The sequence below is a fragment of the Rhinatrema bivittatum genome, chromosome 2, assembly GCF_901001135.1.
Source record: "Rhinatrema bivittatum chromosome 2, aRhiBiv1.1, whole genome shotgun sequence".
In the NCBI taxonomy this organism is placed as follows: Eukaryota; Metazoa; Chordata; class Amphibia; order Gymnophiona; family Rhinatrematidae; genus Rhinatrema; species Rhinatrema bivittatum.
This window is the reverse complement of record NC_042616.1, coordinates 453,074,418-453,143,316: the sequence shown is the minus strand read 5'-3', so window position 1 is coordinate 453,143,316 and position 68,899 is coordinate 453,074,418. Positions and strand designations below refer to the sequence as shown.

The following is a 68,899-nucleotide window of genomic DNA, read 5'->3' as shown; positions in this document are numbered from 1 at the left end:
ATTCACTGGCTGGGACATGGGGAGGGGAGGAGTGAGGGTCAGGAAGCTCCCCCCTGTCTGTGAAGCCAGCCTCTCACTAGTAATGCAGGGAAGGAGCTGTTCAGCCTCACCATCCACCCCCCCCCTCACCCACACACCATTCACTGGCTGGGACTTGGGGGAAGGGAGGAGTGAGGGTCAGGCAGCTCACCCCTGTCTGTGAAGCCAGCCTCTCACTAGTAATGCAGGCGGGATAGGGCACTGCATGCAGGAAGATCACAACACCCCTGGTGTCAGGGTTAGGGCACTGTGTGCAGGAAGATCACAACACTCCTGGTATTAATAGGGATAGGGCACTGTGTGCAGGAAGATCACAACACTCCTGGTATTATAGGGATAGGGCACGTGTGCAGGAAGATCACAACACCCCTGGTGTCAGGGTTAGGGCACTGTGTGCAGGAAGATCACAACACTCCTGGTATTAATAGGGATAGGGCACTGTGTGCAGGAAGATCACAACACTCCTGGTATTAATAGGGATAGGGCACTGTGTGCAGGAAGATCACAACACCCCTGGTGTCAGGGTTAGGGCACTGTGTGCAGGAAGATCACAACACTCCTGGTATTAATAGGGATAGGGCACTGTGTGCAGGAAGATCACAACACCCCTGGTATTAATAGGGATAGGCCACTGTGTGCAGGAAGATCACAACACTCCTGGTATTAATAGGGATAGGGCACTGTGTGCAGGAAGATCACAACACCCCTGGTGTCAGGGTTAGGGCTGTGTGCAGGAAGATCACAACACTCCTGGTATAGGATAGGGCACTGGGTGCAGGAAGATCACAACACCCCTGGTGTCAGGGTTAGGGCACTGTGTGCAGGAAGATCACAACACTCCTGGTATTAATAGGGATAGGGCACTGTGTGCAGGAAGATCACAACACCCCTGGTGTCAGGGTTAGGGCACTGTGTGCAGGAAGATCACAACACTCCTGGTATAGGATAGGGCACTGTGTGCAGGAAGATCACAACACCCCTGGTGTCAGGGTTAGGGCACTGTGTTCAGGAAGATCACAACACTCCTGGTATTAATAGGGATAGGGCACTGTGTGCAGGAAGATCACAACACCCCTGGTATCAGGGTTAGGGCACTGTGTGCAGGAAGATCACAACACTCCTGGTATTAATAGGGATAGGGCACTGTGTGCAGGAAGATCACAACACCCCTGGTATCAGGGTTAGGGCACTGTGTGCAGGAAGATCACAACACTCCTGGTATTAATAGGGATAGGGCACTGTGTGCAGGAAGATCACAACACCCGTGCTATTAATAGGGATAGGGCACTGTGTGCAGGAAGATCACAACACTCCTGGTATTAATAGGGATAGGGCACTGTGTGCAAGAAGATCACAACACCCCTGGTATTAATAGGGATAGGGCACTGTGTGCAGGAAGATCACAACACTCCTGGTATTAATAGGGATAGGGCACTGTGTGCAGGAAGATCACAACACCCCTGGTGCCAGGGATAGGGCACTGTGTACATGAAGATCACAACACCCCTGGTGCCAGGGTTAGGGCACTGTGTGCAGGAAGATCACAACACTCCTGGTATCAGGGTTAGGGCACAAGTTCTAGTCACATTGACTGATCACATTACTTTTTTTGTCAAGCTACCAACTGTTTCCATTTCCCATCCCCCATATACTGTCAGTGGGAACCTTGGTAACATGAATAAATAAGAGGGCAGCCAATAGGAATACATATTCATTCCTAAACTGACCTTAACTGACCTGAAAAGTGTCAAATTGTATCATTTTCAGTTAGTGCGCACTAACTGGGAGTTAGTGCGCACTAATCGGAAAAAACGATTTTTAACGATTTTTTAACTAAAAAATCGTGCCAAACACGATTTTCTTCTCCTGACAAACGATTTCGATCGTTAAGACGATAGGGCACACGATTCAAATCCCTACGCTGAACACAGAAGATTGGAGAGAAAAACACTCACTGTTATCTGCACTCTGCAGCAGTGACACATCATCAAGTTCGTATGCCAGTTTCTTTAGCGTAAAGCTGGCTCCTGCTGTTGTAGTAGTCCAGAAGAAATCCCTCTTCAGTTTCAGGGCAGGACCTCATTTTTGGTTTTTACCTGCCGGTGCCAGTGCAAAAGTGCGCAATTTTGGACACATTTAAATTTACTTCATCTGCTCTGCCTTTCCCTCTCCCTCACATCATTGTATATATGTTACCGGGGATGTCTAAGATTACAACAACGATTTAACATTTTTCCGTGGTATTATAATGCCCACTGCCTAGTGCCCACTGCACACACTTTGCCTTCTGCCAGGCAAACAGTGAGTGTCATCCTTTCTGCTCTGTGTGCACTATTTCTCTGTCACAGACAGGCTTCACAATACAGCCTGTTATGCTGCACTTTCTGGCCTGCCTTCACTGCTCGCTTATGTCCAGTACTACCTAGCTGCCACTGCCTACACTGTGCCCACTGGCAGTCATACAAAGAATAAATAACTAATCTGAAGTGTAGCTAAGGCTTCAATCACGAAAAAGGATAAACAGAACAGCAAGCGAAGCAACACAAATCTACAATGATGCAGAGATATTGTGATGCCATGCTGCCTCCATGGTTTGTTTTCCTGTCTTGTGTTAATGGGCTGCCACAGCAAAAATCCTTACCAAGAACTCGGAGAGAGCTCAGTGCTATGCTTTCACACAGACAATGTCTAGAGAAACAATGCAGAGCAAGGCTGTGACATGCTCATTCTTTGAGCTCAGCATCACTGTAACCCGCTCTGCAGCATTATAGGAGACTAGGAAAATGCTCCGCTGCGATACATCATAACTCTCATTGCTTGACGGAATGCCAATCCGTCCCTTCTCTGCAGCCTGCCCGCTCCACAGTGTATGAACCTTTCTCCATACATTTGCAACTGTTGCTATGCCTATGATTTCCATGGGTTTTTTGACTATAATTGCTTATAGAAATCATTCTGTTTGACAGAAATGAAACAAGTAGGATTCCTTTAGTTCACGGGTCCCCTTCAGCTCATTTTGGACCCTAAGAGTTTAGAGTCAGAGTTTAAAGCTTTTAAAAAAGCTCTAAAAGCATGGCTTTTCAAACAGGCTTATATTGACTATCTTGAAAAAAAGGACTCATTGGTTTAAAGAAACATTATTTTTATCTTTGTTTTATGTTCATTTATTAATAATTGATTAACAATTTTTTTATCATATTTTACTGTACCTTTTAGATATTTCAGTTTGATTTTATGATTTTGTAACATGTAAATCATTGTGATGTATATTATGAACGATGGTATACAAGAATTTTTAATAAATAAACTAAATAAATAAAAAAGAATCACATTGGCTCCACTGATTTCATTTTTATATTTTGTTTTCAATGAATGCACTTCTCCAGCTGAGATGCTTGTTCAATTAGTCCTCCTTTAGGCGGGCATCAAGGGTTCGACAGTTGCTCACTGACTTAAAGAAGGGGTCAGTTGGTTCCATAGTGTAGTGGGTATCACATCTGCTTTACATGCAGAAGGGCCTGGGTTCAATCCCCAGTGGAGCCTTTTTTAACTTGCTGCAGAAACAGGCCTGAGTCTGAGTGCAAGGATAACTTAGATACCGAAAAAGCTAGTTGAAGACCAATGGGTTCCATATATGTGCAGTGGAAACCCCACTTGTCAGGTTTTCAGGATACCCACAGTCTATATGCAAGGGATAGATTTACAGGCCCTTCCTTCTATGCGTGCTACTTGATCTCATGCGAATTCATAGCAGATATCGTCTTCCCCAGAAGAAGTGTGGGAATGGTTACTGGAGAGGAAATAAGGAAGCTTTAGGTAAACTCCTAAGCCAACACCTTGTGTGGTAAAAAGAATTCAGCAGTGACTCTAGTAAAACAAATTTTTCATGGTAGATGGGATGGCTCTTGGAAGATCTAATTTTTGCAAAGAGTAAAAAATGTTAGAATGTGAATGGTGGCTGAGGCGATTATCCCATGAATTATTCAAACAGTATTCTAAAATAATTGGATAGGTGTTTGAAAGTGTAATAAGGAAGCAACCAGACAAGGAAATGGTTTCATGGTGTAGAGGTTATCACATCTGTTTCACACACAGAAGGTCTTGGTTTCAAGTCCCAATAGAGCCACTTTATATTTCTAGCAGTAGATGAGCATTTTATAGATGTTCAGCCATCAGCTGTATTGGTGTCAGTGAATGCTTGCATTGTTATGGGACCTTTTTAGGAGCAGCTTGCGAGCAATCCTGCAAAGATCTTGCCAGCACAGCTATCCAGGAGGGTTGAGTGCAATAGAAGACAGTGACGGTAACTGTCTTGCACTAGTCCTGTTGTCGCTGAGGTGGTCATCCCCTGTGATGGAATGCAACAGTATATCCTTGGCAGTATGGACTGGAATGACAGGGCAGAATGAATGTAAAAGTTGGTCATTTCCCTGCAGTTACTCTCTGAGAGAAAATTAGCATTTGTAGAAAGACCTCAGGTGCTAGTGGAGGATCCTCAAAACATCTTGCTTTACTTTTATCCTTGTAGTTCTATTTTCAAGCCCTCATTCTCTACTAGCTGCAGGGGCTGGCTATCAAGGGCATTTATTGCAGAACTGCCCCTTTTTCTAACTTTGACTGCTGCTTCACTCCAGTCCTGGGGCATTGCTATTGAAACCTGTTCCATTTCTTCCATCATAGCTTTTCACTTCTCATGTTTGGCAGGGGTCTGCTTGCCTCTTACCTGAATGATGGAAAGGGTTGAGGGCATGGGATCAGATTGGGAAACACTTTTCCTCTTTTCTGCCACTTCCAAACTCCCCAGATGCTAGTCCTAAGGGCTGCTGCTTCTGTGGCTTATAAAGCATGCCAGTGTTAGTTAAATGCCCCATTTGTTTGCCAGGACCTGTGTCTTTGCCATGTGCTTGCATTTTGCAAAGCGTGGGCCTTCCCTTATTTAGAAATGTCTCCAGATCTTCCAAGTCCACTCTGATCCCTTCTCTACATACTTAGCAGAGGATGCTGCCACTGGAGCTGATATAGTGGGTGGACTCTGAGGAACAATGCCAAGGGCATTAGATGTGCTCTCTAACTGTGCTGCCTGCTCTTCAGCCACATCCTAATTTTGTCCTGCCTCCCCCATCAAAGAACTGGATAAGGTGGCTAACACACTACTATAAAGGCCTCCCAAATTTTCCCCTTCTGGTACACTATCAATAGCTTCTATTTCAGGGAAAAAAAGTAATGACTCTTCATCTGAATAAAAAAGCACTAGGAGTCGAGTGGAATCATTTAGACTAACTGTTTTATTAAAGCATGAGCTTTCGAGGACACAGTCCACACCATCAGATGCATGAAATGATGTACAGTTGATTCATAGCAGATATCGTCTTCCCCAGAAGAAGTGTGGGAATGGTTACTGGAGATGAAATAAGAAAGCTTTAAGTAAACTCCTAAGCCAACACCTTGTGTGGTAAAAAGAATTGACTCCTTCACATGCTTTCTGCTTCGGATATATTTAAAAAAGATTTTACTGTGAGTTTTTGCCTCTACAGCCAACTTCTTTTCAAATTCTCTCTTAGCCTGTCTTATCAATGTATTACATTTAACTTGCCAACATTTATGCTTTATCCTATTTTCTTCTGTTGGATCCTTCTTCCAATTTTTGAATGAAGATCTTTTGGCTAAAATAGCTTCTTTCACCTCCCCTTTCAACCACCCAGTAATCGTTTTGCCTTCTTTCCACCTTTCTTAATGTGTGGAATACATCTGGACTGTGCTTCTAGAATGGTATTTTTTAACAATAACCACGCCTCTTGGACATTTTTTTACTTTTGTAGCTGCTCCTTTCAGTTTTTTTCTAACAATTTTTCTCATTTTATCAAAGATTCCCTTTTGAAAGTTTTGCACGAGAGTCTTGGATTTGCACTCTGTTCCTCTTCTAGTCATTAAATCAAATTTGATCATATTATGATCACTATTGCCAAGTGGCCCCACCACCGTTACCTCTCTCACCAAGTCCTGTGTTCCACTGAGAATTAGATCTAAAATTGCTCCCTCTCTCGTCGGTTCCTGAACCAATTGCTCCATAAAGCTATCATTTATTCCATCCAGGAACGTTATCTCTCTAGCGTGACCTGATGATACATTTACCCAGTCAATATTGGGGTAATTGAAGTCTATATCGAAACACGTGGTATAGAAAAGTTAAACCATCACATCGCTATGAAATTTTATCTTATATATTTAGGGACCATCATACCACCCACAGTGCTCACAAGTCAGACTTGCATCTCATGCACTTTAACGGGGTCACGTTTAATCAATTGGTCCAGATGAAAGGCATCAAAGTTCAATATTGAGTATTTTTATGAATTTTTTTGCTATATGTATTTAAAAAGAAGAAACTTCCCTTGTTTCTGAATTATCGGGGTTGCTTATCCCGTAGCTGTCGGGGAAACTTGTCCGACGCGCGCGTTTCGCCACATCAGCTGCTTCAGAGACATCCGTATTCAAGCTCTCCTGATCCAGCACATCCCCATATCTTTAGCGGGGGTATAACCGAGCGAATTTCATGCAAGCTCCCTGCCCAGAATTAACTGGGCAGGGAGCTGGTGTCGGCGTCCGAAAAATAGATGGACCTTCGGTACCTTGCATGAAATTCGCTCGGTTATACCCCCGCTAAAGATATGGGGATGTGCTGGATCAGGAGAGCTTGAATACGGATGTCTCTGAAGCAGCTGATGTGGCGAAACGCGCGCGTCGGACAAGTTTCCCCGACAGCTACGGGATAAGCAACCCCGATAATTCAGAAACAAGGGAAGTTTCTTCTTTTTAAATACATATAGCAAAAAAATTCATAAAAATACTCAATATTGAACTTTGATGCCTTTCATCTGGACCAATTGATTAAACGTGACCCCGTTAAAGTGCATGAGATGCAAGTCTGACTTGTGAGCACTGTGGGTGGTATGATGGTCCCTAAATATATAAGATAAAATTTCATAGCGATGTGATGGTTTAACTTTTCTATACCACGTGTTTCGATATAGTTCATTTTAATCGTGGGATTTTTCATTAAGAGAATTTGTGTGTTTGGTAATTGAAGTCTCCCATTATTATTGCACTACCAATTTGGTTAGCTTCCCTAATTTCTCTTAGCATTTCACTGTCCGTCTCACCATCTTGACCAGGTGGACGGTAGTATACCCCTATCACTATAGTCTTCCCCGACACACAAGGGATTTCTACCCATAAAGATTCAATTTTGTATTTAGTCTCATGCAGGATGTTTATCCTGTTGGACTCTATGCCATCCTGGACATAAAGTGCCACACCTCCTCCCGAGTGCTCCTCTCTGTCATTGCGCTATAATTTGTACCCCGGTATAACACTGTCCCATTGGTTATCCTCTTTCCACCATGTCTCTGAGATGCCAATTAAGTCTGTCATCATTCACTCCTATACATTCTAATTCTCCCATCTTACTTCTTAGACTTCTTGCATTAGCATACAAACATTTCAAAGTTTGTTTTTTGTTTGTATTTTCATTCTGCTTTTTAATTGATAGGGATAAGTTAGAAATTTTTAGCTCAGGAGAGTTTTTAGTTACAGGCACTTGGACTACTTTTCTAATTATTGGAACCTCACTGTCGGGATGCCCTAATTCTAATGCATCATTAGTATCCTTTAAAGATACCTCTCTCCGAACCATGCGCTGCTGAGCGACTGTCAGCTTTCCCCTTTGTTCTAGTTTAAAAGCTGCTCTATCTCCTTTTTAAAGGTTAGCACCAGCAGTCTGGTTCCACCCTGGTTAAGGTGGAGCCCATCCCTTCGAAAGAGACTCCCCCTTCCCCAAAAGGTTCCCCAGTTCCTAACAAAACCGAATCCCTCTTCCTTGCACCATCGTCTCATCCACGCATTCAGACTCCGGAGCTCTGCATGCCTCTGGTGACTTGCGTGTGGAACAGGGGGCATTTCAGAGAATGCTACCCTGGAGGTTCTGGATTTAAGCTTTCTACCTAAGAGCCTAAATTTGGCTTCCAGAACCTCCCTCCCACATTTTCCTATGTAGTTGGTGCCCACATGTACCACGACAGTCGGCTCCTCCCCAGCACTGTCTAAAATCCTATCTAGGTGACGCTTGAGGTCCTCCACCTTCGCACCAGGTAGGCAAGCTACCAGGCGATTCTCATGCCCACCAGCCACCCAGCTATCTACATTCCGAATAATTGAATCACCAACTATGACTGCCGACCTAACCCTTCCCTCCTGGGCAGTAGGCCTTGGGGAGATATCCTCAGTGAGAAAGGACAATGCATCACCTGGAGAGCAGGTCCTTGCTACAGGATCCTTTCCTGCTGCACCTGGTTGGTGCTCTCCCATCATGAGACCTTCTTCCTCCAAGGCAGCACCAGGGCTGCCAGTCTGAAGTTGGGACTTGACTACTATGTCCCTGAAGGTCTCATCTATATACCTCTCTGTCTGCCTCAGCTTCTCCAGGTCTGCCACTCTAGCCTCCAGAGATCGGACTCATTCTCTGAGAGCCAGGAGCTCTTTGCATCGCATGCACATGTACAACTTCTCACCGGTGGGTAAAAAATCATACATGTGACACTCGATGCAAAAGACTGGGAAGCCCCCCTCTTGTGCTGGACTGCTGTCTTCATCTCAATTTTGATCAGCTGCTAGTTAAGTTTTAGGTTGCTATGGGAGTAGGAATGTGTCTAACGTCCTTTAAATGTATTAGTGAATTCACTATGTGTCTGGTAGTGGCCTACTGGGCTCTGATCGAATTCTCAATAAAGGTTTTGTTGGGGTTTGTTTTTTTTTGTGAAAGTGGCACTTGCCTATAAATTAAGGGATGACCTAGGGGGGTGGGAGGGTTGGGAAATACAAACAGTCTTAACTTCAGTTAGTCAGCCTGAGTGACTCACTGCTCTCTTGATTAACAAATGTTGGTCCCTATTCAAACCCAATCACACTACCTCAACACTTTTCCAAGGTGAGTAACTGAGCTGAACTATTCAACTTTTCTACTTAGGTATATACTGCTCCTAGCTTATTTCTAGCTTCTGGATACTTTTTGGGTTGGTTGTTTTTTTTTTGTGGTTTTTCTTTTTCAATACAAACACTAAGTTTGTATTTAATACTAACACTCAGTTCTTTAAAAGTCTGGAGAACACTCAGTTCTGCAGACTTTTAAAAATAAACACACTACCTACTGCTACCTTATTGACTGACTATTTAAAAATACAAACAGTCTAACTTGTTTATTCACTGCCTACCTACTGTTACCTTATTGACTATTTAAAAATACAGTCTAACTTATTTATTCACTGCCTTTCTGACTATTAAAGGCACAAACACACTAAATAATATTCCCAAATAGTTAACTTTGCCCCAATACTTTTAAAAAAGACAATGTCCCAAGCAAAAACTTACTGATTCCTTTCAGCCACCAGCAAGGTGATCCTCTCCTCTCAGGATTTGGTGAGAGAGGTAACAGTGGTGGGGCTGCTTGGCAATAGTGATCATAATATGATCAAATTTAAATTAATGACTGAAAGGGGAACAGTATGTAAATCTATGGCTCTAGCACTAAACTTTCAAAAGGGAAACTTTGAGAAAATGAGAAAAGTAGTTAGAAAAAACAGGTGTGGGCCTTGTTTAAAAGTAGCATCCTAGAAACACAGACCAGGTGTATTCCATGCATTAAGAAAAATGGAAGGAAGGCAAACTGATTACCAGCATGGAAATGTTCCCAAATTTAGCTTAGCCGGTTCAGCACTGAGAAGCCTCCAGAGATCTAACCTCACTGAAGGGCCTGTCCCTTAATCTAAAAAAATACCCACCTCTACCCTGACTCCCAATCGCTCGGTCATTTTTAATGCAGGCCTGTCTTCGTCTGTTAAAGAAAGGTTCAGACCTTAAAATGTGTAAGGCTGAATGCACATCACCATTATATACATGGAGGACAATAATGAAAGCCATTTCTGGGGGTAAAGCGCTCTTTTATCCACAGAAATAGGCTGTTTGATTACTGTCCATCCTCTACACAAGTAAAGGTAGGAGCATATAACAAGGCATATTTCTGGTTTGGAGTTCGGACAGGGGGAAAACTATAGCCAGAGAGCAAAGTGTTAGGTCCCTTTAAGGGCTGCAGCTGGAGAGCTAAGCCAGCTCGGGATTATGATGTCTGATTATGACATCACCATAGTAGAGGTTTGAAACCAGGCAACTCCTTTCTTTCTTGCTCTTTGCAACAGATGTCCTCTGTTGCTCCTAGGCTGTGATCACTGTGCTTTGGTGTCGTGCCTCCAGTGTCTCCTGTGTCATCGTCCCTCCAGCGTCTCCTGTGTCTTCATGCCTCCAGTGTCTCCTGTGTCATCATCCCTCCAGCGTTTCCTGTGTCTTCATGCCTCCAGCGTCTCTTGGGTCTTCATGCCTCCAGCGTCTCCTGTGTCTTCATGCCTCCAGCGTCTCTTGGGTCTTCATGCCTCCAGCGTCTCCTGTGTCTTCATGCCTCCAGCGTCTCTTGGGTCTTCATGCCTCCAGCGTCTCCTGTGTCTTCATGCCTCCAGTGTCTCCTGTGTCATCGTCCCTCCAGCATCTCCTGTGTCTTCATGTCTCCAGCGTCTCTTGGGTCTTCATGCCTCCAGTGTCTCCTGTGTCTTCATGCCTCCAGCGTCTCTTGGGTCTTCATGCCTCCAGCATCTCCTGTGTCTTCATGCCTCCAGTGTCTCCTGTGTCATCGTCCCTCCAGCATCTCCTGTGTCTTCATGCCTCCAGCGTCTCTTGGGTCTTCATGCCTCCAGCGTCTCCTGTGTCTTCATGCCTCCAGTGTCTCCTGTGTCATCGTCCCTCCAGCGTCTCCTGTGTCTTCATGCCTCCAGCGTCTCTTGGGTCTTCATGCCTCCATGTTCCTGTGACCATCACTTCATCTCTTCACTATCTGCCACAGACCTTCTGCCTGGACTACGCTGTCTCTTCAAGAGATTGGTTCCTATCTTGCTGGGTGAACGCTCTATATCTTCCTTCTCTTTCCTCTCTGCCCACCTGCCTTTGCTGTTCTTTGCTTTTCATTCCCTTTCTCTGTCTTGTTTATGCTTCCCCTTTTCCTTTCCCTTACTTCTCCTTTTAGCAAAACAGTTGTAGTGGTTAATATTATTTCCCTCCCATGTAAAATTCCCTTTTATTACCATTAGAGGGTCCCTGAGGGAGAGATAGAGCTGTGGGTTAATAGGGACAGACAGGGAGAATTTGTAAAGCTAAAGAAGCCCAGCCAGTTGTACAGTCTGAGCTGATCCTATCAGCACCCTCAGAGCCGACTGAGACAGGTGCAGCATTCAGCTCTGCAAAACGTTCACTTAAAAACCAGTTGGAGTTACTGTGAAATTCCTTTTCTTCTTCCCCTGCTTGTAATACAGTCTTCATAACAAGCTCTGTTTATTAGCACTGTGGATCCTAGGTAAGAGAGTTTTTCAGTGATTCTTGTATTTTTTGGATGTGCCTTCTTTATTTGTCTGGATACTGTGAAACCCCAGGTTTAGGGAGTCACAATGTCCTCAGAAAGCCCTCATGAAGGAGCAGGTGGTAGGGTACTTGGGAAACCCAGTTGGTGGGTGGGAGGTTGTCAGGAGAGAGGCACAAGTGCAGGAGCAGGCAAGGCCTCTGCAGTGCTTGCTAGGATCTTCAAGGTCCAAGCAAGTGAGCAAGGGTTTAATCTCCGAGTGTCAGGTGAAGCAGCTTTTGCTTTACTTCTGCTAAGAATGTTTTATTCCAGGGAGGTAAAGGAAGAGATGTGATGTGTGCTCTTCATTCCTGCCATGAATATTTCATTCTGTGTGGCAGGGGCAGAGCCAGAAGCAGTACAGCTCTTACTCTGTTTTCCCTGTGAACATTTAAGTGAAGGCTAAGCAATCTTGTATTGCTTAGCAGATAATAACGGGGGTTAGCGAGCGGTAGGATAGTGTTAAATTATAAGTTAGGAGGGAAAGGGGAGGGGGAGAAAGTAAAGCTAAGGGGCCAATGAAAAGGAAGTATTTTGAATTGAGGAGCTGGGATTGGTTGGGGTAATAGTTAGTTAGGGCAGAGAGCCCTTTCGCGCCTCAGTTGGGTGCGAGAGGGCTGAGGGAGCAGGCTGGAATAATTTCCCCCCTCCCTCCCTTATGGTAGAATCATTGGATGTTATTCAATGTGTGTTGTCTTTATTGATTGTCACAGTGGTGGGTAACCCCAGCCCAATATGGATGATTTTGTTATGTCTTGTTAAAAGGCATTGCGGGAGGGGGGGGGGGGGAATCTCGTGTAGCGTGGGGCTGCTACATGAGGTGGCCAATGAGCACGAGGGGGGCCGAAGCTCAGAGGCCGGGGTACTTACCCACGCTGGTGCGAGGCGGGGTAAGGAAATGGACTCTATGGGTGTAGCTCTACCACTGGGTCCAGGTGGGGAGCAAGTTGTTAAGAAGGGGATAAAAGGGGGGGTGAGTGTATATGTTGAATAGTGTATTAAGTGTTAGGGGCTCGGGTCATGTTATAATAAACTGCGGCCTTTATTTAACCAAAACAAACATTGTGTGGGATTATAAAGGGGGAGGGGAAGCAATTGAAAGCGAGTCTTGCCTCTCCCAGTTTTTCTTGGGGTGGGAGGCTGCAGGAAGGAGCCAAGGATGAGGCAGGAGCTCTTGTGCCGCTCTCCAGTCCTTATGAATATTTCATTCAAGGACAAGGTGGGAGATGAACCCAAGCTGTGGCAGCAGATCATGCTCGCTCCTGCCGTGAACATTTGATTATGGGGGGAGTCAGAGACACGGAGCAAAAGCTCCCTCCATGAACCTCTGGTTTGGGGCTCTGGCAGTGGCTGCCTGGGACTGAGCTGTGGGTCTCGCCTGGGTCTGGATGTTTCCCAGCCTTGACCTAAATAATCAAAGTATGCAAGGTCTGGCCAATCCCATCTGAATTTTAACCTGAGGTGATAAGGAATGCAAAAGTACACATCTAGATTTGCTTTGTTTATTGCCCCCTCAAAAATACCCCTGCCTGCTTTTTGTGAGGGCTCGGTGTTAAAGGAAAACTCTGCATGTAGTTTTCCCCCTGTCTGTACTCCAAACCAGAAATATGCCTTGTTATATGCTCCTACCTTTACTTGTGTAGAGGATGGACAGTAATCAAACAGCCCATTTCTGTGGATAAAAGAGCGCGTTACCCCCAGAAATGGCTTTCATTATTGTCCTCCCTGTATATAATGGTGATGTGCATTCAGCCTTGCACATTTTAAAGTCTGAACCTTTCTTTAACAGACGAAGACAAGCCTGCATCAAAAATGACCGAGCGATTGGGAGTCAGGATAGAGGTGGGTATTTGTTTTAGATTAAGGGACAGGCCCTTCAGCGAGGTTAGATCCTCTGGAGCTGCTCAGGCTAAGTTTTCAGGAGGCTCCTCAGTGCTGAACTGGCTTAAGCTAAATTCCCTGTACGTACCCGGATCAGTCCAGACTCCTGGGTTTTGCCCCCCCTCTAGCAGTTGGAGACAGAAGTTTATCAAACAAACCTATGCCTTATCTAGGCTGGTGCCACCTACAGTCTGGCAGTCTTCTTCTGTCTCCTAGCAGGTGGAGGAGGTGCAGAACCTACAGTCTGTGCTGAGGCCTAGTTTTTCAGTTCTAGATAGTATTGTTAGCTGGGGGAAAAGAAGGATAAAGTTAGAATAAGGTATAGGAGTGCAGTGGTTTGCCTGCAGGTCCAGTCTCCCGCCTCCCAGGGGGTTGTGAGGTCCGGAGGGGACCATCCCCCCTGGTTTCCGAGGCCGCTGAGGTGTGGGGTGCTTTGCCCTCCTGCCAGCGTGAATTCGTGACTGGGGGTGATACCGGGGAGCCCGGCTCACTCCCCCCAGTAGGTCCAGGACCCGGAGACTATTGGGCGAGTATATTTAAAAAAAAAAAAAAAAAAAAGTTAAAATTTTTTTTTGTGTGTTCTGTTGGGGCTTCATTCTCCTTCCCTTCCGGTCGCATTTGGGTGCTTGCGCGCCATTTTCGCCACCTTCCGAGCGATTTTCGGGGCTGTTTTTTGCTGCAGCATGCCGCCTCGGGCCGCTTGTAGGGCCTGCGGCACCGCCCGGGTGCAACTGTCCTGGGACAATTTGTGTTCCGATTGCCTCTCCGGAGCCAAGGGAGTCTCTGCGGCCACGGGCAGGGACCTGGTGAGGGTCCAAACAGTGACCGGAGCATTTGGGGACTTACATTCTTCAGGTGCCGACCCGTTCCCGTGGGAACGCCCCAAGGCGCCAGCGGCACGGGGGGAGGACGAGCCTCCACCGCGATTGTCACCACAACGCAGACTCCCTAAGGGGGACAGACCTGCGAGACCCAGCTGTGCTGCCAATCCAGAGGTCCCTGAGGGGGATCAGACAGATTTGTCTTCAGACTCTTCTTTTTCATCTGATTTCGTGTTGCTTATGCATAAAGCCTTCAAGGCCCGCAAAGATTGCCATTTAAATACAGTCTCGAGCGGTATGTGATCCGAACTGTGCGTGCGGCAAACGCAGGTGCGCCCGGCACTAATGCACCTCTTTCTTCCGCACCTTACTGTATTCGCCTGTTTGTGATAACCAAGATCAATGCCTGTAGCTCAGATGGAAAGTAGGACATCAGGAAATGCTCACATATCTCCTTTCTTTCTCTTTCCGGTTCCGCTCATCCTGCAAACTTCAGCACCGGTGCAACTATTCCCACCCCTCTTTCCACTGCTCCCTCTGCTCTCCCCTACCCCAAGCCTCCCCCTCTCTATCTTCCCTCCACCCTCTCCCATCAATCTCCCTGCCTTATCTCCTGTTCTCCCCTTCCATCTTTTTCTCCTTTGCTCCTTCCTGTTATTGTATCGACTCCTCCCACCCTCCTTCCAATGCTCTCTCTGCTCTCCCTCCTCTCCCCTAGCCCATGCCTCCCTTCTCTATATCTTCCTTCTCCTTCCTCTCTGCCCACCTGCCTTTGCTGTTCTCTACATTTCCTCCCCTTTCTCTGTCTTGTTTATGCTTCCCCTTTCCCCTTTTCCTTTCCCTTACTTCTCCTTGACACCCCGTGTGTGTTTGGTCTGATTGCAGTGCATGCGCTTCGAAGAAAAAAAACCGGTAAGGAGACTTTGCAAACATCGCTTTGTGCCCTATAATACTTTTAAAGGTCCTTGGTCAGCGGAGTTGTCCAGCTGAGTTCGGAATTTAGCTGGACAAACCGCAAAGTGTTAAAATTGTGGGCCAATGAATGGCTAACTTACCTGGATAAAAAGAGATGACTGGGTGTGGGGCTTATGTTTAGCTGGGTAGCATATAGTTTTCCCCCTGTCCGAACTCCAAACCAGAAATATACCTTGTTATATGCTCCTACCTTTACTTGTGTAGAGGATGGACAGTAATCAAACAGCCTATTTCTGTGGATAAAAGAGCACTTTATCCCCAGGAATGGCTTTCATTATTATCCTCCCTGTATATAATGGTGATGTGCATTCAGCCTTACACATTTTAAAGTTTGAACCTTTCTTTAACAGACGAAGACAAGCCTGCATCAAAAATGACCGAGCGATTGGGAGTCAGGAAAGAGGTGGGTATTTTTTTTAGATTAAGGGACAGGCCCTTCAGTGAGGTTAGATCCTCTGGAGCTGCTCAGGGTAAGTCTTCAGGAGGCTTCTTAGTGATGAACCGGCTAAGCTAAATTTGGGAATATTTCCAGCCGCCAAGCTGTGATTGAAAATTTATCCAGTAAACGGAATCAACTCTTGTGGTCACTTAGCAGCTCTTCTGAAAACTTACCCCTTACTTTGTATACAGAAATGGGCACAATTAACTTTGTGATAACCAAGATCAATGCCTGTACCTCAGATGGAAAGTAGGACATCAGAAAATGCTCACATATCTCCTTTCTTTCTCTTTCCGGTTCCGCTCGTCCTGCAAACTTCAGCACCGGTGCAGCTACTCCCATCCCTCTTTCCACTGCTCCCTCTGCTCTCTCTCCTCTCTTCTACCCATGCCTCCCCCTCCGCTTCTCCCTCCTCCCTCTCCCATCAATCTCCCGGCCTTATCTCCTGTTCCCCCCTTCCATCTTTTTCTCCTTTGCTCCTTCCTGTTATTGTATCAACTCCTCCCACCCTCCTTCCAATGCTCTCTCTGCTCTCCCTCCTCTCCCCTAGCCCATGCCTCCCTTCTCTATATCTCCCTCCTCCTTCCTCTCTGCCCACCTGCCTTTGCTGTTCTCTACTTTTCCTCCCCTTTCTCTGTCTTGTTTATGCTTCCCCTTTCCCCTTTTCCTTTCCCTTACTTCTCCTTGACATCCCGTGTGTGTTTGGTCTGATTGCAGTGCATGCGCTTCGAAGAAAAAAAACCGGTAAGGAGACTTTGCAAACATCGCTTTGTGCCCTGTAATACTTTTAAAGGTCCTTGGTCAGCGGATTTGTCCGGCTGAGTTTGGAATTTAGCTGGACAAACCGCAAAGTGTTAAAATTGTGGGCCAGTGAATGGTTAACTTACCTGGATAAAACGAGATGACTGGGTGTGGGGCTTATGTTTAGCTGGGTAGCAGCCCTGAAGTGAGCTGGATAAACTTACTCCACTGTCTTTGGGTCTATCCAGCGGGAGCCCGTACCTGGTAAGTCCAGCTAACTTCCTGCTCTCAGCACCGCTGTATGGACCTATTAGTTTATAAATATAAATGAAGAAACATTTTGTTGGTATTCAGGGATTTCACAGTGCTACTCAGTGATTTCTCAGAGACGAGGAGTCCCTCAGAGCACAGGGAACTGTCTGCCCTCTATAGTTACTCCAGTGAGCCATAGCAAATGGTTTAGTCTACTCACTACCCTAAACTAGGTCCTCCTCTGGGAAAAGGGACCCAGAAAAGACAAAACAATAAATATAACAACTGAGGAATCACTAAATAGCAGTCAAATGTTTATTTATTAGCACAATCTGTGGTCAGAAGACCGCCTCACTGATTCAGATGCTGGTTGGTTACTCCAGCTCTGCCTGACACAAAAACCTGACAGAGCTGTGTGAGACTTGGTGCAGGACGCTGCTGATACCCAGCACTAACTTACCTGTCACTAATCATTCACAGAAACAGTGCTAATAAATGAATGTTATAATATATAAGAAAAGGATTTACAGTTAACTCAAAAGGCTTGGAAAACTGCAAACAGCAAAGAGGAAAAAAGGAAAGGAGCAGTAACTGCTGGTACTTAAGAGTTTGTCTGCAGAGTGAAATGCTGCTTCCTTCCCAGTCAGATATGAGGGTCTTGTGCAACCTTTTCCTGTCACCCACAGCTGTACTTCCCAGCTGAAACAGGTCTCTCTCTCTCTCTTTCTGCTAATTCCAACTCTCATTCTCTCAGCCTGTTCTATCACTCTTACAGATCCTCAGCAGCAGTGCAATGTCTGCTGAAACGAGCATCTCTCTCTCAGTGTTACAGTCTCTCTCTCTCAGAACTTAGCAGCAGGGTGAAGACATCGGTCCTGGGATTCATCCCCTCAGCTCCAGCTCCTGGTGCCAGTGCAACACTGCGCTCTTATACTGCCGCCTGCGGACCGGCTGAAGATCATCTGAATAAAAAAAACATTCTCTCAATATATCAGACTAGGAAAATGCTCCGCTGCGATACATCATAACTCTCATTGCTTGACGGAATGCCAATCCGTCCCTTCTCTGCAGCCTGCCCGCTCCACAGTGTATGAACCTTTCTCCATACATTTGCAACTGTTGCTATGCCTATGATTTCCATGGGTCTTTGGACTATAATTGCTTATAGAAATCATTCTGTTTGACAGAAATGAAACAAGTAGGATTCCTTTAGTTCACGGGTCCCCTTCAGCACATATTGGACCCTAAGAGTTTAGAGTCAGAGTTTAAAGCTTTTAAAAAAGCTCTAAAAGCATGGCTTTTCGGACAGGCTTATATTGACTATCTTGAAAAAAAGGACTCATTGGTTTAAAGAAACATTATTCTTATCTTTGTTTTATGTTCATTTATTAATAATTGATTAACAATTTTATTTTTTATCATATTTTACTGTACCTTTTAGATATTTCAGTTTGATTTTATGATTTTGTAAAATGTAAACCGTTGTGATGTATATTATGAACGATGGTATACAAGAATTTTTAATAAATAAAATAAATAAATAAAAAAGAAACAAGTTGGCTCCACTGATTTCATTTTTATATTTTGTTTTCAATGAATGCACTTCTCTAGCTGAGATGCTTGTTCAATTAGTCCTCCTTTAGGCGGGCATCAAGGGTTCGACGGTTGCTCACAGATTAAAAGAAGAGGTCAGCTGGTTCCATAGTATAGTGGGTATCACATCTGCTTTACATGCAGACGGGCCTGGGTTCAATCCCGAGTAGAGCCATTTTTAACTTGCTGCAGAAACAGGCATGAGTCTGAGTGCAAGGATAACTTAGATACCAAAAAAGCAAGTTGAAGACCAATGGGTTCCATATATGTGCAGTGGAAACCCCACCTGTCAGGTTTTCAGGATACCCACAATCTATATGCAAGGGATAGATTTACAGGCCCTTCCTTCAATGCGTGCTACTTGATCTCATGCGAATTCATAGCAGATATCGTCTTCCCCAGAAGAATTGTGGGAATGGTTACTGGAGATGAAATAAGGAAGCTTTAGGTAAACTCCTAAGCCAACACCTTGTGTGGTAAAAATAATTCAGCAGTGACTGTAGTAAAACAAATTTTTCATGGTAGATGGGATGGCTCTTGGAAGATCTATTTTTTGCCAAGAGTAAAAAATGTTAGAATGTGAATGGTGGCTGAGGCGATTATCCCATTAATTATTCAAACAGTAGTCTAAAATAACTGGATAGGTGTTTGAAAGTGTAATAAGGAAGCAAGCAGACAAGGAAATGGTTCCATGGTGTAGAGGTTATCACATCTGTTTCACACACAGAAGGTCTTGGGTTCAAGTCCCAATGGAGCCACTTTATGTTTCTAGCAGTGGATGAGCATTTTATAGATGTTCAGCCATCAGCTGTATTGGTGTCAGTGAATGCTTGCATTGTTATGGGACCTTGTTAGGAACAGCTTGGGAGCAATCCTACAAAGATCTTGCAAGCACAGCTATCCAGGAGGGTTGAGTGCAATAGAAGACAGTGACGGTAACTGTCTTGCACTAGTCCTGTTGTCCCTGAGGTGGTCATCCCCTGTGATGGACTGCAACAGTATATCCTTGGCAGTATGGACTGGAATGACAGGGCAGAATGAATGCAAAAGTTGGTCATTTCCCTGCAGTTACTCTCTGAGAGAAAATTAGCATTTGTAGAAAGACCTCAGGTGCTAGTGGAGGATCCTCAAAACATCTTGCTACACTTTTATCCTTGTAGTTCTATTTTCAAGCCCTCATTCTCTACTAGCTGCAGGGGCTGGCTATCAAGGGCATTTATTTCAGAACTGCCCCTTTTTCTAACTTTGACTGCTGCTTCTCTCCTGTCCTGGGGCATTGCTATTGAAATCTGTTCCATTTCTTCCATCGTAGCTTTTCACTTCTCATGTTTGGCAGGGGTCTGCTTGCCTCTTACCTGAATGATGGAAAGGGTTGAGGGCATGGGATCAGATTGGGAAACACTTTTCCTCTTTTCTGCCACTTCCAAACTCCCCAGATGCTAGTCCTAAGGGCTGCTGCTTCTGTGGCTTATAAAGCATGCCAGTGTTAGTTAAATGCCCCATTTGTTTGCCAGGACCTCTGTCTTTGCCATGTGCTTGCATTTTGCAAAGCGTGGGCCTTCCCTTATTTAGAAATTAGAGATGTGAATCGTGTGATCGATCGTCTTAACGATCGATTTCGGCTGGGAGGGGGAGGGAATCGGATCGTCGCAGTTTGGGTTTTTTAAATATCGTGTAAATCGAAAACCGGCACACTAAAACATCCCTAAAACCCACCCCGACCCTTTAAAATAAATCCCCCACCCTCCCGAACCCCCCAAAATGCCTTAAATTACCTGGCAGTTACCGGCAGCGTCGGGCAGCCCTGCTGCGCCCCGAAGGTGGGTGGGTGGTCCCTACCTTCCATTCTTTACTGAACATCTGGAGCTGCCGCGGCCACCCTGGGTGGCCAGAGGCGCAAAATGGGAGCTCTGGCCTTCAGCCACCTCCGAGGTTTACAGTTTAGGTAGGATGAGTCCCTGCTACTAACGGTGGGGACCCTTGGGGTGTAAAAGAATAGGGGGGGTGGGACAGGATTTAGGAAGAGCAAGTTACAGGAGGGGGATGGGGGAATAGCAGGGCAGGAGCCAGTTCTTCAGGGCGGATGTGAAAGATAAGGCTATAAAAGAGGGAGCAAGTAAGGGGAAGTTAGCCCTTGAATGCTTCCGGCAGGGGACCGCAGACACCAATAGCAGCAGGAGAAAAGCTGGGAGACCACATGGGTGGTTTTTTGTTTTTTTTTTACACCTTTCTAGAAGTACAGCTGGGACTTCTGTAGGCAGTGCTTGTGAGGAGGAGCGTGGCAGCCCCAGTACAGCCCCGGCATGGAGATCACAAGTTTCAAGGTACCAAACCTGCTTCAGCACAGGAGAGGTGCAGCAGATTCCTAGGGCCTGGAGATCAGGTACATGGGGTGGCTTGTGAGGTAACCCCAGCCTAAAGGAAGAAGGGCGTTGTGGATGTAGCGCACGTAGTTATGGAATCAGAGCAGCCAGGTATAGACTGGACGGAGTGGGATTTTCAGTTGTCATCTGAACATAACAGTTTCACTACATTGGCATTAGAGCCTGTGGAGTAGCAAAGTATGTGATGGGAATAAAGAAGATACAGAAAGAGTCTCAGGACAGCGGGGGGCCTGCAGCAGAGAGAGAGAGATCAGAAGGAGCTGCACAGGGCGGCAAGGGGCTAGAGAAGCAGACGGAAGAGGAATGGCGAGGGACCCGAGGGAGAAGCGGACAGACACAGAGCGGCGAGGGACCAGCCAGAGATGCTGACACTAGGCAAGGAGCGGACAGGGACGCGGGAGAGACGCAGACAGAGGAGGAGCGGTGCGGGACCTGAGAGATGCAAACAGATGAGGAGCAGCGTGGATATAAACAAAGCTGCACCTGCTGGCCCAGAGATCAAGTGGACTGCAGGAACAGAGAATGCGAGGAGGTGGTGTGCATTTGCGCGCACGCACAGCAGATTCACGAGGCAGCGCATCAAGTGGTTTGCAGCAACAGAGAAGGTCCTGAGGAGGAACGCGAAGGCATGATCGTCTGCTCTTGGGAGAAACAGGGAGGAGCCCAAGACTCACCCCGAGGGAGGTGAGCGAGTACAGGCACAGGCAAAGCAGGAACACAGCAACTGAGACGAGGCAGGGTCAGCCCCCCACTGAACAAACACACACCAGGGAGACCCAGCAACACAATGCTGGTCTCAGGAGTAGCCCTCTGGCCACTCGGTAGCCCTTCCGGACCCGCCACGAGGGGGCGACGAGTGCGTGAGGTCAGATGGAGGCAGAGGGCTGGAAACGAAGAGACAAGGAACCGGAACAGAAGACTCTTGGGAGACACAGAAGAGTCAGAATACTTTGGACTGAGGACTCAGACGACGACTTGAAGACTCAGGGTACTTGGAAGACACAAGGAAGAGTCAGAGTACTTGGACGAGACGAGGACTCCTGGAACTAGGACGAGACGAGGGCTCCTGGAACTTGGATAGTACTGTCCCTCAGGGCGACCTACACAACCTGAAGAGGCTGGTTGCGGACCACGCAGAGAGCAGGACATGCACAGGACGGAGAAGGGATCCAGACAGCACTTGAAGAAAGATCCAGCTGGCAGGGACCTCCAGTCATTGGAGACAGACACCAAATGAGACTGATTTACTCCCAGGGAGGTTGGCTGGAGACGAAGTCCAGCATACAGCAAGGCCACTAGCAGATTCATCAGGGATAGGACTGGAACGAAGGACATCGGGTACACAGGAGACTGGTACCTCTGGACACAAGGACATCTAGGATACAGACGAGGAGCACCAGGGCTGGAAGAGGGAACTGAGGACTGGAACATACCACGAAGAAGGTCCGAAGAGGGATGAGACCCGGAACATCAGACGAACATCAAGAACAAGAAGAACATGGAACACAAAGTCATCTGAACAGGGGCAGACCACGGAGGACCTTGACCGGAGAAGAGGAGACATGGACGACCATGGAATCCGATTCGAAGACCCTGAGAAACTGAAGCAGGGCCTTTATATAGGATTGAACCAGGAAGTGCTGAGATGACATCATCCGGAGAGACTGTGGAGTGTTTCCTGCTGCTGGCCCTTTAAAAGGGAGGAAGAGGCGCGTGCCTAGAGGAGACCCAGGGGAAGATAGAAGGACTGAGGCCTGCGGCGGCGTCCTGCCGTGAAGGAGAGCCACGCTGGGGGCGGCTTCCTGCCCCGAGGGAGGAGAGGAAGATGGCAGCGGCTCCATACCGCTGGAGGAAATCCCAGAAGGGCTTCCCCGCTGGAGGCAGAGTCAGCGGTGTGGCTTCCAGCCGTGAAGAGTGGAGTCGGTGGCACTCATCTGATGAGAGGATGGCGTCGGGCCGCAGCAGCAGGAGCAGACCGGAGCAGCAAAGGCCGCGAAGATGGAGGAATGGTGGTGGGGGCTCCAAGGCCACAAGGAGGGACTCCGGCGGCAAAGCACTGCAGAGGAAGGAGGCAGCACAGCTCGGGGGTAGCCCAGGCCATGGAAGAGAGGCAGCAGCATCAGACCGGCATGGAGGAAGGAAGCCTCTCAAGACTGTTGGAAGAGCCGCTGCTCGTGGACAAGAGAATACGTCATACAATAATTTTCAGCTTTCCAATTGGTGATAAGTAAATAAGCAATTGTAGGTACAAAGAGGTACCCAACGCAGAGAAGGAGGGGACTCTGGTGCCGGAACACTTATGGGCAATTGGACTACAACCACCCTAGACTTACTACGGAGATCGGTAGCGCCCGCTACATGGGGTGCGTATTCCAGAGGATACAGACAAGTGCGAGCCTTCCTTAACCAGCACGGTTGGGAGAACGGTCCAGTGCCGGAGGGCTTAGTAGTGGACTACATCGCGTGGGCCAAAGAGTGTGGACTATCGAGAGGCATTGTGATAAAGCAGCTGGCAGGACTGGCCTTCTTCGCAAATGCGCAAGGATGGGGCGATCCCATCAAGGGATTTCTGGTTAAAAGATTAATGAAGGGTTGGGGATGGCAGTTAGGGCACAAGAAAGATGGGAGACATCCAGTTACACATGAGTTATTAGCTCAGTTGTGATATGCTCTTCAGGAGATTTGTGACTCACAATTTGAAACACGGTTATTTCAGCTCGCATTTTCGCTGGCATTTTTTGGGGCGCTGCGCATAGGCGAACTAGTGGCAGCATGTAAGGAGGATACAGGCGATACGGGGATGTTACTGCGGAATGTACAGCTATTGGGAAACACACTCAGGATATTGATACCTTGGTCCAAGACAGATCAATCGGGAAAAGGGGCTGCGGTGACATTAACCAGGTTAGACAACCAAGTCACCTGCCCGCTGGCTAATTTAGAAGCGTTTTTGGCAGTCCGTCCCAATAAGGGGAACCACCTGTTAGTACATAACAACGGTGTCCCCTTAACAAGGTATCAATTTTCGGCGGTATTTAAGTGCGCGCTATCCAAGGTGGGGCGGGACGCAGCAAATTTTGGGACCCACTCCTTTCGGATAGGGGCAGCGACGAGCGCCGCTCAGGCAGGTTTGGGTACGGAGACCATCCAGCAAATAGGGAGGTGGCGCTCCCTAGCGGTTAACGTGTACGTGAGACTGGACAGTGTCGGCGCCCATGGTGTAGATAACTAACAGGCATTGTTCTCAATTGCAGACTCGTCCGCTAAGCCACAAACGGTTTGGATCGTGGGGCATTCCTTCGTTCATTGGGCAGCGCAGAGGGCGCAACAGCGCAAGCACGGCGTACACCTCGGTTTGGCCCCGCGGGGAGTGCAGGTTAAATGGATGGGAAAGCGAGGGATGCGGTGGCGGCAACTACTGCCTATGATTCGAGTCAGGAGGGAAGAGATGGCAGCCCCAGACATGTTAATAGTGCACCTGGGAGGCAACGATTTGGGCACATGGACCTGCAGGCAGCTGTTGCAAGAGGCAAGAAGGGACTGGCGCGAGTTGCAGACATGGTTGCCAGGTGCGGTATTATGTTGGTCAGACATTATTCCCCGGATAAAATTCGCTAAGACCAAGTTATGGGGAAGATGCCGCAAGAAGCTCAACAGGCAGTTGGGGGCCTGGTTGGAGCGCCTGGGGGGGCTGTCAGATGCGTCATCAGTGGGCAGACGAGCAGTGTGAGGGCTTCTATCGGGCGGATAAGATACACCTTTCGGACATTGGGTACGATTTGTTTATTAACGACATAATTGAAACAATAGAGGCGCAGGTAGAGAAGCACCGGGGCCGCAGCTAAAAAACCCTGTTACTTGTTGGGGGGGGCCCCGAGCAAGTGTAGACACTGCTCGGCGCCGGTGGCGGGTACCCGGGCCAATAGGACTTAGGGTAAAGGGATCAGCCGCGGGCTGACAAGCAGATTGCCGGAAGAAAAGGGGGACCACGCCCGGAGGCAGGGCCCCCCTGCTTACTACGCGGCGGGGGGCCGGTGAACGGAAGTCGCCTTGCTTGGAGCGCGGCAGGCGGCGTGGGGTGGGCGTGGTCCCGGCAGAACGTGTGGCAATAAATAGATATATATATGTATTGGCCCGGGGTGGTGGGTTGTTATGATTACATTGTGTGCTGTTATGGTTAAATAAAAGCTGCGGCCAGTTTTACCCAAAGATACGGTTTGAGTGGTCATTAAGCACTGCAGGTGGGCGAGCGCCCGGGAACAAAGGAAGTCACGAGTCCCAGAGTCAATAGGTGGGCCCGATATTTAATCGGAGCCCACGGGTTACCTGGGGGAGGGCCGGACTGCCGGGCGCGTCGCGTGACGTCATCGGGGCGCGCCGCGAAGCGCGTCGCGTCCCGATGACGTCGGGGCATGAGCCAGCCCCAGTGGGGGCGTTCCGGGGGTTAGCGTCAGAGGGAGGGGCGGCGCCGATGGGAAACGCCACCCCTCCAAGGGGCGTTCTGGTTGCCGGCGTCATCGGCCCCGATGACGCCGAAGCCCGGATCCCGCCCCTTTGGGGGCGTTCCTGCGGCCGGCGTCATCCGAAGGGGCCGGCTCGGCCTGATGACGTCGGCCGGGGTTTAAAGGGCCGGTGCCTCGAGGCAGCCGGCCCTTTTTTCCCTAAAGAGCCGTTTCCCAACCCTCCCACCCTGTAATGAGTTGTAAGGTGTAATGGAGATAGGAGACGGAGATAGAAGGGAGCAACGCAATGTCGCAGCTGGGGGCGGGTACCCGGGCCAATAGGACTTAGGGTAAAGGGATCAGCCGTGGGCTGACAAGCAGATTGCCGGAAGAAAAGGGGGACCACGCCCGGAGGCAGGGCCCCCCTGCTTACTACGCGGCGGGGGGCCAGTGAATGGAAGTCGCCTTGCTTGGAGCGTGGCAGGCGGCATGGGGTGGGCGTGGTCCCGGCAGAACGTGTGGCAATAAATAGATATATATATGTATTGGCCCGGGGTGGTGGGTTGTTATGATTACATTGTGTGCTGTTATGGTTAAATAAAAGCTGCGGCCAGTTTTACCCAAAGATAGGTTTTGAGTGGTCATTAAGCACTGCAGGTGGGCGAGCGCCCGGGAACAAAGGAAGTCACGAGTCCCAGAGTCAATAAATCCTTTTACCTTGTCCTTATAGATTGTCCCGTTTGTCCTATGTAGACAGAAGCGGGACTTTGCGGGCAGGTGTTGGCATATATTAGATTGGAAGAAAAGCAGGAGAATGTGTCCCGCATGTTGCTGATGATGAAGTGTCCAGTGATGGCATTGTCTGGGATAATATGTGGAAAGTGTTGGCATCTCCTTTTCTGGCAAGGTCTGGGTCCTGGGTTGGTGTCCTTGTACTATTTGCAGCAGCTGATGAGTATCTTTTGAGGTTGAGGGGCTGCTACACCAGACTAGCACGGCTATCCTTCTGAAGATTTTTCATGTAAATCAGTGGAGGAAAATTTGGCTTTCACTGCAACCTGTGCAGCAACATTTTCTCTCTCGTTGAACACAGAAGATTGGAGAGAAAAACACTCACTGTTATCTGCACTCTGCAGCAGTGACACATCATCAAGCTCGTATGCCAGTTTCTTTAGCGTAAAGCTGGCTCCAGCTGTTGTAGTAGTCCAGAAGAAATCCCTCTTCAGTTTCAGGGCAGGACCTCATTTTTGGTTTTTACCTGCCGGTGCCAGTGCAAAAGTGCACAATTTTGGACACATTTAAATTGACTTCATCTGCTCTGCCTTTCCCTCTCCCTCACATCATTGTATATATGTCACCGGGGATGTTAAGATTACAACAAGGATTTAACATTTTTCTGTGGTATTATAATGCCCACTGCCTAGTGCCCACTGCACACACTTTGCCTTCTGCCAGGCAAACAGTGAGTGTCATCCTGTCTGCTCTGTCTGCACTGTTTCTCTGTCACAGACAGGCTTCACAATACAGGCTGTTATGCAGCACTTTCTGGCCTGCCTTCACTGCTCGCTTATGCCCAGTACTACCTAGCTGCCACTGCCCACACTGTGCCCACTGGCAGTCATACAGAGAATAAATAACTAATCTGAAGTGTAGCTAATGCTTCAATCACGAAAAAGGATAAACAGAACAGCAAGCGAAGCAACACAAATCTACAATGATGCAGAGATATTGTGATGCCATGCTGCCTCCATGGTTTGTTTTCCTGTCTTTTGTTAATGGGCTGCCACCGCAAAAATCCTTACCAAGAACTCGGAGAGAGCTCAGTGCTATGCTTTCACACAGACAATGTCTAGAGAAACAATGCAGAGCAAGGCTGTGACATGCTCATTCTTCGAGCTCAGCATCACTGTAACCCGCTCTGCGGCATTATAGGAGACTAGGAAAATGCTCCGCTGCGATACATCATAACTCTCATTGCTTGACGGAATGCCAATCCGTCCCTTCTCTGCAGCCTGCCCGCTCCACAGTGTATGAACCTTTCTCCATACATTTGCAACTGTTGCTATGCCTATGATTTCCATGGTTTTTTGACTATAATTGCTTATAGAAATCATTCTGTTTGACAGAAATGAAACAAGTAGGATTCCTTTAGTTCACGGGTCCCCTTCAGCTCATTTTGGACCCTAAGAGTTTAGAGTCTGAGTTTAAAGCTTTTAAAAAAGCTCTAAAAGCATGGCTTTTCGAACAGGCTTATATTGACTATCTTGAAAAAAAGGACTAATTGGATTAAAGAAACATTATTTTTATCTTTGTTTTATGTTCTTTTATTAATAATTGATTAACAATTTTATTTTTTATCATATTTTACTGTACCTTTTAGATATTTCAGTTTGATTTTATGATTTTGTAACATGTAAAACGTTATGATGTTTATTATGAACAATGGTATACAAGAATTTTTAATAAATAAAATAAATAAATAAAAAAGAAACAAGTTGGCTCCACTGATTTCATTTTTATATTTTGTTTTCAATGAATGCACTTCTCTAGCTGAGATGCTTGTTCAATTAGTCCTCCTTTAGGCGGGCATCAAGGGTTCGACGGTTGCTCACAGATTAAAAGAAGGGGTCAGTTGGCTCCGTAGTGTAGTGGGTATCATATCTGCGTAACACGAAGAAAGGCCTGGGTTCAATCCCCAGTGGAGCCATTTTTATCTTGCTGCAGAAACAGGCATGAGTCTGAGTGCAAGGATTACTTAGATACCGAAAAAGCAAGTTGAAGACCAATGGGTTCCATATATGTGCAGTGGAAACCCCACATGTCAGGTTTTCAGGATACCCACAATCTATATGCGTGGGATAGATTTACAGGCCCTTCCTTCTATGCTTGCCACTTGATCTCATGCGAATTCATAGCAGATATCGTCTTCCCCAGAAGAAGTGTGGGGATGGTTACTGGAGACGAAATAAGGAAGCTTTAGGTAAACTCCTAAGCCAACATCTTGTGTGGTAAAAAGAATTCAGCAGTGACTCTAGTAAAACACATTTTTCATGGTAGATGGGATGGCTCTTGGAAGATCTATTTTTTGCCAAGAGTAAAAAATGTTAGAATGTGAATGGTGGCTGAGGCGATTATCCCATGAATTATTCAAACAGTAGTCTAAAATAACTGGATAGGTGTTTGAAAGTGTAATATGGAAGAGATCAGTCAAGGGAATGGTTCCATGGTGTAGAGGTTATCACATCTGTTTCACACACAGAAGGTCTTGGGTTCAAGTCCCAATGGAGCCACTTTATATTTCTAGCAGTGGATGAGCATTTTATAGATGTTCAGCCATCAGCTGTTTTGGTGTCAGTGAATGCTTGCATTGTTATGGGACCTTGTTAGGAACAGCTTGGGAGCAATCCTACAAAGATCTTGCCAGCACAGCTATCCAGGAGGGTTGAGTGCAATAGAAGACAGTGACGGTAACTGTCTTGCACTAGTCCTGTTGTCCCTGAGGTGGTCATCCCCTGTGATGGACTGCAACAGTATATCCTTGGCAGTATGGACTGGAATGACAGAGCAGAATGAATGCAAAAGTTGGTCATTTCCTTGCAGTTACTCTCTGAGAGAAAATTAGCATTTGTAGAAAGACCTCAGGTGCTAGTGGAGGATCCTCAAAACATCTTGCTTCACTTCTATCCTTGTAGTTCTATTTTCAAGCCCTCATTCTCTACTAGCTGCAGGGGCTGGCTATCAAGGGCATTTATTGCAGAACTGCCCCTTTTTCTAACTTTGACTGCTGCTTCTCTCCTGTCCTGGGGCATTGCTATTGAAACCTGTTCCATTTCTTCCATTGTAGCTTTTCACTTCTCATGTTTGGCAGGGGTCTGCTTGCCTCTTACCTGATTGATGGAAGGGGTTGAGGGTATGGGATCAGATTGGGAAACACTTTTCCTCTTTTCTGCCACTTCCAAACTCCCCAGATGCTAGTCCTAAGGGCTGCTGCTTCTGTGGCTTATAAAGCATGCCAGTGTTAGTTAAATGCCCCGTTTGTTTGCCAGGACCTGTGTCTTTTCCATGTGTTGCATTTTGCAAAGCGTGGGCCTTCCCTTATTTATTTATTTATTTATTTATTTATTTATTATTTATTTATTATTTAAATTTTATTGGCAACTGGAACAATAACATAGCCATAGTCGCTTCAAATACAGAGCACTTAAACGTACAATAAAGCTTTTACAACCAATGTCTTGCCATTCTTTTTCTTTTTCCCCCCCCCCCACCCCCTCCCCCCCTATGTCATTCTCCCTGGTTGCTACGTGCGCCAATTATGGGAGTTTTGGGATTGGCTGCCTCCATCTCGTCCTGTGGGAGCCCCGCAATGTCACCATATCCTTATAAGCGAGCCGCTCCGGACCTCCTTACCCATGGGAACTTTCACTTCCCCTGTACTCTCCCTCGTCTCAGAGCGCATTATACCAATGTAAAAAGGGCTCCCAAATTAGGACATGCTTTGCCACTGTATCCTGTTGTGTGGCCCTTAGGTATAGCCACGAGTGCAAAAGCCATAGCCGCTGTATAACTGACTCCGCCGCCGGCGGCCTGTCCTGCTTCCAATGTGCTGCCAGTTCCTGACATGCCGCGCTTAGCACGTGGTGCACCAACTGTCTCACCCTCCTCGGCCACGCCTCTGGAAAGTCGGACAGCAGGAAGAGTGCCGGTTCAAAGGACACCGGGATACGTAGCATCTGTGTTAGCGCCTGCCGGATCCATTGCCAAAACGATGTTATATTGGTGCATCCCCACCAAATATGTAAGTATGTCCCCTTTTGCGTACAGTTCCTCCAGCACTTTTCAGCTTGTGCCGGGTAGATTTTGTGCAACTTAGCCGGCGTCAGGTACCACCTCGCCAATACTTTGTAGTTAGTCTCCATGATGTTGGCCGAGATAGTCCCTCGTGATGCTTGCAGAAAGCAAGTATTCCAGTGCGACTCCATCCAATTTAAATTTAATTCCTTTTCCCTGGCCTGCTGAAAACGATGACGGGTCAGGTCTTGTTCAGATAACCAAATGTAGATATTTGAAATGGTTCCCTTTAATTCTTCCATTGTGCTGCACAAGCTTTCAAACGCCGAGCATTGCCTGCTGACATTCACTCTGATATAAGGGTCCTGAAGACAATGTCGTATCTGGAGGTAGCGATAATACTCCCATCTGGGGAGGTCGTGTTTACATTGTAAATCCTCAAAGGAGTTTATGCGAGAGTCCTGAAACAATTGTCCATACCACAAAATCCCCCACTTACTCCATCTATCCAGACCAACCCCCCCTTCAAATACCCCACATCGTTGCTGATACAGCCCAATAGGTAAGAGTGGAGTCACCACCTCCTTTCCCGTCAGCCTCCCCCGGCATTGACTCCAAATTTTTAACGTTGCCTGCGTAAAGGGATTTTCTACCTCTTTAGGGTACCCTTTCATTGGGAGCCCCCACACCCTCGTATGCAGAGGCGTGCCACCCCCCAGGCTTTGCTCCAGTTGAGCCCATAATTTTAGACGTCGCCCTGCAGCCCATTCCGGTATGACGCGGAGCTGTGCCGCTTGATAATACTTAATAAAATTGGGAACCGCTAGTCCTCCTTCCTCTCTAGGACGATACAGCACCCTCCTCGCTATTCGCGGTGGCCTTCTCCTCCATATAAAATGAAACACCTTGGTTTGCAGGGAGCGTAGGAATTTCGAGGGTACCTCTATCGGAGCGATTGGAAGAGATACAACCATCTTGGTAATATATTCATTTTGATCACTGCCACTCTCCCCAACCATGACAGCTTATATGGATACCATACATCCAGATCTCTAGTCATTTGCTTCATCATGGGAACATAGTTGAGATTAAACAACTGCCTCCAATTTGCAGACATTGTGATCCCTAGATATTTTATCCCCTTCGTGGCCCACTTGAAGGGAAATTTAGCCTGTAACGCCGGGATCTGCTCCTCCTACATTCAAAATCTTGGTTTTGGTAATATTGACTTTGAACCCAGACATCCCACTAAATCTGTCCAGTTCTTTAACTAATACCGATAGGGTATTCTGGGGGTGAGCCACTGTAAACAGGAGGTCATCTGTGAACAGCGTGATTGTAGAACACTCTCCCCCTATATTCAATCCACTTATATCCCCATTTTGGCGAATAATAGCAGCCAATGGCTCCATAAATAGAGCAAATAAAAGAGGGGATAAGGGGCACCCCTGTCTGGTACCCGTCCCCAGCGCAAACGCCTCTGAGTAATAGCCATTCACTTTGACACAGGCTTTAGGGTTGGTATACATTGCTCTAAGCCATTGTTGGAAATTATAACCTAAGCCCACCTTACGCATAACCCCAAACAAAAACCCCCAGTGCACCCGGTCGAAGGCCTTTTCCGCATCCAAGCCTTCCCTTATTTAGAAATGTCTCCAGATCTTCCAAATCCACTCTGATCCCTTCTCTACATACTTAGCAGAGGATGCTGCCACTGGAGCTGATATAGTGGGTGGACTCTGAGGAACAATGCCAAGGGCATCAGATGTGCTCTCTAACTGTGCTGCCTGCTCTTCAGCCACATCCTAATTTTGTCCTGCCTCCCCCATCAAAGAACTGGATAAGGTGGCTAACACACTACTATAAAGGCCTCCCAAATTTTCCCCTTCTGGTACACTATCAATAGCTTCTATTTCAGGGAAAAAAAGTAATGACTCTTCATCTGAATAAAAAAGCACTAGGAGTCGAGTGGAATCATTTAGACTAACTGTTTTATTAAAGCATGAGCTTTCGAGGACACAGTCCACACCATCAGATGCATGAAATGATGTACAGTTCATGTGTACAATATATACAGAACAGTGAGAAGACATGGGAAAAGGCAGGAAACGGTGTGGAGAGAATGTGAATAGGATTGTAGTTTAGCTTATTGACAACTGAGGTAAGTGTGAATAGACAAAATGATCAGACAACAGTTCAGTTTATGCATAATTGTAGTGAGTCATGAATCCATTGCTTCTGTTCAGCCCTTGGGTGATGGTATTTAGATTTTTAATGAGTTCCAATTCAGCAGTTTCAGGCTGGAGTGCTCCTTTGAAGTTTTCATGTAGGAGTATGGCAACCTTACGGTCAGATAGAGAATGTCAAGGAAGGTTGAATGTTGTCATTTCTAACCTCAGGTTTAAATCCTTTTACCTTTTCCTTATAGATTGTCCCGTTTGTCTATGTAGACAGAAGCTGGACTTTGCTGGCAGGTGTTGGCATATATTAGATTGGAAGAAATGCAGGCGAATGTGTCCCGCATGTTGCTGATGATGTTGTGTCCAGTGATGGCATTGTCTGGGATAATATGTGGAAAGTGTTGGCATCTCCTTTTCTGCCAAGGTCTGGGTCCTGGGTTGGTGTCCTTGTACTATTTGCAGCGGCTGATGAGTATCTTTTGAGGTTGAGAGGCTGCTACACCAGACTAGCACGGCTATCCCTCTGAAGATTTTTCATGTAAATCAGTGGAGGAAAATTTGGCTTTCACTGCAACCTCTGCAGCAACATTTTCTCTCTCGCTGAACACAGAAGATTGGAGAGAAAAACACTCACTGTTATCTGCACTCTGCAGCAGTGACACATCATCAAGCTCGTATGCCAGTTTCTTTGGCGTAAAGCTGGCTCCTGCTGTTGTAGTAGTCCAGAAGAAATCCCTCTTCAGTTTCAGGGCAGGACCTCATTTTTGGTTTTTACCTGCCGGTGCCAGTGCAAAACTGCGCAATTTTGGACACATTTAAATTTACTTCATCTGCTTTGCCTTTCCCTCTCCCTCACATCAATGATATATGTCACCGGGGATGTTAAGATTACAACAACGATTTAACATTTTTCCGTGGTATTATAATGCCCACTGCCTAGTGCCCACTGCACACACTTTGCCTTCTGCCAGGCAAACAGTGAGTGTCATCCTGTCTGCTCTGTCTGCACTATTTCTCTGTCACAGACAGGCTTTACAATACAGCCTGTTATGCTGCACTTTCTGGCCTGCCTTCACTGCTCGCTTATGCCCAGTACTACCTAGCTCCCACTGCCCACAATGTGCCCACTGGCAGTCATACAGAGAATAAATAACTAATCTGAAGTGTAGCTAAGGCTTCAATCACGAAAAAGGAAAAACAGAACAGCAAGCGAAGCAACACAAATCTACAATGATGCAGAGATATTGTGATGCCATGCTGCCTCCATGGTTTGTTTTCCTGTCTTGTGTTAATGGGCTGCCACAGCAAAAATCCTTACCAAGAACTCGGAGAGAGCTCAGTGCTATGCTTTCACACAGACAATGTCTAGAGAAACAATGCAGAGCAAGGCTGTGACATGCTCATTCTTCGAGCTCAGCATCACTGTAACCCGCTCTGCGGCATTATAGGAGACTAGGAAAATGCACCGCTGCGATACATCATAACTCTCATTGCTTGACGGAATGCCAATCTGTCCCTTCTCTGCAGCCTGCCAGCTCCACAGTGTATGAACCTTTCTCCATACATTTGCAACTGTTGCTATGCCTATGATTTCCATGGGTCTTTTGACTATAATTGCTTATATAAATCATTCTGTTTGACAGAAATGAAACAAATAGTATTTCTTTAGTTCACGGGTCCCCTTCAGCTCATTTTGGACCCTAAGAGTTTGGAGTCAGAGTTTAAAGCTTTAAAAAAAGCTCTAAAAGCATGGCTGTTCGAACAGGCTTATATTGACTATCTTGAAAAAAAAGGACTAATTTGTTTAAAGAAACATTATTTTTATCTTTGTTTTATGTTCATTTATTAATAATTGATTAACAATTTTATTTTTTATCATATTTTACTGTACCTTTTAGATATTTCAGTTTGATTTTATGATTTTGTAACATGTAAATCGTTGTGATGTATATTATGAACGATGGTATACGAGAATTTTTAATAAATAAAATAAATAAATAAAAAAGAAACAAGTTGGCTCCACTGATTTCATTTTTATATTTTGTTTTCAATGAATGCACTTCTCCAGCTGAGATGCTTGTTCAATTAGTCCTCCTTTAGTCTGGCATCAAGAGTTCAACAGTTGCTCACAGGTAAAAAGATGTGGTCAGTTGGTTCCATAGTATAGTACGTATCATATTTGCTTTACACGCAGAAGGGCCTGGGTTCAATCCCCAGTGGAGCTATTTTTAACTTGCTGCAGAAGCAGGCATGAGTCTGAGTGCAAGGATAACTTAGATACCGAAAAAGCAAGTTGAAGACCAATGGGTTCCATATATGTGCAGTGGAAACCCCACCTGTCAGGTTTTCAGGATATCCACAATCTATATGCATGGGATAGATTTACAGGCCCTTCCTTCTATGCGTGCTACTTGATCTCATGCAAATTCATAGCAGATATCGTCTTCCCCAGAAGAAGTGTGGGAATGCTCTATCTCCTTTTTTTTTTTTTTAATTTTATTTTTCTAATTTTCATAATTACAGCAAGTGTTAACTTACTTACAGAAAAAGAGTGCAATATGTATAATTAGATCAATATTATGCAGGATATTTTTCTTACACCATCATAATTACAAATTGCATTACAAGAGAAAGAAATCTATACCAATGGGGACAGAAATCATCGGAAGTGAGAAAACAACATAATTTTGCAAGAAATCAGCCTAGCGTAGCGGAAGGTACCCATACACATTCTGTTCCTCGTCTATGGCTCTACTACGGAGGGAGTTATTACCCTCCTAGCGCTGAGAAAGGATTTCAACTGTTCAGGATATTGGAAAGCAAAAATATCTTTTACAGACTTAACAACACACTTACATGGATATTTTAATTTGTAAGAAAAACCAAGTGCAATTACTTGCGGTCTCATTGCAAGAAACTCGCGCCTCCTGCTTTGAGTAATGGGAGCATAATCCGGTAACACACGTTTTGGAGTCCCCCGGAATTGAATCAATATATTTTTGAAATAGCGTTTCATTACTTCATTTATATCTTTTTCTGATATAAAGGAAACCATTAAAGTTGCAATTTCATAATATTCCAAAGCGGAATCCTCCAGGAATCTTGTTAGATTCCCTTCAGTCACATTAAGATTCGATTGTAAAACATTCTTATTTTTATTTGACTTTGGTAAATAATACAATTTATTAACCAGAGGAATTTCTCCCTCTTGAAATTTCAAATTTTCTATGAAATATTTTTTTAATGTGATATACGGCAATTCACCAACGATTTTCGGGAAGTTCAAAAATCTTAAGTTTAAGTGTCTGGAGTAATTTTCCATAAATTCTAACCTCCTTGAAACCGTAGTGATATCTTTTATAATCTTCACATTACAATCCTGTGATTTCTTTATATCAGTCTCCATTACTTGTATTCTTGGTTTTATTTCCTCAATCTGTTTTTCACATAACTCCACCTTATGATCTATGATTTCCAAATTGTCCTGGTAGTTTCCACCTTCAGCCTGGGGGACAAGATGGCGGCGTAGGCAGACGTGTAAGCGCTGAGCTCCGTTACTTGCAATTTTGTTTCTGCTAAGATGCCTGCCAAACGGAAGGGCAAGCTACGAATCTATCCCTCGGACGCGGAGCTTATGGATGCCCAGCGTTTAATAACTATTTACGCGACTGTCAAGGACCAGGAAAGTGGGGGAGCGAACTCCGTTGAAGGTGCTACCGAGGAAGCGTTGGCCTTTCCAGGAGATGTGACTCTCAGCCCCCCAGTCCCTCGGAGGCCCGAAATTGCTTTCTCCCCCTCTCGTCCGGAGGCCGCTGAGATGCAGACACAGGAAGTGTCTTTGCCGGGCTCGGCGCAGGGAGGTCAGAGGGCGCTGGTTGCCGAAGCGCTGAATCAACTTCCAGAGATCCTTGGAATAGCAGGGGCGGAAGAACCGGAGGAGCCCCCCGTATCCACCCCGATTCGGAGTGAGGACGATGGAAGTATGAGGGGTGCGCTTTCGACAATACAGAGGGGGAACCAACTGGTCGGAATATCGCCGGTGTTAAAAACGGGTGAGTCATTGCTGAAACCCCGTTTTTTAATGCCTCCCAAGCCAGATAAAATAACATTAGAAGCAATCTGGGATATAATGGCTCTATCTCCTTTTTAAAGGTTAGCACCAGCAGTCTGGTTCCACCCTGGTTAAGGTGGAGCCCATCCCTTCGAAAGAGACTCCCCCTTCCCCAAAAGGTTCCCCAGTTCCTAACAAAACTGAATCCCTCTTCCTTGCACCATCGTCTCATCCACGCATTGAGACTCCGGAGCTCTGCATGCCTCTGGTGACCTGCGTGTGAACAGGGAGCATTTCAGAGAATGCTACCCTGGAGGTTCTGGATTTAAGCTTTCTACCTAAGAGCCTAAATTTGGCTTCCAGAACCTCCCTCCCACATTTTCCTATGTCGTTGGTGCCCACATGTACCATGACAGTCGGCTCCTCCCCAGCACTGTCTAAAATCCTATCTAGGTGACGCTTGAGGTCCGCCACCTTCGCACCAGGTAGGCATGCTACCAGGCGATCCTCATGCCCACCAGCCACCCAGCTATCTACATTCCTAATAATTGAATCACCAACTATGACGGCCGACCTAACCCTTCCCTCCTGGGCAGTAGGCCTTGGGGAGATATCCTCAGTGAGAAAGGACAATGCATCACCTGGAGAGCAGGTCCTTGCTACAGGATCCTTTCCTGCTGCACCTGGTTGGTGCTCTCCCATCATGAGACCTTCTTCCTCCAAGGCAGCACCAGGGCTGCCAGTCTGAAGTTGGGACTTGACTACTATGTCCCTGAAGGTCTCATCTATATACCTCTCTGTCTGCCTCAGCTCCTCCAGGTCTGCCACTCTAGCCTCCAGAGATCGGACTCGTTCTCTGAGAGCCAGGAGCTCTTTGCATCGCATGCACATGTACAACTTCTCACCGGTGGGTAAAAAATCATACACGTGACACTCGATGCAAAAGACTGGGAAGCCCACCTCTTGTGCTGGACTGCTGCCTTCATCTCAAATTTTGATCAGTTCCTAGTTAAGTTTTAGGTTGCTATGGGAGTAGGAATGTGTCTAACGTCCTTTAAATGTATTAGTGAATTCACTATGTGTCTGGTAGTGGCCTACTGGGCTCTGATCGAATTCTCAATAAAGGTTTTGTTGGGTTTTTTTTTTGTGAAAGTGGCACTTGCCTATAAATTAAGGGATGACCGGGGGGGGGGGGGGGGGGGGGTTGGGAAATACAAACAGTCTTAACTTCAGTTAGTCAGCCTGAGTGACTCACTGCTCTCTTGATTAACAAATGTTGGTGCCTATTCAAACCCAATCACACTACCTCAACACCTTTCTGCTCCTAGCTTATTTCTAGCTCCTAGATACTTTTTGGGTTGGTTGTTTTTTTTTTGTGGGTTTTTTTTTCAATACAAACACTCAGTTTGTATTGCAGACTTTTAAAAATAAACACACTACCTACTGCTACCTTATTGACTGACTATTTAAAAATACAGTCTAACTTGTTTATTCACCTCCTACCTACTGCTACCTTATTGACTGACTATTTAAAAATACAGTCTAACTTGTTTATTCACTGCCTTTCTGACTATTAAAGGCACAAACACACTAAATAATATTCCCAAATAGTTAACTTTGCCCCAATACTTTTAAAAAAGACAATGTCCCAAGCAAAAACTTACTGATTCCTTTCAGCCACCAGCAAGGTGATCCTCTCCTCTCAGGATTTGGTGAGAGAGGTAACAGAGGTAACAGTGGTGGGGCTGCTTGGCAATAGTGATCATAATATGATCAAATTTAAATTAATGACTGAAAGGGGAACAGTATGTAAATCTATGGCTCTAGCACTAAACTTTCAAAAGGGAAACTTTGAGAAAATGAGAAAAGTAGTTAGAAAAAACAGGCGTGGGCCTTGTTTAAAAGTAGCATCCTAGAAGCACAGACCAGGTATATTCCATGCATTAAGAAAAATGGAAGGAAGGCAAACTGATTACCAGCATGGAAATGTTCCCAAATTTAGCTTAGCCGGTTCAGCACTGAGAAGCCTCCAGAAGATCTAACCTCACTGAAGGGCCTGTCCCTTAATCTAAAAAAATACCCACCTCTACCCTGACTCCCAATCGCTCGGTCATTTTTAATGCAGGCCTGTCTTCGTCTGTTAAAGAAAGGTTCAGACTTTAAAATGTGTAAGGCTGAATGCACATCACCATTATATACAGGGAGGACAATAATGAAAGCCATTTCTGGGGGTAAATCGCTCTTTTATCCACAGAAATAGGCTGTTTGATTACTGTCCATCCTCTACACAAGTAAAGGTAGGAGCATATAACAAGGCATATTTCTGGTTTGGAGTTCGGACAGGGTGAAAACTATAGCCAGAGAGCAAAGTGTTAGGTCCCTTTAAGGGCTGCAGCTGGAGAGCTAAGCCAGCTTGGGATTATGATGTCTGATTATGACATCACCATAGTAGAGGTTTGAAACCAGGTAACTCCTTTCTTTCTTGCTCTTTGCAACAGACGTCCTCTGTTGCTCCTAGGCTGTGATCCCTGTGCTTTGGTGTCGTGCCTCCAGCGTCTCCTGTGTCTTCATGTCTCCAGCGTCTCTTGGGTCTTCATGCCTCCAGTGTCTCCTGTGTCTTCATGCCTCCAGCGTCTCTTGGGTCTTCATGCCTCCAGCGTCTCCTGTGTCTTCATGCCTCCAGTGTCTCCTGTGTCATCGTCCCTCCAGCGTCTCCTGTGTCTTCATGCCTCCAGCGTCTCTTGGGTCTTCATGCCTCCAGTGTCTCCTGTGTCATCGTCCCTCCAGCGTCTCCTGTGTCTTCATGCCTCCAGCGTCTCTTGGGTCTTCATGCCTCCAATGTCTCCATGTTCCTGTGACCATCACTTCGTCTCTTCACTATCTGCCACAGACCTTCTGCCTGGACTATGCTGTCTCTTCAAGAGATTGGTTCCTATCTTGCTGGGTGAACGCTCTATATCTTCCTTCTCTTTCCTCTCTGCCCACCTGCCTTTGCTGTTCTTTGCTTTTCATTCCCTTTCTCTGTCTTGTTTATGCTTCCCCTTTTCCTTTCCCTTACTTCTCCTTTTAGCAAAACAGTTGTAGTGGTTAATATTATTTCCCTCCCATGTAAAATTCCCTTTTATTACCATTAGAGGGTCCCTGAGGGAGAGATAGAGCTGTGGGTTAATAGGGACAGACAGGGAGAGTTTGTAAAGCTAAAGAAGCCCAGCCAGTTGTACAGTCTGAGCTGATCCTATCAGCACCCTCAGAGCCGACTGAGACAGGTGCAGCATTCAGCTCTGCAAAACGTTCACTTAAAAACCAGTTGGAGTTACTGTGAAATTCCTTTTCTTCTTCCCCTGCTTGTAATACAGTCTTCATAACAAGCTCTGCTTTATTAGCACTGTGGATCCTAGGTAAGTGAGTTTTTCAGTGATTCTTGTATTTTTTGGATGTGCCTTCTTTATTTGTCTGGATACTGTGAAACCCCAGGTTTGGGGAGTCACAATGTCCTCAGAAAATCCTCATGAAGGAGCAGGTGGGACCTTACTTGTCCCAGATCCAAAGGGAAACCCAGTTGGTGGGTGGGAGGTTGTCAGGAGAGAGGCACAAGTGCAGGAGCAGGCAAGGCCTCTGCAGTGCTTGCTAGGATCTTCAAGGTCCAAGCAAGTGAGCAAGGGTTTAACCTCAGTGTCAGCTAAAGCAGCTTTTGCTATACTTCTGCTAAGAATGTTTTATTCCAGGGAGGTAAAGGAAGAGATGTGATGTGTGCTCTTCATTCCTGCCATGAATATTTCATTCTGTGTGGTAGGGGCAGAGCCAGAAGCAGTACAGCTCTTGCTCTGTTTTCCCTGTGAACATTTAAGTGAAGGCTAAGCAATCTTGTATTGCTTAGCAGATAATAACGGGGGTTAGCGAGCGGTAGGATAGGGTTAAATTATAAGTTAGGAGGGAAAGGGGAGGGGGAGAAAGTAAAGCTAAGGGGCCAATGAAAAGGAAGTATTTTGAATTGAGGAGCTGGGATTGGTTGGGGTAATAGTTAGGGCAGAGAGCCCTTTCGCGCCTCAGTTGGGTGCGAGAGGGCTGAGGGAGCAGGCTGGAATAATTTCCCTCCTCCCTCCCTTATGGTAGAATCATTGGATGTTATTCAATGTGTGTTGTCTTTATTGATTGTCACAGTGGCGGGTAACCCCAGCCCAATATGGATGATTTTGTTATGTCTTGTTAAAAGGCATTGGGGGAGGGGGGGGGGTATCTCGTGTAGCGTGGAGCTGCTACATGAGGTGGCCAATGAGCACGAGGGGGGCCGAAGCTCAGAGGCCGGGGTACTTACCCACACTGGTGCGAGGCGGGGTAAGGAAATGGACTCTATGGGTGTAGCTCTACCACTGGGTCCAGGTGGGGAGCAAGTTGTTAAGAAGGGGATAAAAGGGGGGGTGAGTGTATATGTTGAATAGTGTATTAAGTGTTAGGGGCTCGGGTCATGTTATAATAAACTGCGGCCTTTATTTAACCAAAACAAACATTGTGTGGGATTATAAAGGGGGAGGGGAAGCAATTGAAAGCGAGTCTTGCCTCTCTCAGTTTTTCTTGGGGTGGGAGGCTGCAGGAAGGAGCCAAGGATGAGGCAGGAGCTCTCGTGCCGCTCTCCAGTCCTTATGAATATTTCATTCAAGGACAAGGTGGGGGATGAACCCAAGCTGTGGCAGCAGATCATGCTCGCTCCTGCCGTGAACATTTGATTATGGGGGGAGGGGGGAGTCAGAGACACGGAGCAAAAGCTCCCTCCATGAACCTCTGGTTTGGGGCTCTGGCAGTGGCTGCCTGGGACTGAGCTGTGGGTCTCGCCTGGGTCTGGATGTTTCCCAGCCTTGACCTAAATAATCAAAGTATGCAAGGTCTGGCCAATCCCATCTGAATTTTAACCTGAGGTGATAAGGAATGCAAAAGTACACATCTAGATTTGCTTTGTTTATTGCCCCCTCAAAAATACCCCTGCCTGCTTTTTGTGAGGGCTCGGTGTTAAAGGAAAACTCTGCATGTAGTTTTCCCCCTGTCCGAACAATAAACCAGAAATATGCCTTGTTATATGCTCCTACCTTTACTTGTGTAGAGGATGGACAGTAATCAAACAGCCCATTTCTGTGGATAAAAGAGCGCTTTACCCCCAGAAATGGCTTTCATTATTGTCCTCCCTGTATATAATGGTGATGTGCATTCAGCCTTGCACATTTTAAAGTCTGAACCTTTCTTTGACAGACGAAGACAAGCCTGCATCAAAAATGACCGAGCGATTGGGAGTCAGGATAGAGGTGGGTATTTGTTTTAGATTAAGGGACAGGCCCTTCAGCGAGGTTAGATCCTCTGGAGCTGCTCAGGGGAAGTCTTCAGCAGGCTCCTCAGTGCTGAACTGGCTAAGCTAAATTCCCTGTAGGTATCTGGATCAGTCCAGACTCCTGGGTTTTGCCCCCCCTCTAGCAGTTGGAGACAGAAGTTTATCAAACAAACCTATGCCTTATCTAGGCTGGTGCCACCTACAGTCTGGCAGTCTTCTTCTGTCTCCTAGCAGGTGCAGGAGGTGCAGAACCTACAGTCTGTGCTGAGGCCTAGTTTTTCAGTTCTAGATAGTATTGTTAGCTGGGGGAAAAGAAGGATAAAGTTAGAATAAGGTATAGGAGCGCAGTGGTTTGCCTGCAGGTCCAGTCTCCCGCCTCCCGGGGGGTTGTGAGGTCCGGAGGGGACCATCCCCCCTGGTTTCCGAGGCCGCTGAGGTGTGGGGTGCTTTGCCCTCCTGCCAGCGTGAATTCGTGACTGGGGGTGATACCGGGGAGCCCGGCTCACTCCCCCCAGTAGGTCCAGGACCCGGAGACTATTGGGCGAGTATATTTAAAAAAAAAAAAAAAAAAAAGTTAAAATTTTTTTTGTGTGTGTTCTGTCGGGGCTTCATTCTCCTTCCCTTCCGGTCGCATTTGGGTGCTTGCGCGCCATTTTCCCCACCTTCCGAGCGATTTTCGGGGCTGTTTTTTGCTGCAGCATGCCGCCTCGGGCCGCTTGTAGGGCCTGCGGCACCGCCCGGGCGCAACTGTCCTGGGACAATTTGTGTTCCGATTGCCTCTCCTGAGCCAAGGGAGTCTCTGCGGCCACGGGCAGGGACCTGGTGAGGGTCCAAACAGTGACCGGAGCATTTGGGGACTTACATTCTTCAGGTGCCGACCCGTTCCCGTGGGAACGCCCCAAGGCGCCAGCGGCACGGGGGGAGGACGAGCCTCCACCGCGATTGTCACCACAACGCAGAGTCCCTAAGAGGGACAGACCTGCGAGACCCAGCTGTGCTGCCAATCCAGAGGTCCCTGAGGGGGATCAGACAGATTTGTCTTCAGACTCTTCTTTTTCATCTGATTTCGTGTTGCTTATGCATAAAGCCTTCAAGGCCCGCAAAGATTGCCATTTAAATACAGTCTCGAGCGGTATGTGATCCGAACTGTGCGTGCGGCAAACGCAGGTGCACCCGGCACTAATGCACCTCTTTCTACCGCACCTTACTGTATTGGCCTGTTTGTGATAACCAAGATCAATGCCTGTAGCTCAGATGGAAAGTAGGACATCAGGAAATGCTCACATATCTCCTTTCTTTCTCTTTCCGGTTCCGCTCATCCTGCAATCTTCAGCACCGGTGCAACTATTCCCACCCCTCTTTCCACTGCTCCCTCTGCTCTCCCCTACCCCAAGCCTCCCCCTCTCTATCTTCCCTCCACCCTCTCCCATCAATCTCCCTGCCTTATCTCCTGTTCTCCCCTTCCATCTTTTTCTCCTTTGCTCCTTCCTGTTATTGTATCGACTCCTCCCACTCTCCTTCCAATGCTCTCTCTGCTCTCCCTCCTCTCCCCTAGCCCATGCCTCCCTTCTCTATATCTTCCTTCTCCTTCCTCTCTGCCCACCTGCCTTTGCTGTTCTCTACATTTCCTCCCCTTTCTCTGTCTTGTTTATGCTTTCCCTTTCCCCTTTTCCTTTCCCTTACTTCTCCTTGACATCCCGTGTGTATTTGGTCTGATTGCAGTGCATGCGCTTCGAAGAAAAAAAACCGGTAAGGAGACTTTGCAAACATCGCTTTGTGCCCTGTAATACTTTTAAAGGTCCTTGGTCAGCGGATTTGTCCGGCTGAGTTCGGAATTTAGCTGGACAAACCGCAAAGTGTTAAAATTGTGGGCCAATGAATGGCTAACTTACCTGGATAAAAAGAGATGACTGGGTGTGGGGCTTATGTTTAGCTGGGTAGCATATAGTTTTCCCCCTGTCCGAACTCCAAACCAGAAATATACCTTGTTTTATGCTCCTACCTTTACTTGTGTAGAGGATGGACAGTAATCAAACAGCCTATTTCTGTGGATAAAAGAGCACTTTATCCCCAGAAATGGCTTTCATTATTGTCCTCCTTGTATATAATGGTGATGTGCATTCAGCCTTACACAATTTAAAGTTTGAACCTTTCTTTAACAGACGAAGACAAGCCTGCATCAAAAATGACCGAGCGATTGGGAGTCAGGATAGAGGTGGGTATTTTTTTTAGATTAAGGGACAGGCCCTTCAGTGAGGTTAGATCCTCTGGAGCTGCTCAGGGGAAGTCTTCAGGAGGCTTCTCAGTGATGAACCGGCTAAGCTAAATTTGGGAATATTTCCAGCCGCCAAGCTGTGATTGAAAATTTATCCAGTAAACGGAATCAACTCTTGTGGTCACTTAGCAGCTCTTCTGAAAACTTACCCCTTACTTTGTATACAGAAATGGGCACAATTAACTTTGTGATAACCAAGAACAATGCCTGTACCTCAGATGGAAAGTAGGACATCAGGAAATGCTCACATATCTCCTTTCTTTCTCTTTCCGGTTCCGCTCGTCCTGCAAACTTCAGCACCGGTGCAGCTACTCCCATCCCTCTTTCCACTGCTCCCTCTGCTCTCTCTCCTCTCTTCTACCCCATGCCTCCCCCTCCGCATCTCCCCTCCTCCCTCTCCCATCAATCTCCCGGCCTTATCTCCTGTTCTCCCCCTTCCATCTTTTTCTCCTTTGCTCCTTCCTATTATTGTATCAACTCCTCCCACCCTCCTTCCAATGCTCTCTCTGCTCTCCCTCCTCTCCCCTAGCCCATGGCTCCCTTCTCTATATCTTCCTTCTCCTTCCTCTCTGCCCACCTGCCTTTGCTGTTCTCTACATTTCCTCCCCTTTCTCTGTCTTGTTTATGCTTCCCCTTTCCCCTTTTCCTTTCCCTTACTTCTCCTTGACATCCCGTGTGTGTTTGGTCTGATTGCAGTGCATGCGCTTCGAAGAAAAAAAACCGGTAAGGAGACTTTGCAAACATCGCTTTGTGCCCTGTAATACTTTTAAAGGTCCTTGGTCAGCGGATTTGTCCGGCTGAGTTTGGAATTTAGCTGGACAAACTGCAAAGTGTTAAAATTGTGGGCCAATGAATGGCTAACTTACCTGGATAAAAAGAGTTGACCGGGTGTGGGGCTTATGTTTAGCTGGGTAGCAGCCCTGAAGTGAGCTGGATAAACTTACTCCACTGTCTTTGGGTCTATCCAGCGGGAACCCGTACCTGGGTAAGTCCAGCTAACTTCCTGCTCTCAGCACCGCTGAATGGACCTATTAGTTTATAACTATAAATGAAGAAACATTTTGTTGGTATTCAGGGATTTCACAGTGCTAATCAGTGATTTCTCAGAGACGAGGAGTCCCTCAGATCACAGGGAACTGTCTGCCCTCTATAGTTACTCCAGTGAGCCATAGCAAATGGTTTAGTCCACTCACTACCCTAAACTAGGTCCTCCTCTGGGAAAAGGGACCCAGAAAAGACAAAACAATAAATATAACAATTGAGGAATCACTAAATAGCAGTCAAATGTTTATTTATTTAGCACAATCTGGTCAGAAGACCTCCTCACTGATTCAGATGCTGGTTGGTTACTCCAGCTCTGCCTGACACAAAAACCTGACAGAGCTGTGTGAGACTTGGTGCAGGACGCTGCTGATACCCAGCACTAACTTACCTGTCACTAATCATTCACAGAAACAGTGCTAATAAATGAATGTTTTAATATATAAGAAAAGGATTTACAGTTAACTCAAAAGGCTTGGAAAACTGCAAACAGCAAAGAGGAAAAAAGGAAAGGAGCAGTAACTGCTGGTACTTAAGAGTTTGCAGAGTGAAATACTGCTTCCTTCCTAGTCAGATATGAGGGTGCTGTGTAACCTTTTCCTGTCACCCCACAGCTGTACTTCCCAGCTGAAACAGGTCTCTCTCTCTCTTTCTGCTAATTCCACCTCTCATTCTCTCAGCCTGTTCTATCACTCTTACAGATCCTCAGCAGCAGTGCAATGTCTGCTGAAACGAGCATCTCTCTCTCAGTGTTACAGTCTCTCTCTCTCAGAACTTAGCAGCAGGGTGAAGACATCGGTCCTGGGATTCATCCACTCAGCTCCAGCTCCTGCTGCCAGTGGAAGTCTGTGCTCTTATACTGCTGCCCGGCTGAAGATCATCTGAATAAAAAAACCTTCTCTCAATATACCAGACTAGGAAAATGCTCCGCTGCGATACATCATAACTCTCATTGCTTGACGGTATGCCAATCCGTCCCTTCTCTGCAGCCTGCCCGCTCCACAGTGTATGAACCTTTCTCCATACATTTGCAACTGTTGCTGTGCCTATGATTTCCATGGGTCTTTGGACTATAATTGCTTATAGAAATCATTCTGTTTGACAGAAATGAAACAAGTAGGATTCCTTTAGTTCACGGGTCCCCTTCAGTTCATTTTGAACCCTAAGAGTTTAGAGTCAGAGTTTAAAGCTTTTAAAAAAGCTCTAAAAGCATGGCTTTTCAAACAGGCTTATATTGACTATCTTGAAAAAAAGGACTAATTGGTTTAAAGAAACATTATTTTATCTTTGTTTTATGTTCATTTATTAATAATTGATTAACAATTTTATTTTTTATCATATTTTACTGTACCTTTTAGATATTTCAGTTTGATTTTATGATTTTGTAACATGTAAACCGTTGTGATGTATATTATGAACGATGGTATACAAGAATTTTTAATAAATAAAATAAATAAATAAAAATGAAACAAGTTGGCTCCACTGATTTCATTTTTATATTTTGTTTTCAATGAATGCACTTCTCTAGCTGAGATGCTTGTTCAATTAGTCCTCCTTTAGTCGGGCATCAAGAGTTCGACGGTTGTTCACAGATTAAAAGAAGTGGTCAGTTGGTTCCAGAGTGTAATGGGTATCACATCTGCTTTACATGCAGAAGGGCCTGGGTTCAATCTCCAGTGGAGCCATTTTTAACTTGCTGCAGAAACAGACATGAGTCTGAGTGCAAGGATAACTTAGATACCGAAAAAGCAAGTTGAAGACCAATGGGTTCCATATATGTGCAGTGGAAACCCTACCTGTCAGGTTTTCAAGATACCCACAATCTATATGCATGGGATAGATTTACAGGCCCTTCCTTCTATGCGTGCTACTTGATGTCATGCGAATTCATAGCAGATATCGTCTTCCCCAGAAGAAGTGTGGGAATGGTTACTGGAGACGAAATAAGAAAGCTTTAGGTAAACTCCTAAGCCCAATACTTTGTGTGGTAAAAAGAATTCAGCAGTGACTCTAGTAAAACAAATTTTTCATGGTAGATGGGATGGCTCCTGGAAGATCTATTTTTTCCCAAGAGTAAAAAATGTTAGAATGTGAATGGTGGCTGAGGCGATTATCCCAGGAATTATTCAAACAGTATTCTAAAATAACTGGATAGGTGTTTGAAAGTGTAATAAAGAAATACTCACTCAAGGGAATGGTTCCATGGTGTAGATGTAATCACATCTGTTTCACACACAGAAAGTTTTGGGTTCAAGTCCCAATGGAGCCAATTTATGTTTCTAGCAGTGGATGAGCATTTTATGGATCTTCAGCCATCAGCTGTATTGGTGAATGCTTGCATTGTTATGGGACCTTGTTAGGGAGAGCTTGGGAGCAATCCTACAAAGATCTTGCAAGCACAGCTATCCAGGAGGGTTGAGTGCAACAGAAGACAGTGACAATAACTGTCTTGCACTAGTCCTGTTGGCATTTGAAACATCGTTAACCCCAGGTGCCCAAGAAAAACCGGTCCCACTGTCTGCAAAAACCGATTCTGATTTGAATTCCTCTATGCAAGGTTCCTTGGTATCCCATAGGAATGTCGTGGAAATGACTGAAATTCTGGAGGACATAGAAAAACATAGTCCTAGGGAATCCAAGGACAAATTGGTAATTAATGCAGATATGATTGATGGGACATTGCAACAGTTAAGAGGATGTGATGTTCAATTAAACTTGAATGGTATTGAGAATGTCTCTGTTATTACCCCAAAAAATTTTTCAATGGAAGAATTAGGAAAGATGATCATAAAGATGCAAAAATCAATAAATAGCTTGGCTAATACTGTGCAAGAAGCCTTGAAAAAGAATACTCAGGTAAAAGAGAAAGTGGATATATTAGAAAAGAATATTACTGTAATGGATAAACATTTGGGGGAGGTTCAAATTATTCAGCTAAACTTAATTAAATCAGAGGAAGATCATGAAAATAAGATTGTGGTATTGGAAAATCAGATGAAGAAATCAAACCTTAGGTTATTACATTTTCCAAAAAGTCATCTGATAACACCCCTTGATTTATTCTATAGTTACCTTAAGAATATTCTGAAATTTTCACAGGATAATTTACCTAAATTAAATAAAATTTACTATTTGCAACAAATGGAAGGGGTGAGAAATGGAAAAAATGGAGAGATTATTGAAGATCTAAATTTGACTGACTTTCTAGAAAATCCTATGAATCAAAGATTACTACCACAGCAACATTAGTAGTACAGTTTGTTTCACAAATAGACAGAGATGCAGTATTAAGACTGCATTTTAAATATCAGAAGTATAATTTTTATGGACAATCCATAAGGATTTTTCCAAACATAGCTCGTTCTACCCAGTTAACACGAAAGAAATTTATTGTAATGCGACCGAAAGTTATATCAAGAGGTGCACAATTTTATTTAAGATACCCCTGCAGATGCTTAATCAAACATTTAAATAACAGATATATTTTCACACAGCCAGAACAGTTACGAATATATTTGGACACCCACTCTTAGGAAACTGTGCAAATAAGGGAAAAGAGTTAAGTGGGATAAGTCAAGCATCAAGTATGATTTAGATTTATATTTTTTCTTGTTACTAAGTGCTCCTAGATAATTGGCAACTCATAGATCTCTATCAATTCCTCCTTTATTTGAGTTAATTGTAAACCGGCGTGATGTGCCATACGAACGACGGTATATTAAAAGTTGTTAAATAAATAAATAAATACATTACTTTATTAGATTACTTTGTGGAGAGAAGATTTGCTTTTGTATTATTTAGGATAATTTTGTCGTTATTCTGATGTATCAAGTATTCTATATTCTGTATTAAATTGAAATTTCAATAAAAATAAAATTTAAAAAAATATATTTTTTATCATATTTTACTGTACCTTTTAGATATTTCAGTTTGATTTTATGATTTTGTAACATGTAAACCGTTGTGATGTATATTATGAACGATGGTATACAAGAATTTTTAATAAATAAAATAAATAAATAAAAAAGAAACAAGTTGGGTCCACTGATTTCATTTTTATATTTTGTTTTCAATGAATGCACTTCTCTAGCTGAGATGCTTGTTCAATTAGTCCTCCTTTAGTCGTGCATCAAGGGTTCGACGGTTGCTTACAGACTAGATGAAGAGGTCAGTTGCTTCCGTAGTGTAGTGGGTATCACATTTGCTTTATACGCAGAAGGGCCTGGGTTCAATCCCCAGTGGAGCCATTTTTAACTTGTTGCAGAAACAGGCATGAGTCTGAGTGCAAGGATAACTTAGATACCGAAAAAGCTAGTTGAAGACCAATGGGTTCCATATATGTGCAGTGGAAACCCCACCTGTCAGGTTTTCAGGATACCCACAGTCTATATGCAAGGGATAGATTTACAGGCCCTTCCTTCTATGCGTGCTACTTGATCTCATACGAATTCATAGCAGATATCGTCTTCCCCAGAAGAAGTGTGGGAATGGTTACTGGAGACGAAATAAGGAAGCTTTAGGTAAACTCCTAAGCCAACATCTTGTGTGGTAAAAAGAATTCAGCAGTGACTCTAGTAAAACAAATTTTTCATGGTAGATGGGATGGCTCTTGGAAGCTTCTATTTCAGGGAAAAAAAGTAATGACTCTTCATCTGAATAAAAAAGCACTAGGAGTCGAGTGGAATCATTTAGACTAACTGTTTTATTAAAGCATGAGCTTTCGAGGACACAGTCCACACCATCAGATGCATGAAATGATGTACAGTTGATGTGTACAATATATACAGAACAGTGAGAAGACATGGGAAAAGGCAGGAAACGGTGTGGAGAGAGTGTGAATAGGATTGTAGTTTAGCCTACTGACAACTGAGGTAAGTGTGAATAGACAGAATGATCAGACAACAGTTCAGTTTATGCATATTTGTAGTGAGTCCTGAATCCATTGCTTCTGTTCAGCCCTTGGGTGATGGTATTTAGATTTTTAATGAGTTCCAATTCAGCAGTTTCAGGCTGGAATGCTCCTTTGAAGTTTTCATGTAGGAGTATGGCAACCTTAAGGTCAGATAGAGAATGTCAAGGAAGGTTGAATGTTGTCATTTCTAACTTCAGGTTTAAATCCTTTTACCTTGTCCTTATAGATTGTCCCGTTTGTCCTATGTAGACAGAAGCGGGACTTTGCTGGCAGGTGTTGGCATATATTAGATTGGAAGAAAAGCAGGAGAATGTGTCCCGCATGTTGCTGATGATGTTGTGTCCAGTGATGGCATTGTCTGGGATAATATGTGGAAAGTGTTGGCATCTCCTTTTCTGGCAAGGTCTGGGTCCTGGTTTGGTGTCCTTGTACTATTTGCAGCGGCTGATGAGTATCTTTTGAGGTTGAGAGGCTGCTACACCAGACTAGCACGGCTATCCCTCTGAAGATTTTTCATGTAAATCAGTGGAGGAAAATTTGGCTTTCACTGCAACCTCTGCAGCAACATTTTCTCTCTCGCTGAACACAGAAGATTGGAGAGAAAAACAGTCACTGTTATCTGCACTCTGCAGCAGTGACACATCATCAAGCTCGTATGCCAGTTTCTTTAGCGTAAAGCTGGCTCCTGCTGTTGTAGTAGTCCAGAAGAAATCCCTCTTCAGTTTCAGGGCAGGACCTCATTTTTGGTTTTTACCTGCCGGTGCCAATGCAAAAGTGCGCAATTTTGGACACATTTAAATTTACTTCATCTGCTCTGCCTTTCCCTCTCCCTCACATCATTGTATATATGTTACCGGGGATGTGTAAGATTACAACAACGATTTAACATTTTTCCGTGGTATTATAATGCCCACTGCCTAGTGCCCACTGCACACACTTTGCCTTCTGCCAGGCAAACAGTGAGTGTCATCCTGTCTGCTCTGTCTGCACTATTTCTCTTTCACAGACAGGCTTCACAATACAGCCTGTTATGCTGCACTTTCTGGCCTGCCTTCACTGCTCGCTTATGCCCATTACTACCTAGCTCCCACTGCTCACACTGTGCCCACTGGCAGTCATACAGATAATAAATAACTAATCTGAAGTGTAGCTAAGGCTTCAATCACGAAAAAGGATAAACAGAACAGCAAGCGAAGCAACACAAATCTACAATGATGCAGAGATATTGTGATGCCATGCTGCCTCCATGGTTTGTTTTCCTGTCTTGTGTTAATGGGCTGCCACAGCAAAAATCCTTACCAAGAACTCGGAGAGAGCTCAGAACTATGATTTCACATAGACAATATCTAGAGAAACAATGCAGAGCAAGGCTGTGACATGCTTATTCTTCGAGCTCAGCATTACTGTAACCCGCTCTGCGGCATTATAGGAGACTAGGAAAATGCACCGCTGCGATACATCATAACTCTCATTGCTTGACGGAATGCCAATCCGTCCCTTCTCTGCAGCCTGCCCGCTCCACAGTGTATGAACCTTTCTCCATACATTTGCAACTGTTGCTATGCCTATGATTTCCATGGGTTTTTTGACTATAATTGCTTATAGAAATCATTCTGTTTGACAGAAATGAAACAAGTAGGATTCCTTTAGTTCACGGGTCCCCTTCAGCACATTTTGGACCCTAAGAGTTTAGAGTCAAAGTTTAAAGCTTTTAAAAAAGCTCTAAAAGCATGGCTTTTTGGACAGGCTTATATTGACTATCTTGAAAAAAAGGACTCATTGGTTTAAAGAAACATTATTTTTATCTTTGTTTTATGTTCATTTATTAATAATTGATTAACAATTTTATTTTTTATCATATTTTACTGTACCTTTTAGATATTTCAGTTTGATTTTATGATTTTGTAACATGTAAACCGTTGTGATGTATATTATGAACGATGGTATACAAGAATTTTTAATAAATAAACTAAATAAATAAAAAGGAAACAAGTTGGCTCCACTGATTTCATTTTTATATTTTGTTTTCAATGCATGCACTTCTCTAGCTGAGATGCTTGTTCAATTAGGCCTCCTTTAGGCGGGCATCAAGGGTTCGACGGTTGCTCACAGATTAAAAGAAGGGGTCAGTTGGTTCCATAGTGTAGTGGGTATCACATCTGCTTTACATGCAGAAGGGCCTGGGTTTAATCCCCAGTGGAGCCATTTTTAACTTGCTGCAGAAACAGGCATGAGTCTGAGTGCAAGGATAACTTAGATACCGAAAAAGCAAGTTGAAGACCAATGGGTTCCATATATGTGCAGTGGAAACCCCACCTGTCAGGTTTTCAGGATACCCACAATCTATATGCGTGGGATAGATTTACAGGCCCTTCCTTCTATGCTTGCTACTTGATCTCATGCAAATTCATAGCAGATATCATCTTCCCCAGAAGAAGTGTGGGAATGGTTACTGGAGACGAAATAAGGAAGCTTTAGGTAAACTCCTAAGCCAACATCTTGTGTGGTAAAAAGAATTCAGCACTGACTCTAGTAAAACACATTTTTCATGGTAGATGGGATGGCTCTTGGAAGATCTATTTTTTGCCAAGCGTAAAAAATGTTAGAATGTGAATGGTGGCTGAGGCGATTATCCCATGAATTATTCAAACAGTATTCTAAAATAACTGGATAGGTGTTTGAAAGTGTAATAAGGAAAAAATCAGTCTTGGGTTCAAGTCCCAATGGAGCTACTTTATGTTTCTAGCAGTGGATGAGCATTTTATAGATGTTCAGCCATCAGCTGTATTGGTGTCAGTGAATGCTTGCATTGTTATGGGACCTTCTTAGGAAGAGCTTGGGAGCAATTCTACAAAGATCTTGCAAGCACAGCTATCCAGGAGGGTTGAGTGCAATAGAAGACAGTGACAATAACTGTCTTGCACTAGTCCTGTTGTCCCTGAGGTGGTCATCCCCTGTGATGGACTGCAACAGTATATCCTTGGCAGTATGGACTGGAATGATAGAGCAGAATGAATGCAAAAGTTGGTCATTTCCTTGCAGTTACTCTCTGAGAGAAAATTAGCATTTGTAGAAAGACCTCAGGTGCTAGTGGAGGATCCTCAAAACATCTTGCTTCACTTTTATCCTTGTAGTTCTATTTTCAAGCCCTCATTCTCTACTAGCTGCAGGGGCTGGCTATCAAGGGCATTTACTGCAGAACTGCCCCTTTTTCTAACTTTGACTGCTGCTTCTCTCCTGTCCTGGGGCATTGCTATTGAAACCTGTTCCATTTCTTCCATCGTAGCTTTTCACTTCTCATGTTTGGCAGGGGTCTGCTTGCCTCTTACCTGAATGATGGAAAGGGTTGAGGGCATGGGATCAGATTGGGAAACACTTTTCCTCTTTTCTGCCACTTCCAAACTCCCCAGATGCTAGTCCTAAGGGCTGCTGCTTCTGTGGCTTATAAAGCATGCCAGTGTTAGTTAAATGCCCCATTTGTTTGCCAGGACCTGTGTCTTTGCCATGTGCTTGCATTTTGCAAAGCGTGGGCCTTCCCTTATTTAGAAATGTCTCCAGATCTTCCAAGTCCACTCTGATCCCTTCTCTACATACTTAGCAGAGGATGCTGCCACTGGAGCTGATATAGTGGGTGGACTCTGAGGAACAATGCCAAGGGCATCAGATGTGCTCTCTAACTGTGCTGCTTGCTCTTCAGCCACATCCTAATTTTGTCCTGCCTTCCCCATCAAAGAACTGGATAAGGTGGCTAACACACTACTATAAAGGCCTCCCAAATTTTCCCCTTCTGGTACACTATCAATAGCTTCTATTTCAGGGAAAACAAGTAATGACTCTTCTTCTGAATAAAAAAGCACTAGGAGTCGAGTGGAATCATTTAGACTAACTGTTTTATTAAAGCATGAGCTTTCGAGGACACAGTCCACACCATCAGATGCATGAAATGATGTACAGTTCATGTGTTCAATATATACAGAACAGTGAGAAGACATGGGAAAAGGCAGGAAACAGTGTGGAGAGAGTGTGAATAGGATTGTATTTATTTATTTATTTATTTATAGATTCTTTTATACCGAGGTACGTATAGCTATACATCACCTCGGTTTACAGGGAAACAATAAATTAGCAACAGGCTTTACATATAACAGTTTACACAGTAGAACAAATATCAGAAACAGGCTTTACATTAAACAGCAACAGGCTATACAATTGTAGTTTAGCCTACTGACAACTGAGGTAAGTGTGAATAGACAGAATGATCAGACAACAGTTCAGTTTATGCATAATTGTAGTGAGTCATGAATCCATTGCTTCTGTTCAGCCCTTGGGTGATGGTATTTAGATTTTTAATGAGTTCCAATTCAGCAGTTTCAGGCTGGAGTGCTCCTTTGAAGTTTTCATGTAGGAGTATGGCAACCTTAAGGTCAGATAGAGAAAGTCAAGGAAGGTTGAATGTTGTCATTTCTAACCTCAGGTTTAAATCCTTTTACCTTGTCCTTATAGATTGTCCCGTTTGGCCTATGTAGACAGAAGCGGGACTGTGCTGGCAGGTGTTGGCATATATTAGATTGGAAGAAAAGCAGGAGAATGTGTCCCGCATGTTATAGTAGTCTGTTGCTTTGCCTGCTTAGACTGCACTCTAAGGTAATTCTCACACCAGTGTATCAGAATGTGTTCTACTGTTGCTCTCATAGTCCCCAGTCCAAGAAGTGTATTCCCCCTTAAAGCATAATCAATGAAGGCTGTATTAGTTGAAACGTAGAGGCACTCTTTGGGGAAGCTCCAGTCTTAGAGAGGCTCCAAAGAAGGGGAAACGCTGGTTCCCTGCCCTGATGCAGGGAGTGAAAATTCAGGGCAGGACTCTACTCAGTAGCTAACAGCAGTGTTTTTCTGGCAGCTCACTGACGCAACAGTCTGATGTCAATATTGCAAGGCAGGGACAAAGAAAGAAAACATAACCTGTTGTACTGCTCCTGCTGAACAATTTAGGGCTACTTAGCTGCAACTGGTCCTGCAGGGAGGGGGGAGGTAAACTCCCGGCTCCTATAGTGGAAGCTCCTGGACTCTCCTTCTGTCTCCTGGTAGCTGTGGTGGAAGTGGGGAGTGGGGGATCCTCTCCCACTGCTGATATCTCTCCTCTCTGTTATCTAGTTCCCTTAAGGTCTAGCTCAGCTTGGTAGCTGGGCTCATTACCCCAACACACACAGCACTGATATTCCTCCTGCCTTAGGCTTTGATGTTTTTTTTCTCTTTTCTGATTGGTCTGAAGTTCTCATCCTCTCTCTGGGTAATGAGCTGGCTCCTGATAGTAACTGAACTTCCTGTGCCTCCTGTAATCAGATAATGTTTGCTTTCTGCAACAGCACAAGTCTCAGGCTGGATTTAAACTGAAACAGTTGTCACCAGTCCAGATTTTTAATTTTTGTTTACACTATACATCCTTGTACAGGGTAAGGTCAGGAGGGCAGGGACCCAAATCAGGCAGTCCGGCCACATATGTAAAGGTCTTTGCCCTGTGCTGGGATAAATTTTCCTTTAAGTGTTGATTCCTTGACCAATTGCTCCATGAAGCAGTCGTTTATTACATCCAGGAACTTTATATCTCTAGCAAGTCCTGATGTTACATTTACCCAGTCAATATTGGGGTAATTGAAATCTCCAAACACGAGAGTGCAGAAGAAAGTAAGTCCAAACCACAAGGTAAATCAAAACAGCTCTAAGGAGCCTGAAGATTTTTAATTCTTTTTTGAATGGCAACTCCACTGACTTGCAATCACACCACAGTATAGACCGCGTCCCCCGACACGGTCCCGTGTTTCGCCAAGGGCTGCATCGGGGGGGAGCAACAAGGTTATCAAGGCACTGTAAATAAACATACAAAGGTTAGGACATAAGCTGGACAAAGCCGACATGTTAATACTATTTCAGATTCAAATAAATCGCATACCTGAATGCAGAGCAGTTTCAAAAATGGCAGGGAGCGCGTCCATCTTAACTGCAGACAGGTATTTAAACCTACCGGAGTGAGCGCGAAACTCAGGTTGACAGGTCACATGGTCACTAGGGGCCAATCAGCGTGGCCCCCGTTCCTGAGGCGCTGGACTTTTGGCAAGTCTTGTGGGGGTCAGGAGGCCCCCCCAAGCTGGCCAAAAGTTCCTGGGGGTCCAGCGGGGGTCCGGGAGCGATTTCCTGCCGCGAATCGTTTTCCGTACGGAAAATGGCGCCGGCAGGAGATCGACTGCAGGAGGTCGTTCAGCGGCGGTCCGGAACCCCCGCCATTTTGCGCCGCCATTTTGGAAAATGGCGCCGGCTAAAGACAACACGATTCAATTGCAGGACCGCCGCTGGATCCCCAGGTAATTTAAAGCATTTGGGGGGGGTTCGGGAGGGTGGGGGATTTAATTTAAAGGGTCGGGGGTGGGTTTTAGGGGGTTTTAGTGTGCCGGTTTTCCTGCCCTCCCCCTTCCCCCGATTTACTATTTTTTGACGATAAATCGGGGGAATTGGTATTGTATCGTGGCCCTAACGATTTTTGACAATTTAAAATATATCGGACGATATTTTAAATCGTCAAAAAACGATTCACATCCCTACATGAAACACTAACATCTTCTCTACAAAGCCCCAGAATTGACCTTGAACTACTTTTTCAATAATTTTGGACAAGACAGGCAAACTTGAGATAGGATAATACTTTTCAGGAATATTTGGGAGAAGATGGGTAATTCTTAAAAACCGGACAGACTGTAGCTGTAACTTACCGGGTTCTGAAATGGGATTGATGGTGGGAAACGGGAAAAGGGAAGGGCGTCAAGGATGGAAGGGGCAAGGGAGTGGGAGGTTAGGGGGGGAGGTGAGGGAACACATTCATACACATTCATGCACAATCACACAGGGACGGAGGAATGGGGGCAGGGGAGGGCGTTACAGAGGTGGGAATAGGGTAAGGGGAGAACAAGGTCTGGGGATGGGAGGGGAGGGGCACAGTCACTCAAGGGGAGAGGAGGGGGGGGGGGGGAGGGGGTACAGTCATTCGGCCTTCTTCATTCTTGCTTTCTTTCTTTATCTGTTAAAGAAAGGTTCAGGCTTTAAAATGTGTAAGGCTGAACGCACATCACCATTATATACAGGGAGCTCAATAATGTAAGCCATTTCTGGGGGTAAAGCGCTCTTTTATCCACAAAATGGGCTGTTTGATTATTGTCCATCCTCTACACAAGTAAAAGTAGGAGCATAGAACAAGGCGTGGGCTTTCCCCCATGTAGTTTTGTAAATATTTCTGGTTTGGAGTTCGGACAGGGGGAAAACTAGATGCAGAGTTTTCCTTTAACACCGTGCCCACACAAAAAGCAGGCAGGGGTATTTTTGAGGGGGCAATAAACAAAGCAAAACTAGATGTGTTCTTTTGCATTCATTATCACGCAAACCTCCAGGTTAAAATTCAGATGGGATTAGCCAGACCTTACATACTTTGATTATTTAGGTCAAGGCTGGGAAACATCCAGACCCAGATAAGACCCACAGCTCAGATCAGCTCAGACTGTACAAACTCTCCCTGTCTGTCCCTATTAACCCACAGCTCTGTCTCCCTCAGGGACCCTCAGCAGCAATGACTCTAATGGTAATAAAAGGGAATTTTACATGGGAGGGAAATAATATCAACCACTAAAAGTGTTTTGCTAAAAGGAGAATTGAGGGAAAGGAAAAGGGAAAAGGGGAAGCATAAACAAGACAGAGAAAGGGGAGGAAAAACCCGCATGTTGCTGATGATGAGGTGTCCAGTGATGGCATTGTCTGGGATAATATGTGGAAAGTGTTGGCATCTCCTTTTCTGGCAAGGTCTGGGTCCTGGGTTGGTGTCCTTGTACTATTTGCAGCGGCTGATGAGTATCTTTTGAGGTTGAGGGGCTGCTACACCAGACTAGCATGGCTATCCCTCTGAAGATTTTTCATGTAAATCAGTGGAGGAAAATTTGGCTTTTACTGCAACCTCTGCAGCAACATTTTCTCTCTTGCTGAACACAGAAGATTGGAGAGAAAAACACTCACTGTTATCTGCACTCTGCAGCAGTGACACATCATCAAGCTCGTATGCCAGTTTCTTTAGCGTAAAGCTGGCTCCTGCTGTTGTAGTAGTCCAGAAGAAATCCCTCTTCAGTTTCAGGGCAGGACCTCATTTTTGGTTTTTACCTGCCGGTGCCAGTGCAAAAGTGCGCAATTTTGGACACATTTAAATTTACTTCATCTGCTCTGCCTTTCCCTCTCCCTCACATCATTGTATATATGTCACCGGGGATGTTAAGATTACAACAACGATTTAACATTTTTCCGTGGTATTATAATGCCAACTGCCTACACCTTTAGGACTCAGCCTGATGCATATGTCACCAAAATTTCACTCATTCTTTCAAGTCCTTTCAAGTCCATAGAATACAATAAAAAATATATTACATGAAATATTAGACTGATTTCCTGACTGAATACCTTCTACAATCAAAACCATGATGGTACCAATGAGTGCAACCACTTCAAGTTCAAATGCAAAACAAAACATTCCAAAACTATTAACCACTCCCCCTCATCTAACCCCATCCACATAGATACATTGCGAACTTCTAAGAAATCCTCTACTTTTTAAAATGCAGCTACTGAAAAAGTTTGAACATTATATACCTCTTTTTAACCCAAATCACAACATTTTTTAATACAAATTATTACTTATTTATAAAAATGTACTAATATGCCTTATATTCCCACCACATCACATTTATGTCTTAATTTAGATTTGTGCACTTGAACCCCACAAAGCCTTTTGGGTTTTTTTTAAACTTACCCAGCAACTGGTCTTCACCATATTTCTCTTCAGTGAATTGCTGTCCAAGGGCTGACTGCCAGGATATAGGAATAATGGTAGATTGTGAAAAATTGCAGGAAGACCTTGTGAGACTGGAAAACTGGGCATCCAAATGACAGATGAAATTTAATGTGGACAAGTGCAAGGTGATGCATATAGGGAAAAATAACCCATGCTATAGTTATACGATGTTAGGTTCCATATTAGGAGCTACCACCCAGGAAAGAGATCTGGGCATCATAGTGGATAACACATTGAAATCGTCGGCTCAGTGTGCTGCAGCAGTCAAAAAAGCAATCAGAATGTTAGGAATTATTAGGAAGGGAATGGTGAATAAAACGGAAAATGTCATAATGCCTCTGGGTCGCTCCATGGTGAGACCACACCTTGAATACTGTGTACAATTCTGGTTGCCACATCTCAAAAAAGATATAGTTGCATATAGGAGTAATGAAGAGGCATCATACAGCTTTCATGGCAGGCAGGAAGAGGGAGAAGGCAAAGAGGGCAAAGAGGGTTTGCCCTCACGAGCCTCTTCCTTTTATTGTACATTCATACAAAGGCAGATGATGTGTCATTACATGATTGGCTACTTTCCCATAGCAACAGAAGAGTCATTACACCATTGGCTTTGGCTCAGGGGGTGTGCACGGATCATATCATTGGCTGCTGAAATCTATACCTCCTGACTTTGTCCTGCCTCTGACTAGGGAAAACCCAGCCCCTCCCCCAGGAATTCAGGGCCAACAGGTATCCTTTCCCAGGCAGAGACTTAAGCACAAGTGATGCTTTTATTCAGGCAAATGTCAGGGAGAAGGGAAGTTAGTGTTTAAACCTGATGAAATGGCTTGCTGGCAAGCGCATATTTCCCACATCTCACCCTTTCTGTTTTTGTTTAGGGCAGCTCAGTAAAGCTTTAGACCCTTACTGAAATCTGTTATGTCTTGGTATGGGCTGGAAATAGGGGAAGGGGGATTATGGAGAGAAGAAAGCTATAATTCGACGTGGTGTGCCAGCTGTCGATGAGCTTCTGAATCTCCATATCACCCAGAGCTGGTGCAGGTGGTGTGCCAACTCTGCAGGGCTCATGATTCCCTATTAGGCATCTTACAAGACATCTTTGTATCTGGGCTGAGAGCAAGGTTTCAATATGGATATGAGGTTGGGTATGCACTGAATACAGCATCACAGGCAAATAATTAAGACAATTACAGTAATTATAATAGAAATCACCCTTTTGAGACCAGAAATATCAGGGAGCCAGGACCATAGCCAGTCCCATGGAGAAGTTGGTATTCTGTCTGAAATTGGTGCATCAGCAACCATGGTTTCTATCTGTTCTATGGGATGTGTGAGGTTTGCTTTATAGTCTGATATGTACACACAGCAATGAGATCCAATTAATGCACAAACACCACCCTTTAAGGCTAACATGGTTTGTAAGGTATAGCTGTTCTGAATGCTACTTCTCTAATCTGAGAAACTTTTGTTGTAAGTAGTTTTAATACATGGACTGTCTGATTAAATATGGCAGTCGTCCAGTTAGCTAGGATGTGTAAGTCTCTGTAATTCATATCTGTCCCCATTGGGGGAAACAGGCTTCTAGCTATCTGAGTTTCTGTATACTTTTCTATGGGATTATTTATCGCCTCCCTTTTGTTACGGAGCCTTGCTTTGGGTAAATTTTTGACTGCATAGTATGAGGGGAGGATGTAGCCTAAAGTGCATCTGTCTCTCCATCTTGGGGAAATGTACATATATGCTCTATGCCCACATAACATCCATATGTTTCCTAACAGATTAGTGGACATGTCATTGGTTATCATTTGGGCTATATAACTACAAAAGGTAAATCCTTCATCCCCTCTATACTTTCTGTACCTGCTTGGGTCTCCCACTGCACATCCTGAAATCTGCCAATTGCATACATATGTGGTATAACTATGTAAGTGTTCAGTGATTAATACAAAGGTTCGGTTACAATATGGATATTTCCCACCTGAATTCCCTTTCCATCCCCTGTATCATAGTCCCAACAAAGAGCGGCAGTCTCTTGAATACAGCTACCAATGTGTGGTATGGTAGTATTAACTGGAGAGTTAATGAAAACACCTCTCTGTAAAGGATAATTAGTCCATACTGTAAGGTTAAATGGTACAGCATGCATCAGTAGTTCTCCGCAGGCTTGGGTTGGCATGTGTGTGCAGATCCAACAGTCTGTTCGATTCAACAGGTGTGAAAAGTTCGAGGATGTACATGTTGTCCTGTCAGAGTCCTTGTTCTGGAATCGCCATAGCTGGAGAAATAGGGCAAAAGATGAGGATGCAGAACACAATTGTTAATGAGTTGGCATTCAGGCAAGAAAAGCGGCTAATAAGTTCTCTGGAGTTTTCTCAAGGCCTTGCTGTTCTAAGAGTTGTGCAGATTGGTTGGATAGGGCCTTGATCTGTCCCCAGGTCATGTGGTGCTGCTTTTTGCGAGGAGTCCGGTCTCTGTCCTTCTGAGGGCTGTGGAGGCTCAGGGAGAAGTTGGGGATCGGGTCCTGTAGACCTGGACACCTTTCCATCTTTCCACGGCTTGATATACCTGTGGAAGCAAGCAGAGAAACATATCCTCGTTCCCCATTTTAAGGGAACGGGACCGTACCAGACATTAAATATTCTATACAAAACTGATGGCTGTGGGTGACTAACCCTTGTCCCATAATGATTACTCATGGCTGTGTTCTTAAATTTGATATGTTTGGATGATTTAAAGTGATTTAAAACAATACTTTGTTCAGGGGGAAAATCCAGGGGCAATCCCCCTTTTTTCTTTTTGTTTGGTCCAGAGCTCTTAAGGGTATGATTTGCTCTCTCCACAATGGCTTGCCCTGTGGTGTTGTAGGGGATGCCAAATAAGTATTTAATATTCGATTATTGACAAAATTCATGCAAAGGAATGGCTGCAGTAAGCAGAGCCATTTTTCAGAACAGAGGGAACCCCATTATCAAGAAAGTTGTTATGCAGTGATCAATTTTCATTCAGTAAATTAGCAATAAATGTAAATTAATCGTTTAAAGGAAAAGTCATTTGCAGTAAGCAGGATCAAATGACAAGTATATTAGACATTACATTAAACATATGTTACACAAGACTGACATATATTCATTCATCTTGCAAATATTTCTTGCATCAAGACAGACAACAGATAACACATAATATGAGCTAAAAATCTTATCAAAAAGTTATCAAAAACAAAAATAGATCAAGGATCAAAAATCAAAAGTCAAAAGGCGTTAGAAAAATGTTAAAATAAACTGCAAAGTGTCCATCTTCACATCTCCTCATGGCAGGAAGGCTGTAAATCTGGAAAATATTAAAAACTGGCATACAGCAAAAAATTACTAAGGTAAGGATTAAAGTGAGCTTCTTACTTTAAATCAATTCTATCATTCAATTTAATAAAATCAATTTGGATTTGCAAGAAAAGGTTTGTGAGGGATTGCTTTAGATGTAGCAACCTCTGTCAGTAAAAATTATAAGGTTCAGAATTCTGTATAAATTTTATGAAAAAGAAAATAAAACTGAAGTGTCCTTAATACAGAAGGTCTGTAGGCCTGAAAAATAAAAACTATTATACAACAGAATTATTAAAACAATAATATAATATAACTTGTAGAATAACATAGCGCCTCCTAGTGGAGACCCCATCATTACTTTATAGATTGCAACTATTGTTCCAGGTTGCAATCAATAATACTCTGAGCTTAAATTCATTGTGGAATATCAGAATAGAATTTCTTCTTATAATTATTAGAATAGGAAATTAAACACGCTGTTTGCTCAGCTCTGTCTGCTGCACGCTAAAGTTTGAAAGTATTAAAAGATTAAAGACATATAGAAAGTAGAGAGAGAAATTGCAGGACTAAGTCCAGTTTTTCTTTTTTTTCAAAAGTTCTCCCTCCCTCCCCCATGAGTGGCTAGCAAAAGTTACAGAAAAGGGGGGGAGGAGCAGTGTTTCTCAAAAGAAAAGAACTGCACCCAAGGAGTTAATCCTTCAGTCAATAGGAACTTGAAGATAGCATTGTTTAACAAATTAACATCAACCATATACAATGGCTTGGCAAGGACTGATTCCCTGCAGACAGACACTATTTTTTTAAAAATCTGTGCGCTGGCAATTCAAGCAATTGCTTATAAACTTAAATCTCAGAGAAATGGAGTCATTTTAAATGTGAGCCAAATAAACTTTGCAAAAGGGAAATTTTCACATGTAATTTATACAGTATATTATTCAAATTTCAGTACAGTTTGTAACATAAGGTTCAGCATTCACTTTGTGGGGGAAAATACTCTCAAAGTATGCAGATTTTTTGTAACTGAATTTCAAATACTAATAGAAACCATTTTTTCCAAATTTGTACTGTTTGTAGAGAGAAACCATTTTTTCCAAATTTGTACTGTTTGTTAATAGAAACCATTTTTTTTTTCTTTTCATAGTGATATTTTCTTTGCTTGTAACGCAGGAGTCTAATTAAATCTTTTTTTTCATATTGATATTTTCTTTGCTTGTAATGCAGGAGTGCAGCTGCTTGGCCCAAGGTCTTACACGCTGATTTCTTTGAAGACCTGTGGGCATAGTCACTGCACATGGCACTCAACTCTATTGCTGCCACACCTAGTTCTTTGTTTCTTTCTGTAATGGGAAAGGCTTGAATCCCTTTCAATAATTCCTCCCTTGTGAGATTTCCATGTTCAAGGTGGAATCCCATGCTGACCGCTGCACATAAATTGTTACCGGGAGCAGTGGTTTGAGATAGTAATTTACCTGCACAAATTGGTGATGCAGAATTAATGACTGTCTCAGGCAATGGCAAATGAATGTTCAGGGAGTGGTTAGTGGGGGAAGGGGTTTGCAGGCAAGATGGAGGAAGGCTAGTTTTTCTGACCTCAGTGTTTTCTATTTCCTGGGGTCTTTTCTCTGAGGTGGATGCAGAGGAAGCCTCAGGAGCCATGTGATTGTGTGTCCCCAGATGTTCTATTTCATTTTCTGTCCCCCTTTGTTCATGGTTCTTTTCTGGGATGGGGAAGGCTTGAAGTCCTTCTAACAAATCTTTTTCTGTAAAGTTTTCTTTCTGCAGTTTCTGCTGAAATTCAATGCTAATCGCCCCACCCAGGCCAGGTGGTGGCTCTATTGTTCTCAAGGGTTGCTTTTCTGAAGAAATGGGGAAGGTGTGAATTGCTTGTGCTTTGGGTGTAGGTATGGGGAGCTGAGGATACAAAGAATTTGCTGTCTCTGAGGAAGACTGAGAAGATGGGGGAAGGGTATGTCTGCCTGCTTCTAAAAGCACATGGTTTGAAACTGCTGTTTTTAAACCTTTTTTTTCTGTGCGTTCGATGGCTTCTGTACATTTTTGCCAGATTAATCTTAGCTTTATGGGAGCTCTGGGAGCCGTATGAAGATAATTGCCGATTGAGATCCATTCCTGGGTATTTAGAGTTCCAGACTCCATCGAATACCAAGGGCAACGGCAAGCTATTTCACTTATTAATTTTTCTAAGTCCCCCAGGCTGACTTGCGCTATTTTTCTTCTGGTGATGAAATAATGATTATTGATGATTTGCTGCAGCTTTCTGGCATGTAGCCGCTGCTGTACAGTCAAATCATTACCCATGCTTACGAGTGTGGGGAACAAACTTGCTGAGAAATACTTTTAAAAATTACTAAGAAGTACTTTTTTTTTAAAATTATTACGATTGCAAATCTGTTAAACGGTACGTACCTTTAAGCTATGACCAGCCGAAATAAGCATGGAGTTTATCATCACTGTCGTGGGTCACCAGATATAGCAGTAATGAAGAGGCATCATACAGCTTTCATGGCAGGCAGGAAGAGGGAGAAGGCAAAGAGGGCAAAGAGGGTTTGCCCTCACGAGCCTCTTCCTTTTATTGTACATTCATACAAAGGCAGATGATGTGTCATTACATGATTGGCTACTTTCCCATAGCAACAGAAGAGTCATTACACCATTGGCTTTGGCTCAGGGGGTGTGCACGGATCATATCATTGGCTGCTGAAATCTATACCTCCTGACTTTGTCCTGCCTCTGACTAGGGAAAACCCAGCCCCTCCCCCAGGAATTCAGGGCCAACAGGTATCCTTTCCCAGGCAGAGACTTAAGCACAAGTGATGCTTTTATTCAGGCAAATGTCAGGGAGAAGGGAAGTTAGTGTTTAAACCTGATGAAATGGCTTGCTGGCAAGCGCATATTTCCCACAGTTGCACTGGAGAAGATACAGAGAAGAGCGACCAAAATGATAAAGGGGATGGAACAACTCCCCTGTGAGGAAAGACTAAAGAGGTTAGGACTGTTCAGCTTGGAGAAGAGTTGGCTGAGGGGGGATATGATAGAGGTGTTTAAAATCATGAGAAGTCTAGAACGGGTAAATGTGAATCGGTTATTTACTCTTTCGGATAATAGAAGGACTAGGGGGCACTCCATGAAGTTAGAATGTAGCACATTTAAAACTAATCAGAGAAAGTTCTTTTTCACTCAACGCACAATTAAACTCTGGAATTTGTTGCCAGGGGATGTGGTTAGTGCAGTTAGTGTAGCTGGGTTTAAAAAAGGTTTGGATAAGTTCATTACCTGCTATTAATTAAGTTGATTTTAGAAAATAGCCACTGCTATTACTAGCATCAGTAGCATGGGATAGACTTAGTTTTTGGGTACTTGCCAGGATCTTATGGCCTGGATTGGCCACTGTTGGAAACAAGATGCTGGGCTTGATGGACCCTTGGTCTGACCCAGTATGGCATGCTCTTATGTTCTTACCAGGGAATTTTGCCACCACGATGAGAATCCTCTGGTCAGCATTACACACCACTTGCACATTGAGAGAGTGGTAATGCTTTTGATTCCGATATGCCATCTCTCTTCCATGAAGAGGGGTGAGAGCCACATGGTTACAGTCGATAGCTCCCATCACATTTGGCATACCGGCTATGACAAAAAAAACGCTCTCTTCATTTGCTGACACTGCTGTAGCTGCTGTGGGTATCTGATGTACTGCTTGACCCTCTTCAGCATGGCCCTCAGTACCTGGGTGAAGTGACGAGAGAACGTGGATTGCTCCATGCCAGCCACAGCCGCTGTGTTCTGGAAAGAACCAGTGGCCAGAAAATGAAGGGCTCCGAGCAGCTTCACCAGGCCTTCGATGGGATGTCCACGTTCTGTGAGGGGATCAATGTCCTCGCTGAGCTCTTCATACAGGCCCATGATAGCCCTGGAGCTCAGTTTGTAGGTCCTGATGACATCCGACTCAGTCATTTCCAGAAGCATGGTCCTTAGATGAAAAATCCACTCCCTCTGTACCCGTCTGTGGCCTGTTCCAGCCAGAACAGCCTGCTCCTCACAATCCCTCCTTTCCACCTGCTCCCTCCGGATCCTGTCATGATCTTCTGCTGCTGTCATCCTTTGGCAAACCCGCCAAATTTGAGAGCCTTTGGGTTCAGTATTCTGAAAACCTTTCAGTTGATAATTCTGTTAGTTTTGTTAACTGGTGGTGTACCACTTTGTCTGAGATATATGAGAAAGTAGCTCCAGAAAAAAAAGTTGCAAGAAAGGTTAGAAAATTACAGTCCCTTTGATTCTCTTATGACGTGACTAAACAAGGGCAGAAGTGAAAATGTGAGCATCAATAACGTAGACGCACCCCGGGTCATTCATCATTTTGTGATAAAGCCGTAACGCACACGATAACGGCCTATTGCAAATCGCATATGCAAATTAAAAATGTATTATTGAACAGAGAGCTGTTTGGGCTGGGTTTAGGGAGATTAGGGGCTGCCAGCGCTGTGTGCGATAAACTATCGCACGCTAGCATGGGCAGTTTCGCAGGAAATAGCTACAGCTTTCCCCGGGACGCTATGGGGGCGACAATGACTAGCGTGGCCTATATCACCGTGTATGATAATATAACGCCACGAGCGATACCATATGCTACGGTGCGGCTGGCTGCTCATTTGCCTCCCTATGCCCCTTTTTCTACCGCAGGTGATCATTTCGCTATAATTATAGCATAATGATGAATCTAGGTCTAAAAGCAGTTGTGTGATAAGGAACATTACTTAGCAATACTAAATACATACAGCTCACGCCTTTCGATTACTAAAAAGACTTAGTTCATGAATTAGATGAAAAGTTCTATGAATCGGCCTAGAGAACTTTTTCAGGTGGTTAAAAAAAACTAACCACGCCTTCTACAAAGTTCATGCCGTTGATTGTGTAACCTTGGTTGGTTTTTTCCAAGATAAAGTACAGAAGATTCAAACTTCATTCCTCACTGATAACACAATAAAGAAATTTATACTGTAGATAATGTTCCAAGTGACTTGGCTTAGTTTACTCATATTACAAAACCATATCTATTAAAAGTAAACTCAGAGGTAAATTCCTCATCTTGTCTGCTTGATTTGTATTCATTTTGGATCATACAAAGTTTGCAGGGAGTTACCTTTGGATATCTATTGAATATGATTAAATTTTCCCTTGCTGGAGAATGTGTTTCTGCATTACTGAAAAGAGCTGTAATACACCCAGTTGAGGAGATTTTATCTGTATATCCATTTCAGAGATATCTAAGTACCATCTTATATCATAAGAACATAAGAAATGCCATACTGGGTCAGACTGTGGCTGCACCATGCCCACGGGGGGAAGTCCCGTGAGGGGCCACAGGTCAGGCTCAGCTTTAGGACACACAACACAGATAGATCTTTTATTAACAGTATTGAGGAGCCACCAGAGGTGGCAGTAGTGAGCAGAGATGAATCCCGGCTGGGCTTGTAGTCCCTCAGGGCTCTGGAACAGCGATCCCATAATGGCTGTGCTGTAGTGAAGAGAAACTGAGATAGTGAGTATAATGAAGTATATGCAGGGTTCTGGAATAGAGCCTCGTTGGTTGAGTACTCACACAGCGGTTTCTCTCGGTAGGGAACACAGGAGCTGAAGTAAAGGCAGGCCCTCGAGGAGCGAGTACCGGTTCCAGACAGCGACCTGAAAGAGAAGAGAGAGGCCCCCGAGGAGCGGGTACCTCAAATAGAGAAAGTCCAATAATGGAGAGGCAGAGTAGCCAGGTACGGAGAGCGAATCCCATCCTTAAGGAGTTCCTGAACGAATACCTTTACCTTGCTAACTCGATTAGCTAGCACTAGCGTAGGCTTTTTGTATCCGGGATGCGTGATGTCATCACAGGGGGACGCCCCTGAGGTTCGCGCCAAAGAAAATATTTGAGGCAGGGCTGCGCGGCGCGTGCGCCCTAAGGCAGCTGGACAGCATGGCGGGAGGCAGCGCCCAAGCCGGACCAGGGACGCCGGAGGGGACGGCAGGCAGACGCCGCAGCAGCCAAACGTCCGTCAACCGTGGGAGGAGTCGCCAGAGAGGTAAGGAGGGCCGAGTGGAGACGTCAGGCAGCGACAGTCATAACACATTGCCTCCTCTCTCTCATCCTCTCTCTCAAACCTTCCAGCTTCATCTTCTCCCTCCAACTCTTTTTTCACATCGCCATTCTTTTTACATCTCTCAGTTGATCTTCTGTCATTCCTTCTCTCTCACTCTCCAGAAGTAATCCTGCCCCACCTTATCCAACACAAAAAAAACCCTTTTGCCTCTCATCCCTTTCTTCAAATAGCCCCTCTTCCAAACATCCCACTGGCTGGAGTCAATGATAAAATTTTCCTTTGGGCTCTGGGCAAAAGGTGGATGATAATAGTGGGAAGAGAGAGCAGGCTGATGACAGGGGCAACATTTTTTTCTTGGTTGGGTTCAGTGGTTGATGACGGGAGGGCAACAGTGAAAATCTCCACTGGCCAATCACACAACCCTCCCCTTCTTTCATGGCTGGTCCCAAGCTGCTGCTGCATGCAGATCATATCAGGCCCTGATCCTTCCTTGCGCAGGGCTTCCTGCAACTATAGAATCTCATGCAAGGGCTGTGCCACTGCACAGCCTATGAGTGTGTGCTTATTTACAGGCCCCCTGCTGACTTCCACTACTAATGCTGCTGCTGCTGGCACCTAAAGAGTGCTGTCACTTGAGGCACTTGTGACCCCAACTGAAGAGGATGTATGACCCTATTTGAGGTCCTGACTCACAGTTTGGGAAGCCCTGGTCTGAAGAAACCAATCACAAGCTATGAGGTTCAGAGAACCATTGCTACTTTGCTCTGAACCAAATAGATTTCATATGAACTTTTATAAGAAATGTAGTGCTTTGGAAGTGCCTATTCTTACTGAGCTAGTTAATTACTTGAAGAAGGTTCCTAGTACTGTTACGGCTGATCTTAATACAACTCATATTTTGCTTCTTTACAAGAAAAAAGGAGACAAACTAGAAGTGGGTTCTTATCGACCCATTTCATTCACCAGTTCTGATGT

The 68,899-nt window shown here is 44.9% G+C and overlaps 2 long non-coding RNA genes and 4 other non-coding genes across 6 annotated transcripts; all 6 read left to right on the top strand.

Moving 5' to 3' along the window:
- Nucleotides 1–3,509: 3,509 nt before the first annotated feature.
- TRNAV-UAC lies at nt 3,510–3,582 on the top strand. Its single transcript has one exon. It is a non-coding gene; the product is annotated as a tRNA-Val (tRNA).
- A 7,764-nt stretch (nt 3,583–11,346) lies between these two features.
- Nucleotides 11,347–14,828, top strand: LOC115084938. The gene is made up of 3 exons (XR_003854678.1): nt 11,347–11,488; nt 13,320–13,372; nt 14,729–14,828. It is a non-coding gene; the product is annotated as an uncharacterized LOC115084938 (long non-coding RNA).
- Nucleotides 14,829–16,211: 1,383 nt separating this feature from the next.
- Nucleotides 16,212–42,830, top strand: LOC115084937. The gene is made up of 3 exons (XR_003854677.1): nt 16,212–16,390; nt 41,322–41,374; nt 42,731–42,830. It is a non-coding gene; the product is annotated as an uncharacterized LOC115084937 (long non-coding RNA).
- Nucleotides 18,918–18,990, top strand: TRNAV-CAC. The gene has a single exon. It is a non-coding gene; the product is annotated as a tRNA-Val (tRNA).
- On the top strand, nt 28,276–28,348 carry TRNAV-CAC. Its single transcript has one exon. It is a non-coding gene; the product is annotated as a tRNA-Val (tRNA).
- Nucleotides 42,831–48,887: 6,057 nt separating the features above from the next.
- TRNAI-UAU lies at nt 48,888–48,960 on the top strand. The gene has a single exon. It is a non-coding gene; the product is annotated as a tRNA-Ile (tRNA).
- Nucleotides 48,961–68,899: the final 19,939 nt, after the last annotated feature.